General features: G+C 42.3%; 5 protein-coding genes and 1 long non-coding RNA gene across 6 annotated transcripts in view; 3 read left to right on the top strand and 3 right to left on the bottom strand.

Annotated features, from left to right (window-relative positions):
* Positions 1-5,767, top strand: part of LOC139584114 (cadherin-related family member 3-like) — a 9,809-nt gene extending 4,042 nt beyond the window's left edge. The window contains exons 13-19 of the mRNA XM_071415621.1: positions 174-342; positions 2,281-2,401; positions 2,567-2,702; positions 3,242-3,447; positions 4,749-4,788; positions 5,121-5,169; positions 5,275-5,767. Of these exons, the coding sequence (XP_071271722.1) occupies positions 174-342; positions 2,281-2,401; positions 2,567-2,702; positions 3,242-3,447; positions 4,749-4,788; positions 5,121-5,169; positions 5,275-5,633 (1,080 nt within the window). The 3' untranslated portion in view covers positions 5,634-5,767. The remainder of the gene's footprint in view (positions 1-173; positions 343-2,280; positions 2,402-2,566; positions 2,703-3,241; positions 3,448-4,748; positions 4,789-5,120; positions 5,170-5,274) is intronic.
* A 131-nt stretch (positions 5,768-5,898) lies between these two features.
* LOC139584113 (keratin-associated protein 4-7-like) lies at positions 5,899-6,674 on the bottom strand. Its single transcript, XM_071415620.1, has 2 exons — positions 6,395-6,674; positions 5,899-6,290 (listed from the first exon to the last, which is right to left on the bottom strand). The coding sequence occupies exons 1-2, from the start codon at positions 6,672-6,674 to the stop codon at positions 5,899-5,901; spliced, it is 672 nt and encodes a 223-aa protein (XP_071271721.1).
* Positions 6,675-12,637: 5,963 nt separating this feature from the next.
* LOC139584243 (nicotinamide phosphoribosyltransferase-like) lies at positions 12,638-27,601 on the bottom strand. Its single transcript, XM_071415858.1, has 11 exons — positions 27,450-27,601; positions 23,103-23,259; positions 22,151-22,254; positions 21,818-21,946; positions 16,936-17,094; positions 15,589-15,725; positions 15,030-15,255; positions 14,622-14,741; positions 14,165-14,305; positions 13,333-13,467; positions 12,638-13,008 (listed from the first exon to the last, which is right to left on the bottom strand). Exons 1-11 carry the CDS (start codon positions 27,495-27,497, stop codon positions 12,895-12,897), a joined length of 1,470 nt encoding a protein of 489 aa, XP_071271959.1. The 5' UTR covers positions 27,498-27,601; the 3' UTR covers positions 12,638-12,894.
* A 10,330-nt stretch (positions 27,602-37,931) lies between these two features.
* On the bottom strand, positions 37,932-38,611 carry LOC139584246 (uncharacterized). The gene is made up of 2 exons (XR_011676740.1): positions 38,503-38,611; positions 37,932-38,227 (listed from the first exon to the last, which is right to left on the bottom strand). It is a non-coding gene; the product is annotated as an uncharacterized lncRNA (long non-coding RNA).
* Positions 38,264-54,333, top strand: LOC139584245 (cAMP-dependent protein kinase type II-beta regulatory subunit-like). The gene is made up of 11 exons (XM_071415861.1): positions 38,264-38,720; positions 44,339-44,374; positions 47,776-47,828; positions 48,075-48,158; positions 48,762-48,868; positions 49,782-49,935; positions 51,935-52,036; positions 52,275-52,349; positions 52,512-52,580; positions 52,718-52,847; positions 53,756-54,333. The coding sequence occupies exons 1-11, from the start codon at positions 38,453-38,455 to the stop codon at positions 53,890-53,892; spliced, it is 1,215 nt and encodes a 404-aa protein (XP_071271962.1). The 5' UTR covers positions 38,264-38,452; the 3' UTR covers positions 53,893-54,333.
* Positions 54,334-59,342: 5,009 nt separating this feature from the next.
* LOC139584244 (HMG box-containing protein 1-like) lies at positions 59,343-70,175 on the top strand. Its single transcript, XM_071415860.1, has 11 exons — positions 59,343-59,419; positions 60,817-60,976; positions 61,432-61,618; positions 61,900-62,023; positions 62,454-62,565; positions 64,481-64,596; positions 64,742-64,898; positions 65,902-66,046; positions 67,270-67,557; positions 68,052-68,193; positions 68,494-70,175. The coding sequence occupies exons 2-11, from the start codon at positions 60,889-60,891 to the stop codon at positions 68,509-68,511; spliced, it is 1,377 nt and encodes a 458-aa protein (XP_071271961.1). The 5' UTR covers positions 59,343-59,419; positions 60,817-60,888; the 3' UTR covers positions 68,512-70,175.
* Positions 70,176-71,466: the final 1,291 nt, after the last annotated feature.

Raw genomic sequence — 71,466 nt, 5'->3', positions numbered from 1 at the left:
TCATAACAAGACGTTATTCCTAATGATGTAAACACAGTCCAGTGCCTGTTTTTTCCCAACCACTTTTTTTTTTTTCGCCTTCCAGGTTGCCCTAGCAAAAGGGGTATTTATCTTCAATGGGTCTTATCTGGTAATTAAAAATAAATATTGGTGATTTGTGCGTTTTTGTTTAGGTCACTATCAACATCACAGAGGCCAATGACGAGCCTCCACTGTGTGGCCCCAACCAGACACATCTAATAGTCCCCAAGGACCTGAGGACGGGCTCCAACATCCAGGGCTTCATCGTGACCTGCTCAGACAGGGACTCCCCTCCAGCATCCTTCATCTACTCTATCTCAGGTACTGCCGGCCTCTAGGCCAGTATTCAGAAAGCATTTCAGTACGAATGCTGATCTAGGATCAGGTTCCTCAGGTCTAAATGATCTAATATGATTACAAAAGTCAAAAGTGAATTTGAGATGACTTGGTCCGTTGTGGCTCAGTTGGTAGAGCATGGTGTTTGCAACGCCAGGATTGTGGGTTCGAATCCCACAGGGAGACCAGTATGAAAATGTATGCACTCACTAAAAATCTAATCAGTGTAAATCTTTAAAGACGTTTCCCTTAATGCCTTTGAATGTCCCATCTTTGGGGACTATTTCGATATCCGAATGTCTAAGCATAGTAGTGGTCATTCAGCAGATCACACATCCAAAGTCCATTTGCCCGACATAAGGTTTCATTCTCCTGAGTAAAGTCGCACTATATAAGAGTGTTTTCTAAATGACATACAGTGCATTCGGGAAAGTATTCAGACCCCTTGACTTTTTCCACATTTTGTTACTTTACAGCCTTATTCTAAAATAGATTAAATCCTTTTTTCCCCCTCATCAATATATACACAATACCCCATAATGACAAAGCAAAAACTGTTTTTTATACATTTTTGCAAATGTATAAAAATAAAAAAACGGAAATATCACATTTACATAAGTATTCAGGCCCTTTACTCAGTACTTTGTTGAGGCACCTTTGGCAGCGATTACAGCCTTGAGCCTTCTTGGGTATGATGCTACAAGCTTGGCACACCTGTATTTGGGGAGTTTCTCCCATTCTTCTCTGCAGATCCTTTCAAGCTCTGTCAGGTTGGATGGGGAGCGTCGCTGCACAGATATTTTCAGGTCTCTCCAGAGATGTTTGATCAGGTTCAAGTCCGGGCTCTGACTGGGCCACTCAAGGACATTCAGAGACTTGTCCCGAAGCCACTCCTGCGTTGTCTTGGCTGTGTGCTTAGGGTCGTTGTCCTGTTGGAAGGTGAACCTTCACCCCAGTCTGAGGTCCTGAGTGCTCTGTAACAGGTTTTCATAAAGGATCTCTCTGTACTTTGCTTTGTTCAACTTTCCCTCGATCCTGACTAGTCTCCCAGTCCCTGCCGCTGAAGAACATCCCCACAGCATGATGCTGCCACCACCATGCTTCACCGTAGGGATGGTGCCAGGTTTCCTCCAGACGTGATGCTTGGCATTCAGGCTAAAGAGTTCAGCTTGGTTTCATCAGACCAGAGAATCTTGTTTCTTACAGTCTGAGTCCTTTAGGTGCCTTTTGGCAAACTTTAAGTGGGCTGTCTTTTACTGAGGAGTGGCTTTCATCTGGCCACTCTATCATAAAGGCCTGATTGTTGGAGTGCTGCAGAGATGGTTGTCCTTCTGGAAGGTTCTCCCATCTCCACAGAGGAACTCTAGAGCTTTGTCAGAGTGACCATCGGGTTGTTAGTCACCTCCCTGACCAAGGCCCTTCTCCCCGATTGCTCAGTTTGGCAGGGCGGCCAGCTCTACGAAGAGCCTTAGTGGTTCCAAACTTCTTCCATTTAAGAATTATGTTTTGGCACCCTTTCCCAGATCTGTGCCTCGACACAATCCTGTCTCGGGTCTCTACGGACAATTCCTACCAAAGCTTGGTATTTAATGTTTAACATTTTTTATACATTTGCTAAAAATTCTAAAAACCTGCTTTCGCTTTGTCATTATAGGGTATTGTGTGGGGAAAAAACTATTTAATACATTTTAGAATAAGGCTGTAACGTAAACAAAATGTGGAAAAAGTCAAAGGGTCTGAATATTTTCCGAATGCACAGTACATGTAATTAGCAGTCCTACTCTGCTTTATGAACACCGGCCCTGAGCTAACTGAGAAACCTGTACTCTAGATATGATCCTAGAAGACTGGTCTGACATACTTCACTTTTATAAATATATAAGATATCATAAGGTTGAAATTTCCCCAAATGTTTCCCTATAGGGGCCAGCAACCTGAACAACCATTTTGTGTTCTCACCTTCCTCTGGCACCAACGTCACCAGACTCTTCCTGAAGGAACCCTTTGACTATGAGAGTGGCCTGGACCGGGTCTGGCACTACAGGTCAGATATGCTAACTACTATTAGTGCTCTTATCAGTCTGAACAACTATCAGTCTGACAAAAATATACTGTACAATGCACTCTGAACTGAGAAATTATCTGACCGTGACGGTTACATGTAGTCTTAACTTCTAACTTTATATGGTTGAATGGTTGGTTGATACAGCCTGACTGTGCTGGTTTCTGATGGGAACCTGCGGTCTGCAGGGTCTGAGCCAAGAGGTCTGACCCAGACTGGCACAGTCGTCATCAATATCCTAGTAGTGGACCCTGACCTCACCACCGTCACCACTACAACTATAGTAAGCCTTATCTCTATACTTTAATGAACCTAGCGTAAAGTCAGACCACCACTCCCCCAGGGGCAGTGTTTCTTAAAGCAGTGGTTATGGCTGCTGCCTTTGGTCACGGAGACCTGAATTATTTAGTTGTTTCACATTGTAGAAAAATAAATGTACAAATTACCCGACTAACCTGAACCTCCGCACATAATATACGGTATCCCCTGTATATAGCCTCATTATTGTTTATTTTATTGTGTAATATTTTTTTTTTTAAAGTTTTACTTTAGTTTATGTAGTAAATATTTTCTTCTCTATATTCTTAACTGCATTGTTGTTAAGGGGCTCGTAAGTGAGCATTTCACTGTAAGGCATTTCACCTGTTGTATTCGGCGCATGTGACAAATAACATTTTGATTTGATTTGAATAAGGACATTAGTAGTGTTACCATAACAACTATTTGCCTCTTTTTCTACATCTACTCTGAACAACACATGTCGATGTGAATTTCCTCACAACCACAGACTAGCGCAACCACAGTTAACCTTCTCCCTTGCAGCCTCGTGTAACATACATCACCATCACCGAGAACACCTACAGCATTGACAACTGGTATATATGGTTTGTCATTGCTCTGGGGACCATGCTACTGCTGGGTTTACTGTCATACCTGCTGTATCACCTCTGTGGGAAGCTCTACAAGGCTCTTAAACACAGTGACTGCTCCTGCTGCAAACCCAGGCCCCGGGAAGACAAGGAAGTACTGTGAGTATTAGCTGAAATACTAATAATACTATCTCCCAGTAGGCAAAGCTGGTTGAAATGATGTTGTTACAACCAGCTTACGACGTCTTTTCAACCAGTTTTGCCTGCTGAGCCGAGCTGTGAGAGAATCATTACATGGCTGTGGGGGAATCGTTATATGGCTGTGAGGGAATCGTTACATGGCTGTGAGGGAATCGTTACATGGCTGTGGGGGAATCGTTACATGGCTGTGGGGGAATCGTTACATGGCTGTGGTGGAATCATTACATGGCTGTGGGGGAATCGTTACATGGCTGTGGGGGAATCATTACATGGCTGTGAGGGAATCGTTACATGGCTGTGAGGGAATCATTACATGGCTGTGAGGGAATCGTTACATGGCTGTGAGAGAATCATTATATGGCTGTGAGAGAATCATTACATGGCTGTGAGGGAATCGTTACATGGCTGTGAGGGAATCATTACATGGCTGTGGGGGAATCATTACATGGCTGTGAGGGAATCATTACATGGCTGTGAGAGAATCATTACATGGCTGTGAGGGAATCATTACATGGCTGTGGGGGAATCATTACATGGCTGTGGGGGAATCATTACATGGCTGTGGGGGAATCGTTACATGGCTGTGAGGGAATCATTACATGGCTGTGGGGGAATCATTACATGGCTGTGGGGGAATCGTTACATGGCTGTGGGGGAATCGTTACATGGCTGTTACATGGCTGAGGGAATCGTTACATGGCTGTGAGGGAATCGTTACATGGCTGTGAGAGAATCATTACATGGCTGTGAGAGAATCATTACATGGCTGTGAGAGAATCATTACATGGCTGTGAGGGAATCGTTACATGGCTGTGGGGGAATCATTACATGGCTGTGAGAGAATCATTACATGGCTGTGGGGGAATCATTACATGGCTGTGAGGGAATCATTACATGGCTGTGGGGGAATCGTTACATGGCTGTGAGGGAATCGTTACATGGCTTTGGGGGAATCGTTACATGGCTGTGGGGGAATCGTTACATGGCTGTTACATGGCTGTGGGGGAATCGTTACATGGCTGTGAGGGAATCGTTACATGGCTGTGGGGGAATCGTTATATGGCTGTGGGGGAATCATTACATGGCTGTGGGGGAATCGTTACATGGCTGTGAGTGAATCGTTACATGGCTGTGGGGGAATCGTTACATGGCTGTGGGGGAATCGTTACATGGTTGTGGGGGAATCAAGACATTGTTGATAACAGAAATGTATATTTCATGTATTACTAATGATATATTTTCTTTTTTCTGTCACATAGGATCCCAGAACCAACACCTCCAAAGAGGGAAATATTAATGGTAAGAGTTTACCTACAGGCTGGCTACAGTCTACCTAGTCTGGCTACAGTCTACCTACAGTCTGGCTACAGTCTACCTACAGTCTACCTAGTCTGGCTACAGTCTACCTACAGTCTATGTAGTCTGGCTACAGTCTACCTACAGTCTACCTAGTCTGGCTACAGTCTACCTACAGTCTATGTAGTCTGGCTACAGTCTACCTACAGTCTACCTAGTCTGGCTACAGTCTACCACCAGTCTGGCTACAGTCTGTTAAAGTGCCACTGTGTTCTAGGACCTCGATTCAATTGTTGGTGACTGTCCTCTCTGTATACACGCTATCTCTATTCCAGGAAGTGATCAAGATCAACACTGTATTTGATGGAGAGGAAGTTGATCCTGGTAAGTTTCTCTCATTTCCTGTTATCTGTTCTGAGATTATATAAAACCTAATTCTGACCTTTAGCATTTTTTAATTATTATTATTATTATTATAATTTTTTTCAGTCACAGGGAGGGTGTACGAGTACAACAGTAAGTCTGGAGCCAGACGCTGGAAGGACGGTACCACTGTGTCTGAGTTTGTCCCTATGATACAGCCAGAGAGCAGCAGCATGGTCATTCCTCATGGTCATTCTGCCCAATCACAGGCTAGGAGTGGGAGGGCTAGCACTGGCCAATCAAAAATGAGGAGTGAGGGAGTAGGCAGGGCCACAGAGGATAGAAGATCTCCCTGGTCCAGTCAGAGCAGACAAACGTCTGGGCAGTCTGCAAGGTCTGCTCGGTTCGCTCTTTCAGAAGGAGGCGTAAAGTTAGATATGGTACCCATGACAACTAGGGGAAGGCTCAACATGTCTGAAGTCTGATTCCTCACTGACATATAATACATTACTTGTGTGTTTAGAAATCTTTCAAATCATTATTATAGTCAAGCATAGGATTTTTGTTTGGGGAAAAATGTTTAGCCTTTACAACAGTTGTGTAATTGTTTGTGCAAATAATGTACGTGCAGAGATACTCAAATACGTTGTACATTAGTACAAGCTGGGTCGGGTCATAATATGACTTGGTTACAGCTTTGTAAATCAAGATAACAGACAAATAAATATACCCTGTCAACGCTTATCTAGATTAAAACTGCTCTGGCGTTGCTATGTTACACAGACCATTGAGGCACAGACCGTCGAGGCACAGACCATTGAGGCACAGACCATTGAGGCACAGACCGTTGAGGCACAGACCGTTGAGGCACAGACCGTTGAGGCACAGACCGTTGAGGCACAGACTGTTGAGGCCCAGACCATTGAGGCACAGACCGTCGAGGCACAGACCATTGAGGCACAGACCGTTGAGGCACAGACCGTTGAGGCACAGACCGTTGAGGCACAGACTGTTGAGGCACAGACTGTTGAGGCACAGACTGTTGAGGCACAGACTGTTGAGGCACAGACTGTTGAGGCACAGACTGTTGAGGCACAGACCGTTGAGGCACAGACCGTTGAGGCACAGACCGTTGAGGCAGACTGTTGAGGCACAGACTGTTGAGGCACAGACCGTTGAGGCACAGACCGTCGAGGCACAGACCGTTGAGGCAGACTGTTGAGGCACAGACTGTTGAGGCACAGACCGTTGAGGCACAGACCGTCGAGGCACAGACCGTCGAGGCAGAGACCGTCGAGGCAGAGACCGTCGAGGCACAGACCGTCGAGGCACAGACCGTTGAGGCAGAGACTGTTGAGGCACAGACTGTTGAGGCACAGACTGTTGAGGCACAGACTGTTGAGGCACAGACTGTTGAGGCACAGACTGTTGAGGCACAGACCGTTGAGGCACAGACCGTTGAGGCAGACCGTTGAGGCAGACCGTTGAGGCACAGACCGCTGAGGCAGACCGTTGCCATCATTCATCAAAGTCAAGTGTAACCAACTGTCCTACTGATGATTCACTAATCCTGCCACCCTTCTACCATAACTGTGTCTTTTGGTACGTTTTGAAATGCTCAGAAAAAAAGTATAAATCACGCAGAAAATAATCAAATAACATTTTCAGAATTGCAAAGAAAGTTGCTATAGATTTATAATCTACTTTTTCAATGTTAAAAGACCGGTCCTCCACAGGACACCAACTAGCAGTTGGGCACTACAGTAAGACCCTTCATCATTGGTCAGGCCCTGTTCACAGAGGGAAGTTCTCAGCAGTTGGGCACTACAGTAAGACCCTTCATCATTGGTCAGGCCCTGTTCACACAGGGAAGTTCTCAGCAGTTGGGCACTACAGTAAGACCCTTCATCATTGGTCAGGCCCTGTTCACGCAGGGAAGTTCTCAGCAGTTGGGCACTACAGTAAGACCCTTCCTCATTGGTCAGGCCCTGTTCACTGAGGGAAGTTCTCAGCAGTTGGGCACTAGAGTAAGACCCTTCCTCATTGGTCAGGCCCTGTTCACGGAGGGAAGTTCTCAGCAGTTGGGCACTACAGTAAGACCCTTCATCATTGGTCAGGCCCTGTTCACACAGGGAAGTTCTCAGCAGTCATACGAATGACACAGCTGTTCTTCAGATACTCCTGGGAAGAGAAGCATCCGTGATCATTTAAGTCACAGGGAGTAGACAAGCAAACGACACCTTCCACATTGCAGCCGGCTTTGAAGTGGAGTCAAGACTGACTGATCTACAAATCAATCACCTTGTATCATAAATATCTAATCAATATTATTTTTTAGATCAGGTCAGTCACAATTTACCCATGATACATCACGATTTTGAAGCAGTTTAACCACCACCCTGTGACTGAGTACTGGGTTGCTGTGTGTGGTACAGGGGAGATAGCCTGGCGCCATATTTGTTTGAGCTGTCAGTAAATGACCATATGAGTTGGCAAAACAGCACAAACAAATCTGGAACCAGGCTAGAGGACAGAGCCTGTGACAAAGCAAGAAATGTCCATGTGGTTTAATTTATAGGGTGTTGAAATTGAACATTTATAAAATGTTATGTGTTTGAGAGAAGGGATGTGACTAAAGTCAACACACAGCTTCACACAGGAATGTAAACAGCATGTCTCCTTACTACTGTAACCAGCTTGATGTGGCTCTATTATAGCCTAAAAAGGAATTGAATTGGGGTACAGTCTCACTTATCTTAAATATTCACAAGAATACATCAAAGACGTCCAAGATTTCATCAAGGCAATTAATTGTCTGGGATTGTCCTGAGAGAGAAAAAAACACTATAATATCTGATACATTCAGTATTGTACATGAAAGAATATTCTAAATGACCAAAGATTCTAAATGAACAAAGATTCTAAATGACCAAAGATTCCAAATGACTAAAGATTCCAAATGACCAAAGATTCTAAATGACCAAAGATTCTAAATGAACAAAGATTCTAAATGACCAAAGAATCCAAATGACTAAAGATTCCAAATGACCAAAGATTATAAATGACCAAAGATTATAAATGACCAAAGATTCTAAATGACTAAAGATTCCAAATGACCAAAGATTATAAATGACCAAAGCTTCTAAATGACCAAAGCAAATTACATGTCAGTGGATGGACAGAAAGCAACATTGTGATTAAAAAGCTAAAGGTTGAAGGAAACAGTAATAGAATAATAACTGTTTACAGACACAAAACAAAAAGTTAATGTGACAAGGACAACTGTCAAAGGGAGTACAAGAGCAACTCAGAGGAAGTAAAAAAAAAGTGTGTCCCTGCAAGGGCACCATACCACCTTTGGATGGCGAAGGGGGGCTCATATAAGGTCTGGCACCTGTCTGGCACAATCCCTAGGCTCTGGTGCTGGGCAGTTTGTCTCTGTCGTGCCATGGGGTCTCTTTATAGGGGACCCAGGTGTTGCCCACCCACAGAACCACGTTCAGGGAACCCCAGATCTGAGAGAGACAGAGAGACGACTGTTAGGCTTTTTCTCAATTTCTTAGAAATCTGTCCTCTCCTTGGCTCCACCTCTTCATCTGCACTGACCCGGAAAATATTGACATGTGAAAACAATATGGTGGAAGCTCATCATTAGGCTGGTTTTCACTCGATCAGTTTATTTTAGATCAGTGTGGAAAAGGAGAGAGAAAAAACATGACTGAGAACATGACTGAGAAAAGAGATTATCTCACCACAGACATGTTGAGACCATGCCCTGTCCTCGGCACTGTGCCAGGGTACACTCTGTAGACCCCTGGCCCACGAAGACGCGCTCTTCAACCACAGGATGGCAAAGAGCACGGTCACCACAGTGTTCTGCCAGAACGGAAGGAAAGAGACACACAAGGAGAAGCTGGGGGACAACAACATGTAAGAGTCAGAGTCCCTCTAGTGGCCTGGAGCCAGCCCTGGTCTGCTGTTTCCAACTATTTATGTGTCTTAATGAATAAATACTCAGAAGCTTAACCATCAGCTGACCATGCAGTAGGCTGATTCCAATAGGTATTACCAGTGTGACAACTATATGCACACAATGACTAGTACTATCTAGTGTGGTTGACTTAACTACCTTAGTAAAATGCACTGACTATAAGTCTCTCTGGATAAGAGTGTCTGCTAAATGACCACAATGTAAATGTATTAACGTGATGGTATTATTCACTGTTTCGTCCCAGAGTGGTGTGTTCATGTAACTCACATAGACCAGCAGTCCCTATACAGTACAGTCCCCATACCATATAGTACAGTCCCCATACGGTACAATCCCCATACCATATAGTACAGTCCCCATACGGTACAGTCCCCATACCATATAGTACAGTCCCCATATAGTACAGTCCCCATACCATACAGTACAATCCCCATACCATATAGTCCCGTGTGGCTCAGTTGGTAGAGCATGGCGCTTGCAACGCCAGGGTTGTGGGTTCATTCCCCACGGGGGGACCAGGATGAATATGTATGAACTTTCCAATTTGTAAGTCGCTCTGGATAAGAGCGTCTGCTAAATGACTTAAATGTAAATATAGTACAGTCCCCATACGGTACAGTCCCCATATAGTACAGTCCCCATACGGTACAGTCCCCATACCATATAGTACAGTCCCCATACCATATAGTACAGTCCCCATACCATATAGTACAGTCCCCATACGTACAGTCCCCATACGGTACAATCCCCATACCATATAGTACAGTCCCCATACGGTACAGTCCCCATACCATATAGTACAGTCCCCATACCATATAGTACAGTCCCCATACAGTACAGTCCCCATACCATATAGTACAGTCCCCATACGGTACAGTCCCCATACCATATAGTACAGTCCCCATACAGTACAGTCCCCATACCATATAGTACAGTCCCCATACGGTACATGAAGGCCATGATGGTGACGCTCACAATGAACTCAGCTGAGAAGGCAAAGGCCCCCAATCAGGTGAGTCTCTGGTATAGTACGGTTACACCAGTGGCACCTTAACCTGGGGGGGGCACAGGACAGGTGACGATAGAATACAAGTCCTCAAAGGGCTATTCAAATGCACAATAATTACTAGGAAACTAAAACAAATGTATACAAATACATTAGAGGACATTAACAGTATTGTTCAAACAAGCCTACAGCAGGTTGGGACTAAGCATTTACCAAAGCAATTTGGTCTAAACCCATTAACCTGATGAGCCTGGTCCCAGATCTGTTTATGTCGTCTTTCCAACTCCTCTTTATTGTGCAAGTTGGCAAGACAGCACAAACTATGGTGAGGCTACTAGCTACACTCTGTAACAGATATGAATATAACATACAGATAGCTTTATCCCTTCAGGTATATAATCTTCAATCAAAGTTTCTCTTGTTTTCTCCCCACAAGAAATGGACACAATATTTATTCCAGTAACCTTGGCCACTACAGCTCCCAAAAGCGAAAGCGCCGCTGTTAAACTTAAATTCAGATGATAAAACGTGAAAAACTCGGTTTGCTATTCAGTCAATATGATCGATAATAACAAATAAAAGATTCCAAGAATTTGATGAAGACAATCGGTTCTTTAACAAGCGCCAAATCTACTCGAGGTTGGGGCATCATTACCATTCCTGCTGCTGCTACTGCTGCTAGACGGAAACAAAGACGCTACCTGCCACTGCGAGTCAGTGTTGCCAACTCCTCAGTAAGGAAAGTAGCTATTGGCTGTCCTGAAGTCGCTAGAAGTCTCTAAGTGACGTCATCGCCGAATTTGCATAATTGGCCATGTGCATGTAATTGTGATGGTGCTGTAGGAGAGAGGAATGTCGTGGGAGAGACAAAAAGTGAGTAAAAAAACACCCTAAATATGTTTAGAACTACAAATGAACTTTCTTCTGTCATTCTTGTTTTTTTTAATGTCACGTTTCCAACCCTCCTTCCTCCTTTATCTGGGCTTGGGACCGGCAAAAGTGACCCACTGTTTTTATTTTTTATTTTTTTTATTTTTATTTTTTCTTCTAGATTTGGTTTGGTTATTAACCTTATGGTACACTTAGGAGCCTACATCAAGTCACAGTAAAACAAGAACATTTTTAACCGTAACATTTTAAACATGTTTTTGTATACAATCTACATTAACAATCTAAATGGACCAAAAAGAGAAAATAGTATAAACTGTCAATGGCAATGTGAGATTATGGTAACTAGTCTGGCCCTAATTCAGATTTTATTTTTATTTTTATGTAAGCCAGGGCGGGATCAGCCAGCGGTGGCTTCCCGCATGCGCGATTCATTTGCAGTCTGGACGCGGAGGGGTGAACATCTCCTACTCTGACTGCAGCTGGGAGGGACTGCTGCTCCAGGACTGGGCTGCTCGAGGACTGTGAGTGCTTTGGGACCGGGGCCCACGGCAGCACCCGCTGCTCGTTGAGAAGCGTAAGAACGATGCGTACTTTCACGTCAGAGTCTCCAATAACACCAGAAAAAGTCACTAGTCGCTTTAAAAAAAAATGTGTTGCTAGAGGGGTCTGAATACTCGCTAAATATTTTGTATTTATTTATTTTACCGTTATTTTACCAGGTAAGTTGACTGAGAACACGTTCTCATTTGCAGCAACGACCTGGGGAATAGTTACAGGGGAGAGGAGGGGGATGAATGAGCCAATTGTAAACTGGGGATTATTAGGTGACCGTGATGGTTGAGGGCCAGATTGGGAATTTAGCCAGGACACCGGGGTTAACACCCCTACTCTTACGATAAGTGCCATGGGATCTTTAATGACCTCAGAGAGTCAGGACACCCGTTTAACGTCCCATCCGAAAGACGGCACCCTACACAGAGCAGTGTCCCCAATCACTGCCCTGGGGCATTGGGATCTTTGTTTAGACCAGAGGAAAGAGTGCCTCCTACTGGCCCTCCAACACCACTTCCAGCAGCACCTGGTCTCCCATCCAGGGACTGACCAGGACCAACCCTGCTTAGCTTCAGAAGCAAGCCAGCAGTGGTATGCAGACTAAGTCGCTAAGTTGGCAACACTGCTGCTAGTATGTTCAAGTAACGTAACTTTATACTTGAAAAGAGTGAGAGGCATTCCTCACAGACCGTTAGTTACTTTGAAGACTATGTGGCCTGTTACTTTTGATGACACACACTATCCCCTTATAAACTGGCTCATTTAAATCTAGATGGAAAAGTCATTTTGTTGTTTATCCATAACATTTGAAAATAATCTGCCTGATGTTTTTCTGGATCATTTGTCCATCTTCAATGAACTGGAGGGAAACGGTAATTTAGTTCTTACAAATTATTTTTGAGAATGTGAGAATATCCTGGACATATGGCTCGTGAACACAGAAGGGAAGCTTGCCTTCCCCGACTTCAAACCAGAGACAGGGACGATATAAAATGGGCTTTGAGAAAAATAAAAAACATACATGATAAAATCAAAAGATTCAAGTTAAATTCATCTCAATAAAAGGTGATTTTTATATAATTTCTCAATCATACATGATCCTACAGTACATGTAGAAAATACATAGTTTCTTAGTTTATATATTTTTATCATTGTGCTAATTAAGTCTCTCTCTCTATCTCGCTCTCTCTCTCTCTCAGGACAATGTTAAGTGTTGTTTATTCTCATCCTTGGTGGTCAGTGCTGTACAGGGAGGTAGAAGGGAATCCAGTCCTTTCTGCGTAGTATGTTGGAACATGTACAGGCCTCAGTCTACAGACTCTTCCAGATCACAGTCCCTGATCTTAGCGTTGTCTCTGACCTCATCAAATGTATACGTCTTCAGTATCACTCCATTTCTGAAAACGGTGTGAAGCAGATCCTGGGGAAAGAAGAGCGGGAGAAAACGTTACCTTTTTTAAAAAATTATTTAACCAGTTAAGAACAAATTCTTATTTACAATGACGGCCTACTAGGGAACAGTGGGTTCAGGGGGGAGAACGACAGATTTTTTAAATTGTCAGCTCAGGGATTTGATCCCACAACCTTTCGTTTACTGGCCCAACGCTCTAACCACCTGCTGCCCCAATATGACTTTTAAACAACTCCATATTAGTCCCAATATTTATTTCTGTTCAAGCCTCAGAGAGTAATAAAAAGACTTATATCTATGGTTTAAGGACGACCACTTGTTTAAATGACTTACTGGACCGTATTCCTCCAGGTCCCCCTTCCCTTCTTCCAGTGTCACGAAGTCTCCTGTTGGTGTTCTGTGGAGCGACAGACGACCTTTCTTTGATCTTTTATTAGGGTCAGCAACAGGGTCCTTGAACACATTCAGCTGTAATCAAAAGAACATAATACAACAGTGGTCACCAGATCACTTCCTGAGTTCAGATCACTTCCTGAGTTCAGATCACTTCCTGAGTTCAGATCACTTCCTGAGTTCAGATCACTTCCTGAGTTCAGATCACTTCCTGAGTTCAGATCACTTTCTGAGTTCAGATCACTTTCTGAGTTCAGATCACTTCCTGAGTCCAGATCACTTTCTGAGTCCAGAGTCAAAATGCAAGCCGAGATCTACCATTCAAATTTTTCTTCTTCTCTCTAGTCATGGTTTTAAAAGTTTACAAATCTCCCAGTATTAAGTTTGCTGTAGCTTTCTTTTACGCCTGCTACGTTACTGCAGACACGGTCATCTGAGCCATCCGATCTGTTGTGATTACATCATGTAGGTCTGATATCTGATTGGAGGTTAACTTTACAGTAATACTATTGGTCAACAACAGATTTTGAATCCAAACAACTCAGATGTTACAAAGGGTCTAAGATGCATTATCTCTGTCTCTTAAGTGTTCCTGCCCTGCACTGGTGATATATACCTACAGTACTCTCTCTTTCTCTGTCTCTGTCTCTGTCTCTGTCTCTTGCTTTTTCGGAAGGAAGCAAGGAGAGAGAGGACACAAGGAATTGAGAAAGAGACATGAATTTTACAACAATGTCATCTCGTGAAAATGACTGGACGTTCACTGACTCACCCCCAGTCCGTTGGTCACCACAAAGCTACACTTGAAGCAGCAGCTGAGCAGGTCCCGGGTCAGTTTTTGGAGTAGGGCACCGCCCGACCCAAAGCCCACGTTCTCTACACTCCACCTGTGTTTCTTCATCCCCGCCACGATCTGGGAAAAACAACGGCAGAATACCCGAGGGGTGAGTTCAAGGTCATTTTACTGAACCAAGCCCTACTTATACTATTCATTTAAAAGCAGTGGACTCCATTCCAATCTTACCCGGTGGTTCAAAGCTTCTAACAAGTAAGTCACACAACGGATTCAACTAATCCTAGTCTCCAGTCAAGACAGTGATTAGTTGAATCAAGTGTGTGGCTGACTGGTTACAATAAAACCTTGGGACAACAGATACGATTGGACACCACTGGGTAAGAGGTTAAGAAGGTAGGAGGCTCAGGTAGGCGGGTGAGTACAGTGAACCTACCTCCTGCAGAGTGTTGATGTCCACACCATCCCCCTGGATGACTCGGATGTAAGGGGGTAGCACCTTGTATCCTTTGCTGTTCTCTGTGGTGCAGAACTTCCTCCCTAAAATCTCCAACACCTTGGAATCAGCAAGATGGTGGGAGACATGTTCATAGTCCTACTCTCTCTTTAAAGATTTGAATGTATTTATAATGAGCTGTAGTCAGAAGACTAACATCATACTGGTACTACACAGTGCCAGTGATACTGCCAGTGAGACTCACCCCCTTTCTCCATTAAAACCCGGAAAAAACTAGGCCAAAAAGAGAACTAAACAGAACCAGGACCGATGGTTCATCAATGTGTTTCCACCACCAATGGACTGTTGTAAACTACAAACACTAGGTGATGATTTATCCTTCTTTACCTTGAGGACAGTATCTAATGGGTCTCCTGAGTCTGGCCTGATGACCAAGGGTGCGTCAGCGCTGCGGGACTCGATGAGGCTCCTGAGGTCCTCTCCCCATATCTTCTCACAGGCGTTGTAGATATCATAGCTGTCGCTGACGATGGACACGGGCACGTTGGGGAACTGCCTCACAATGTGCTCAAAGGCATCTCTCTCGTGGTCCTTACCCCAGGCGGTGATGGTGCTGGTAATAATATATTTATCCGTTGGTAAGCAATACAGTATATTTGGTAGAGCAAGAAATCACTTAAACCAAAGCGTGACTTAAAATGGGTTTGAGAAACACAGAGGAACAGTAGTACAATACAAAACCCAGAAGAGGGAGCTAGATATCATGCTTTGAAAATGATAGTGAGAGTAGATGAGTTCTCTGGAATGAATTAAAAAGTTAAACTGACTTGTCGACAGCCATGTACATACAAAAATCAGTCAATTTCTACAGTGTTATTGCTTGCTTTAGCTCTAATCTGTGCTAACTGTGCTCTACCCGCTGTGTCTACCTGTGTCTCTGTGTTACCTGTGCTCTGCAGCTGGCACAGAGAAGCCGGGCACAGGGTCTTTGGTGCCGTAGTACTTCTTAATGACACAGATACCAGCCACCGTGTCTGTGCCTTTAAAGTTCACCAGGTGGGCAGATGCTCCGATGCCAGCAGTCTGAAACCAGACAAAAACATCACGTGACAGGAACAACTAAATAGTACGGCTGTGTACTAATGGTGTATGTATAGAAGATGAGAAACTGAACGGGTTTTTTGATTACAAAGGGTGTGTTCGTAAATTCACTATGGAGTGCCAGAGTGTGCTTAGAGTGTGCTCTGGGCGTTCGTAAACTCAGGTTGTTGTCAGATTGTCCGTTCGTACATTCAGAGTGTTTTGCTCTCGGAGCGTTCAGAACACAGGACGCTCTGGTCGAGTAGGGCTGATCCGAGCGTTCTGACCTCACAACGGCAGTCAAGCACCCAAGCTAACTGGCTAACTGGCTAACGTTGGCTAGCTTTCTAGCTACTTCCAGACACAAATGAGAGAACACCTCACTCTGACCATTTTACTCGCCCTAGCAGAGCTGGTTAGGCTGTTTTCATGTTTTCTAGGGCGACGGTGACTGTAACTGTGCTGCTGGCAACAATTTAATAAAGTTTTTGACATATAACACCGGTCATATTCAATGGGTGTTGCACGTTAAAAAATGAATCCGTTATTTTGGGGTGGCAGGTAGCCTAGTGGTTAGAGCGTTGGGCCAGTAACCGAAAGGTTGCTGGAAAGAATCCCCGAGCTGACAATCTGTTGTAAAAATCTGTCGTTCTGCCCCTGAATTAACCCACTGTTCCCCAGTAGGCCGTCATTGTAAATAAGAATTTGTTCTTAACTGACGTGCCTAGTTAAATAAAGGTTATATTTAAAATGAAATTCTGCGCTCTGAAATGGGAGTAGATAGCGAGAGGGTATTTATGAACGCACCCAAAGTGTTGAGAAGAGGAAGGTTTCCCAAACTTGGTCCGGGGCCCCCCTTGGGTGAACCCCCCCCCCCCCCCCCCCCCCTAACACTACACAGCTGAATCAAATAATCAAAGCCCAGGACTAAGTTTGGGAAACCTTGGCGTAGAGTAGTGTTTCTCAAACTTTTACTCTGGGACCCTGAGACATTTTACAATTTTGTTTTAGCCCTGAATTAGCCCACCTGACTTACCTAGTCAAGAGCTTGATGAATAGATCAAATACATGGAACGGCTGAGGAAAGGTTTGGGAAAGGGCCTTTGTTTGACCCCAGGTTGACCTGCTGTATTATGTGATCCATGTATGTCGTATGCACAGTATGATGAATCAAAACACTTTTATCATAATTGTCATCAATTACAGTAAGTACCTCTTGCGATGAGACTCCCCTGTAGCCAAAGTCATGCAGCTTATACTCCAGTTTGTCCAGGTTCCCTGATGTCTCCAGTAGATACCTGGCTAGGATCTTCTTCTGCTCTCTGGAGTTAGTAGCTACTGTGATGGGGTACCAGATCTGCACCAGGATCGTCTGTTAGGAAGAAGAAGAGAGGAGGTGAGTGGTGTAAACATTTTGGTAGAGAAGGAGAAGAAGAGAGGAGGTTAGCGGTGTAAACGGTCTGGTAGAGAAGGAGAAGAAGAGAGGAGGTTAGCGGTGTAAACGGTCTGGTAGAGAAGGAGAAGAAGAGAGGAGGTTAGCGGTGTAAACGGTCTGGTAGAGAAGGAGAAGAAGAGAGGAGGTTAGCGGTGTAAACGGTCTGGTAGAGAAGGAGAAGAAGAGAGGAGGTTAGCGGTGTAAACGGTCTGGTAGAGAAGGAGAAGAAGAGAGGAGGTTAGCGGTGTAAACGGTCTGGTAGAGAAGGAGAAGAAGAGAGGAGGTTAGCGGTGTAAACGGTCTGGTAGAGAAGGAGAAGAGAGAAGGTTAGCGGCTTCTGTGATGGGCTACCAGATCTGTACCAGTATGGTCTGAGAGAGGAGGAGAGGAAAGCGTTAGTAAATTTTAATTTTAGCTGGTCCCATCAGATAAAATGGCACATGTTAGCCCTTTGCTAACCTCACTGGGTGGCAGTGATTACATCCTGGCACAACTTCTGCAGCCAATTAAAATCGTAGACGTAGTTGGACGTGTTCCAACACTCGTTCATGGAAGCGTCCTTAACATACCTCAGTCCAACAGCATGTTCTGATCATCAAAGCAACTAGGCTATCACGTCTATTTGACTGACTGGTCAAATTGCTCCCTGTGTGAAGTGCATAGTCCATGTAATTGTCGCAGATTGTGGCAAGGGTTCGAATCTCAGATTAAATGAAATGTAGAAATGTGTGTGTTGGAAAGGGACGTAGCCCAACAGCTTGAAAATGAAAAAGGAATTAAATTTAATCCTTGCACACAAACACACTGCTATTGCCTGCATTATTATAATAATCCACTTTGTCACATGCATTTTGAATCATCAAGGACCGGCATTAAACAGTTTTTTCCTCAACAAAAAAGCTTGATGCGAGGTGGACTTGAAATCACGGTTAAAAAACACTATATATAACAAATATGAATTCGGAGGGTAGAAATGATTAAATATTAAAGCATTAGACCTCTCACTAAAGGCATCAGTCATACAAAAGTTATACTTAAATCCGAAATGGATCTCTAGTAAATTAGTAAGAATGTCTCACCCCATGTTCAAGAATGACCTTTTTCCCTTTATTCAGATTACAACTGCTCACTTTCGGTTATTTGAAAATGAAATCTCCAAAATATCGTTATTTTTTAAACAAGCCTTAGAAAGTTGGTTGCATTTTCAGTTTAATCCACCTGAAAAGATAGAACAAATAATACAACAAATATTGTGGTTAAACTCAACTATACTAATTGATAAAAATAAAAAAAATCTTTTTTTTAAAGGCATCATTTTTTGTAAATTATATCATAAATAGGACTGGTGGAGTTATGTCACACATGCAGCTAACACAGACATATGGAAATGTCTGCTCTACCCAAAATTACAACCAACTAATTGCAGCATTACCATAAAAACAGAAAAGGCAAGTAGAAGGGGGAAAAAGTGAGGAACTTGTCAGTCGGCCCTGCATTAAAGACCATAAAGAAAATTGTGATAAATAAAAAACATACCCGTTTAATTTAAGCACCAAAAAATTGACAGCTGTGCCATATAAATTGCAAAATAGTTGGGAAGAGATTTTCGATGTACCGATTCCATGGCACATGATTTATGAATTGACACGCAAAACAACGCCGGATTCAAAACTTCACATTTTTCTATTTAAATTATTATAGAAAATTCTTGCAACCAATAGAATGTTATATATATTGGGGGATACAATCTTCCCAGCTCTGTAGATTTTGCTGCGAGGAAGCAGAGTCAGTAGATCATTTATTTTGGTACTGTCCATATGTAGCTCATTTTTGGTCACAGGTCCAGGAATGGCTGAAGAATTGCAACATTTATCTAGAACTAACACTGCAGATAGCAATACTGGGTGATTTGAAAAGTCATAGTTAAAATAATTATTATATTATTGATTGATTATCTTTAATTTACAAACTGTAGAAGCTATGAGAATAGAACGTTTCAGTACTTTTGTGAAGCAGCACAGTTGAAAAATATATGGCTGCTAGAAATCCAAAATGGATGGTGTTAAGAGATAGATGGGAGTGGTTGAATGGAACTGAAGTGTGGGACTAATAACAACTAGATAACAAATGTAAAACATACGGGGTCTGTAAAATGTATATCGGTTTAGAAATGTTGTGAAATATCACAGTTACAAATAGAACATCAGAGACATCAGAAATAGACGTCAGAAATAGACGTCAGAAATAGACATCAGAAATAGACATCAGAAATAGACGTCAGAAATAGACATCAGAAATAGAGGAAGGAATAAAAACAAACAAAATATAACTATTGTAAAACAGATTGTCTGTAAAATGTGTATAAGATGTATAAACTGAAGGTAGAAGCCTAAGTGCTATTGTTTATTAGTTTACTCCAATTGGGGGAGGGGTGGTAGGGTTTGCGGTGAATAATAAAGTAAAAAAATAAAATTAAGTGTGTATATGTACACTACCGTTCAAAAGTTTGGGGTCACTTAGAAATGTCCTTGTTTTTGAAAGAAAAGCACATTTTTGGCCATTAAAATAACATCAAATTGATCAGAAATACAGTGTAGACATTGTTAATGTTGTCAATGACTATTGTAGCTGGAAACGGCTGATTTTCAATGGAATATCTACATAGGCACACAGAGGCCCATTATCAGCAACCATCACTTCTGTGTTCCAATGGCACGTTGTATTAGCTAATCCAAGTGTATCATTTTAAAAGGCTAATTGATCATTAGAAAACCCTTTTGCAATTATGTTAGCACAGCTGAAAACTGTTGTGCTGATTTAAAGAAGCAATTTAGACTAGTTGTGTATCTGGTGCATCAGCATTTGTGGGTTCGATTACAGGCTCAAAATGGCCAGAAACAAGACCTTTCTTCTGAAATTCGTCAGTCTAGTCTTGTTCTGAGAAATGAAGGCTATTCCATGTGAGAAGTTCCCAAGAAATTGAAGATCTCGTACAACGCTGTGTACTACTCCCTTCACAAACAGACGCCTCACAAGTCCTCAACTAGCAGCTTTATTAAATAGTACCCGCAAAACACCAGTCTCAACGTCAACAGTGAAGAGGCGACTCTGGGATGCTGGCCTTCTAGGCAGAGTTCCTCTGTCCAGTGTCTGTGTTCTTTTGCCCATCTTAATCTTTTCTTTTTATTGGCCAGTCTGAGATATGGCTTTTTCTTTGCAACTCTGCCTAGAAGGCCAGCATCCCGGAGTGTATGTATGTATGTATGTATATGGATACATATATTTACCCCAAAAACATATGGGGGATTGAAAATGGGGGTCGGTAGGCCTTGTGAATGTTGACCTGTTTAAAGGTTACATCGGCTGCGGAGAGCGTGATCACACAGTCTTCCGGAACAGCTGGTGCTCTCATGCATGTTTCAGTGTTATTTGCCTTGAAGCGAGCATAGAAGTAGTTTCGCTTGTCTGGTAGGCTCGTGTCACTGGGCAGCTCTCGTCTGTGCTTCCCTTTGTAGTCTATAATAGTTTGCAAGCCCTGCCACATCCGACAAGCGTCAGAGCCGGTGTAGTAGGATTCAATCTTAGTCCTGTATTAACGCTTTGCATGTTTGATGGTTCGTCGGAGGGCATAGCGGGATTTCTTATAAACTTCCGGATTAGAGTCCCGCTCCTTGAAAGCGGCAGCTCTAGCCTTTAGCTCAGTGTGGATGATGCCTGTTATTCATGGCTTCTGGTTGGGGTATGTACGTGCGGTCACTGTGGGGACGACGACATCGATGCACTTATTGATGAAGCCTATGACTGATGTGGTGTACTCCTCAATGCCATCAGAGGAATCCCGGAACATATTCCAGTCTGTGCTAGCAAAACTGTCCTGTAGCTTAGCATCTGCTTCCTCTGACCACTTTTTTTTATTGATCTAGTCACTGGTGCTTCCTGCTTCAAGTAGCCTAGTAAAGGATGCATCAGTGCAATATTGCCAAACAACATTTTGTTACAGACCAATGGTAAACCTTGAATTTGTAGGTTCAAAATATTTTAAGAAAATGCCATTGGTTGGTGGATTGAAAATCTAATATCTTTGATAGGCTGAAGCAGAAGTTGTGCCAGGATGTAATCACTGTCACTTGGTGAGGTTACATGCAATTGTAAATAGTCTCTTTTAAATTGGTGGATACTTTAAATGCGTGCTTACGTTTGAAGTATGGCCCCAGGCTCTTTTAGAAACCTTGCATCTTAATGTTGTTGTTTATTAAGGAGCCTGTGCCCTGACACCTTCTACCATGAGCAAGATATAAATAGACCACAATGCATCTGTCCAAATGACGTTGTATCCCAAGGACATGTACCAGATATAGAAACTGTGCTGAAGCATGACTCAAAGATGCTATGGTAATGTCAATAGTGAAAAAGGTCGGTTTAGGCACCGACTAGAGGCCTGATCCCAGATCTGTTTGTGCCCTCTTGCCAACTCCTATGGTCACATGAGGAGTTGGCAAGACAGCAAAGATAGATCTGGGACCAGGCTAAGAAGCCATATAAAATTCAATTCAATTCAAAGGGCTTTAACGGCATGGGAAACATATGCTTACATTGCCAAAGCAAGTGAAATAGATAATAAACAAAAGTGAAATAAGCAATCAAAATTTTTCTAACTAACCTCTACCCAGTTCGTGAGCCAGTAGCATTCTGGGTCAGTACTCTCCACGGTGAAGAGGACATTACCCCTGGGGATCACACTACCCTCAGGAACAGCCTTGATTTCAATGGGCAGGTGGCCGTCATACTTCTGAAACACATAAAATCAGGGATCCGTACTGTAGCATGATTAGACCACAGAACAATAGATGGTTTTGGGTTATGATAGAGTACGAACATTTATAAGCAGAGTCCTTACAAAAAAAATAAAAAAATCTAAACTATTAACAAAAGTATTACATGTAGCTCCTTTAACATGCAATACACACAAAACCCCCTCTGCTGCCCCTTATACCTCCAGTATGTACTCCCAGCCCTTTTCGTTGAACACATCATCCTGAAAGTGTTCACGGTAAACTTCCTTTGCTTCTGTGATCTTCTGTGGAGTCACCACTTTCCCTGGGAAGGTGAGAGATGACCGATACGGGAGGTCGACACAAGAAGGATGTGGGAAAGATGGAAAACGTGTAATTGTGAGAGGAAGCTGGGACCAAATTTTGAAAAAGTTAAGAATAAGAGAGTATAAATTGTAAAAGTGGTGTACTAGGTGTGTACTTGGTTTGTACTAGGTGTGTACTTGGTTTGTACTAGTGTTTTACTAGGTGTGTACTAGTGTTGTACTAGTGTTGTACTAGGTTTGTACTAGGTGTGTACTAGTGTTTTACTAGGTGTGTACTAGGTGTGTACTTGGTTTGTACTAGGTGTGTACTAGGTTTGTACTAGGTGTGTACAAGTGTTTTACTAGGTGTGTACTAGGTGTGTACTAGGTGTGTACTTGGTGTGTACTTGGTGTGTACTTGGTTTGTACTAGGTTTGTACTAGGTGTGTACTAGGTGTGTACTTGGTGTGTACTTGGTTTGTACTAGGTGTGTACTTGGTTTGTACTAGGTGTGTACTAGGTGTGTACTAGGTTTGTACTAGGTGTGTACTTGGTTTGTACTAGGTGTGTACTAGGTGTGTACTTGTTTTGTACTAGGTGTGTACTAGTGTTTTACTAGGTGTGTACTAGGTGTGTACTAGTGTTTTACTAGGTGTGTACTTGGTGTGTACTAGTGTGTACTAGTGTTGTACTAGGTGTGTACTTGGTGTGTACTAGGTGTGTACTAGGTGTGTACTAGTGTTGTACTAGGTGTTGTACTAGGTGTTGTACTAGGTGTGTACTAGGTGTGTACTAGGTGCTGCTCTTTTTCATGGTCCTTCGAGCCAAATGGTTAATTTAGTAATAATAAGAATGATATTTGTCTTACCTTTCAGATACTTATGAAGGATATACTGAAGTCCATAAAATACAGTTTTATCATATTTCACTTTCTGAATCTTAGTGGATTCGGTTTTCTTTGCCCGACACTCGAAGTAGGAGTAAACCTTGCTGGTGTTGGGAGGGTACTGCTTGTAATGTGTGACCTGAAATTAGATTATAGAAATACAGTTAATGACAATTATAAACTGGGTGATTCGAGCCCTGAATGCTGATTGGCTGACAGACGTGGTATATCAGACCGTATACCACGTATATGACAAAACACTGCTCTAATTACATTGCTAAACAGTTTATAATAGCAATAAGGCACCTCTGGGGTTTGTGGTATATGGCCAATATACCATGGCCAAGGGCTGTATCCAGGCACTCCACATTGCGTCGTGCTTTAGAACTAGCCCTTAGCCATGGTATTTTGGCCACATACCACACCCCCTCGGGCCTTATTGCTTAATTATACCACAGCGTTGTTGAATACTCATTTCTGATTGGCTAGAAAAGCATTCTAGAATGGACATTAAAACCAGATAACAGGACAGTTGGAAAAATATATCGGGACACCTTGCAATCATGACCCAATATGCACCTACACATGCAGACCGTACTTGCTACAAAGTTACAGAAAGCTAAACCAACAACCACACAAACTGAAATATGATACATTGTAAACACAGGTCCAATGATGAAGAACGGGGCTCTCGAGTGGCGCAGCGGTCTAAGACACTGCATCTCAGTGCTAGAGGCGTCATTGCAGTCCCTGGTTCGAATCCAAGCTGCATCACATCCGGCCGTGATTGAGAGTCCCATAGGGTAGCACACAATTGGCTGGGGAAGGCCGTCATTGTAAATAAGAGTTTTGTTCTTAACTGACTAGTTAAACTAAATAAAACGAATCGAACAACTGGGTTGCATCTCTAGCGATGAAAAGTATGATTTAGCTTATAAAAAATGCAAAAATGTTTTCTTTGGTTAACTGTGGTATAAGCGGGATAAACACAGACCGTTCTGTACATTACCTTGGAAAAATGTACTCTGCAAAGGGACGAGCCAGACGTCGTCCATTATTTCCAAGGTAATGTACAGAACCTCAGCGTTTATCCCTTACTAATTTGACAATACTGAACCTTCATGGTCTCACAGCCATTTAACATCAAGTGTCCCTACAATCTGCTTTACATTCTGTAGAAATCTACAGTCAGAAGAAAACATGCAGATATCTGTACAGGTGTATAATAAACAGGAAACAGGAAGCAAATATTTGCTACTGAGATTGTTTGGGGACTTGTCATCAAAAATCTGCAGTTTCCAACAGGTGTGTACAATTTTCTCCTTTGCCCAGGAGAAAAATAACTTTACTGTTGGTTAAATAAACTGGCAGGGATGATGATATGATATTTTTGTTTTATGAAATAACCATCCCACTCTTCCTCTGCATGCTCTGTGCTAGTGACCTTTGGTATCACTGGCAGCAACTGTTCTACCCTTCTCTTCACCCTGATGAATTTAAACTCTAAATGTCACCCAGTTATACCCGGTCTCTGACGTACTCTGCTCCTGCTCTGTGGGACCTGACTGAGTACTGTCAAAAACAAAAGCATAAACAAATGCAAGACAGGAACTAAAAACTATTGACAACATGACCATTCTTGTTGGTGAAGTCTTTGTGATAGTACAGATGTAGGATCTTAATTTGATCACCCAGTTGTTGCAGGGAATTTGGAAATGCAAACTTGTAGTGTATATTCAATGTTTAAAAAGGCTTCTAAAGGCTTGTAATTACCACTTGAAAAATTCAGACTTGATTTGCCATAACTAAAAATGTATCAACCCCTACTAAATTGTCCATTAACTATAATCCACACAATAATTCACATTTCCTGTTGCTACAGGATTATTTTCCTGCTGTGAGAAAATAATTAATATCATACACCTGTATGCCAAACAAACTGTCTGCATGCTATTTATAATATATGCAGCATAATGCCAAGGTAGTCAAAGAGGTGTTCTCTCCAAAGCTACTTGTTTCTGACCAGCAGCTCCAAAAGCAACAGCATTTATTGTAAATGAGGTGAACTGTGGAGACCATTGTGTTCACTTCTTAAAGGAGAAGTATCCTTTTTTACAATCATAAAAAAAAAAAAAGAAGATATATATAGAAAGGCCCAGACACCTTTTTTGTGATTTGAAATGTTTTTAAGAAACTTACCCCAAACAGCAAATCACTTCCTCATCCTCGTTGTGTAGTGTGGGGACCCCACGAATAACACGCTCCAAAACACCATGAATACGTCCTTGTTACAACGGCAACGGCTTTAGATGTTGTACACATGAAATTGTGTAATTCCGAACTTTATCCGCAATGTTATATTCCCTTTTGCCCAACACGTTTCCCCTATCCAGCTGTTCCATTCACAGTGTAGCCTGCTGCTACAGGTAACTGCCAAAATAACAGAAACTATATAAAGTGTCTTAATAGCACATTGGGCCACCACAAGCCGCCAGAACAGCATACTTTTAGTATACTTTGTATTCTTCATTTACTCAAGTGTTTCCTTTATTTTGGCAGAAATATAACAGAAGAATGGACGGAGAGGTATCGCTCGTGTCTAAACAAAATGGAATATAATGTTGGGGATAAAATTGGGAACGACAAAAATGTCTGCATCACTACTATACTGAGAGCTTTGCCGTTTCTAAAATGACGTTGGTTGTTTGTGGAGTCTTTGTTCATGTTTTTTTTGCGGAGGCCCCAATACTACACAACGAGAATGAGGAAGTGAATCGCTGTCTGGACACTTATCCTTTAATCCCTTCAAAAAAAGTAGAAGATCTTCTTTCAGTAGTCACAGTAGTTTCAGTTTCAGTAGTTTATATTAATAATTCTGTTGCCAAGCCAACTTCTATCTAACGGGCATCAATAAAAAGTGATTGTTTTTGGAAATAAACTTCTCATTAAGGCCCTCCCAGTTGGTAACGTCTGTGGCAGCTCTAAAACAGAACAACTCAACAGCACTGTCCGCATATCAGGCCTTGAAATCCAAGGGCAGATTAAATCCTTGTCCTCAAATGGTAACAGGTCTAAATGGATATTGAATAATCTATCGGAGCATATGGTTCATCAACTATAACTATTATAGCCAACATCAGGTCATACCAGTGTATCACCATATCTATAAGCTATGTGACTGGGTGTGGTTCCTGCTAGTACTGTGATTTATTACAAGGATACACTGTAGCAAGGTGCATCTGCAGCCGGATCCTTTACTTTTAGTATGACAAAGTACTTAAATAAAAATACTTGAAAGTACTATTTAGCTGTTTTTGGGGGTATCTGTACTTTACTGTTTATATTTTTGACAACTTTTACATTTACTTCACTACATTCCTAAAGGAAATTATGTACTTTTTACTCCATACATTTTCCCTGACACCCAAAAGTATGCGTTACATTTTGAATGCAGGAAAATGGTCTAATTCACACACTTATCAAGAGAACATCCCTGGTCATCCCTACTGCCTCTGATCTGGCAGACTCACTAAACACATGATTCATTTGTAAATGATGTCTACATGCCTGCCCCAAGCCATCCGTAAAAAAAGTAAAATGTAAATGGTGCCATCTGGTTTGCTTAATATAAGGAATTTGACATTATTTTATCATTTTACTTTTGATACTTAAGTATATTTTAGCAATAACATTTACTTTTGATAATTAAGTATATTTAAAACCAAATACTTTTAGAATTTTACTCAAGTAGTATTTCACTGGGTGACTTTCACTTTTACTTGAGTCATTTTCTATTAAGGTATCTTTACCTTTACTTTCCACCACTGATGACATTAATTAAACGTACTACTGCCACTATGTTAAAAGGCATGGCAAGAAAAACACAAAAGAATATATATATTTTTTAAACACACAGATAAAATGTTGATCTGGGCTGGGTTCAATGACTTATTGCAGCTTGTTATGTTCATGTTTCACTGTAAACAGAAAGCTATAGGAATTACTTTCATTTTCATTTCTGATGAAGAGATACCATTATTTTAACTTTCAATATAATGGGCTCTTATAATATTATTCAGACTTCAGGTGACCATTGAAGGCGACCATAGAACTCAGATATAATACCGTAGCTATTGTAACGTTATAGCAATAAATGGTATGTTTATCATAGACGAGTTGGCTTAGCTGGCTGTTCTTGCATTATACCTTCAAATATAATTACAATCAATTAGAACCACCACACACTTAAGACATAATTTCACGAGACATAGTCCTAGGTATACTACTGTCGCTAACTAGTGCGTAAACCCAGTATAAAATGTCACTCACCTTGTATGAATCGGTAGCCAGCAGGAAATTGAAGTCTCCGTGCTCCATGTTCCCCTCGTGATTGTAAAATCTGATTGCTGAAGGGCGGGGACACTCAGCCACGCGCTGTCGAATCTAAAGTACAAACAGAGATGAAGAGGCGAAGCGAGAGGGTTGACTTCGCCTAAAATCTGTCCGCGCGAAAATAAACATTTAAGCATACCAAGTGAGGAGTTATTGTATTGGGGGCAATGAGAGAGAGTCGAATTTGGTCAAAATAAAAGTAGATTTCTAGTTTGATAGGCGAGACTTATTTGATTGAATATTAAGTTCCATAACGCCTAGGTTTCGAATGTACTGAGTTGTGACCCGTTGTTCACATGCGTATCTGCCCTCTCATTGGCAAAACATTCCCCACCTGATCTCGCCTCTTCCCGCCTTCCTTTCGCCTTTGCAGATATGTATTTCCATTGTTAGAGCGGTCTGTCGACCATCTTGTCAATATAATAGATACTCTTTGGTACAACACGGTACAAATACATGGAGGTAGACTATGTACTTAGGAATGTTGGGGACACACGTAACAAGGATTATTGCCTATTATCCATGCTGGCCTCAGAGCCATATGTAAGAAATTGTACTTATTGTGTCCCTTTGTTTTTCTCACACAATGCTATGGACATACAGTGGCGACCCGTCATTCAGGGCAGGTGGTGCAGAGCTAAATATATATTTATTTTTGTGAGTGTTGTCTGTTTTGCATGATATTTTGACATTAATACGTGTCACATATCAGTTTGCAAACAATGTAAAAAAAAATTGCGTTAATAAACGTAGTCTCTTTTTTGCTTTCTTGAGTAAGGCAGCTCCAAAATGCAGGTGTTTCAGCTTAGCTCAGTGCTTTCTGTGGTGATGGGGCAGCCAGCGGAAAATAAATCTTGTTATATGAAGTGCTCATCGGCCATTGGACATAAACATTACACAACGAGTTAGAAATCACAAATTCAACAATAGGTGGCTAACTGCAAGCATTGCAATGCAATCACTAGCCTGCTATTCAGTGGAGTGGATGTGTGGTCCCAAGTCTGGGTTTAAAGGGTCTATTTTCCAAGTTTAAAAGGATAAACATTCAACATTAACCATGCTGTCCATCCAGCATGACTTCTGCCGCACTCAAAACAACTGGATACTCAGAAACTGGGAAATCTGACTTCAGTGAGTTCAAGACAACTGGGAACTTGGGGAAAAAACTAGCGCCGACTGGGAAAATACGTTTTGAACGGTCATCCAACTCGAAATTGCAAGTCGGGAGCTCCGACCTGAAGATCACTGACGCCATCATGATTCGACCTTGTTTTTTCCCCCGAGTTCCCAGTTGTCTTGAAAACGACAACGACAAAATTTACCCACGAAGGACCGCCGTGCAGCACAAGCAAAACACGGCGAGTTCAGAATGTCTTGTATGCTGATGCATACATTATGTAATATGCCAGGGAGATATGATTACTGCAGCTAAGAAAGTAATACTAAGTGTATGTTGTGTAGTAAGCAGTTAGTAGCCCATGTGCCTCACCCTAATAATTAGGTCCCTTTTCTGCTCTTAATTTCGACTACTGTTCTGACTCGGTGGTGCACATGTTGCCTATAACCTGTTTTAAGGAAATGTAATCATCAAATATTGTAAGAGCCTTCATTGTCTGCTTAAATGCCCCCTTTATTTATCCTGCGGTTCTGACTTAGTGTACAGGGAGAATACTGTAAGAACGGTCCAAGTTCTGAATTCTGTCGCTGTACATTTCAAAAAGTGCTGAACAAATAGTTATATTGACTACTGTACGGCCGTCCTAGCTCGCTCATTAATGTGTTAATCGAAATTACGGATTGCCTCTTATCCACTCGTCATCCCATTATGCCATAGTTTGTACATCTCTATTGTCAGTAGAAACCACATTTGTTTAAGCAAGTCAGCCATATCAGCTATGTTTTCTTAAAAGGCAGTAAATGAGCCTGAATTAACTGTTTCGCTGCCAGACAAGGCTCTGCTAATAACCAGGAGTAGTAGTGGTAAGATGTTGGGACTGATATGTTTGGACTCTGCTGTTGGGACAGCTTTATGTAGGTCCTAACAGTTTTTGGGCACTTTTTGTCACCGTTATAGTGCAATTCATGTATTGTTTAGTGTTGTGTTGCTGGCATGCATATTTGTATTATTTTTTTTTTTGCCACATCAAGATTTACATGCTAAAATCGCCACTGTGGACATACAAAGCAGCATCAGTCACAGTAAGTCACAGAGACCAGGGCAGTACAGGGAGCAAACATAGACCAGGGCAGTACAGGGAGCAAACAGAGACCAGGGTAGTACAGGGAGCAAACGGAGACCAGGGCAGTACAGGGAGCAAACAGAGACCAGGGCAGTACAGGGAGCAAACGGAGACCAGGGCAGGGAGACCAGGGCAGTACAGGGAGCAAACGGAGACCAGGGCAGTACAGGGAGCAAACGGAGACCAGGGCAGTACAGGGAGCAAACGGAGACCAGGGCAGTACAGGGAGCAAACGGAGACCAGGGCAGTACAGGGAGCAAACGGAGACCAGGGCAGTACAGGGAGCAAACGGAGACCAGGGCAGTACAGGGAGCAAACGGAGACCAGGGCAGTACAGGGAGCAAACGGAGACCAGGGCAGTACAGGGAGCAAACGGAGACCAGGGCAGTACAGGGAGCAAACGGAGACCAGGGCAGTACAGGGAGCAAACGGAGACCAGGGCAGTACAGGGAGCAAACGGAGACCAGGGCAGTACAGGGAGCAAACGGAGACCAGGGCAGTACAGGGAGCAAACGGAGACCAGGGCAGTACAGGGAGCAAACAGAGACCAGGGCAGTACAGGGAGCAAACTCTAGTGTAAACCTAGCTGAAGTAACAGTGGAAGTTACTATATTTGAGCCTGTTAACGGTGTCGAAGTGAGCTGAGGACAATGTTTATTTTTAACCTTTATTTAACTAGGTAAGTCAGTTAAGAACACATTCTTATTTACAATGACGGCCTTCCAGAAGGCAAAAGGCCTCCTGCTGGTACAGGGGCTGGGATTAAAAATAAAATACAAATATAGGACAAAACACACATCACAACAAGAGAGGACAGTCAGTCACTTCACCGCCACCTACATGTGTGACGACCCTCCCACTCTGTCTGCCGTATTCTCTCTTTATTCTTGTTTCCTTATTAGGATGCCGGTGGGCGGAGTTGGGAGTGTCGTCAGCTACATGGGAAACACCTGGGTCCACTGTCATAGGATAAATGCACCACTTCCCCATTCATGAAGGAGACTCTCTCCATGCAGACACCTTGATAGATTTTGTTGTGGGTTTTTGTGACTTTTTGGTTGTTTGCTTTAGCACCTTTCAACACACCGCATTATCACATTCATGCATGCCAAAACACTCACTTACACTACTGATTACTGATTACACACACCATTGTTAATTGCTTTTAGGTTACTTTATTTAATAAATATATTTTGTTACTCCTTATCTCCACGTTGTCTCCCTTTTGTTACGGGCTTTGAGCCGGTTCGTGACACATGGTAAATATTTTCTTATCCAACAATGCAGTTCAAGAAGAGTTAAGGGCTTGTAAAGTAAGCATTTCACGGTAAAGTCTACACTTGTTGTATTCGGCGCATGTGACATAGTTTGATTTGAGAGAGACCATAACACTACATAAAGACAGACCTAAGACAACATAGCATGGTAGCAACATGACAACATAGCATGGTAGCAACACGACATGACAACATAGCACAGTAGCAACACAACATGACAGCAGCACAAAACATGGTACAAACATTATTGGCCACAAACAACAGCACAAAGGGCAAGAAGGTAGAGACAACAATACAGCATGAGAAGCAGCCACAACTGTCAGTAAGAGTGTCCATGATTGAGTCTTTGAATGAAGAGATTGAGATAAAACGGTCCAGTTTGAGTGTTTGTTGCAGCTCGTTCCAGTCGCTAGATGCAGCGAACCGTAAAGATGAGCGACACAGGGGATGTGTGTGCTTTGGGGGCCTTTAACAGAATGTGACTGGCAGAACATGTATGTGGAGGATGAGGGCTGCAGTAGATATCTCAGATAGGAGGGAGTGAGGCCTAAGAGAGTTTTATAAATAAGCATCAACCAGTGGGTCTTGCGACGGGTATACAGAGATGACCAGTTTACAGAGGAGTATAGAGTGCAGTGATGTGTCCTATAAGGAGCGTCGGTGGCAAATCTGATGGCCGAATGGTAAAGAACATCTAGCCGCTCGAGAGCACCATCACCTGCCGATCTATAAATTACGTCTCCGTAATCTAGCCAAAACCTCAATGCAACGAAGGTCATGGATATTGAAGCAGATATGTGTGCCAATGTGGGCACCTTCAGACCTGGCACAAAGGATAGAGTTGTTCACATTTTCATTCATCAGGAAACAATATCCTTTGTGTACTTTTATTGGTGCTTGAAAGAGTTTAAGAGGTCGATGGGGGGGAGAGATAAATGCAGCAAGATCTTCACAGTACCCCGTGACGTGCTTCAGTACATTTTCAGTGGTGGAATCAAATCAAATGTATTTTATATAGCCCTTCGTACATCAGCTGATATCTCAAAGTGCTGTACAGAAACCCAGCCTAAAACCACAAACAGCAAGCGATGCAGGTGTAGAAGCACGGTGGCTAGGAAAAAGAGACCCTCTGGAGTTTCTGCAGTGTGTCTGGCGCAATAGTGCATTCTCCTGGCTGCTATTATAGGCCTTTGAGAGTGTTTTCACTGAAACATCAGTGATGTAAACTTTTCAACTGATCACTTGGCCATACTGATCATCATGTTTCTGCAGAGAGAGTTACAGAAGGAGACAGAAATGATAATCATGAAGATCAATGGTGAATCTATTTATGCTATTAGTTTTACTGCAAGTTAAACTGTCGAATGCAAATAAATAATGAGAAGCGTATTTTATTAATTAATTAATTAATTGAGAAATCAATTACTTAACATCTAGGAATTTCAGACAAGATACACACACACATTTACATTTCTGTCGAGTAGGAAATCATTTTAGAAACACTGTCTACAGCCACAGTTTCATTACCCTGCATTTTTAACACACAAAGATATGTTACATAAATAAACAAACACAATACATTACTAATTTTAAAATGTTCAGTGTCATTAGAAAATGAAGTTAAAAGCGTACAGAACAAGTTGTACAGAGTATCAGCTAAATCAAGACCATCAGACATGAATTCCTGCCAATCATCAGCTGTACTCCCCCTCACCAACGTCTACAGATATACCATTGAGAGCATCCTGTCGGGCTGTATCAACGCCTGGTATGGCAATTGCACCGTCCACAACCGCAGGGCTCTCCAGAGGGTGGTGTGGTCAGCCCAACGCATCACCAGGGGCAAACTGCCTGCTCGCCAGGACAGCTACAGCACCGGGTGTCACAGGAAGGCCAAGAAGATCATTGAGGACCTCAGCCACCCGAGCCACACCCCGCTACCATCTAGAAGGCGGAGACAGCACAGGTGCATCAAAGCTGGGACATAGAAGATGTTTTCCGGTCTCTATCTCCTGGCCATCAGACTGTTAAATAGTCACCACTAGCCGGCCTCCGCCCAGTACCCTGCCCTGAACCTTAGTCACTGTTACTAGCGGCGACCACAGAGTACTCTAGACTGCTGCCCTATGTACATAGTCATTGAATACTGGTCACTTTATTAATGTTTCCATATGGGTTTAACCCACTTTATATGTATATACTGTATTCTAGGTCATGGCTCATCCACTATAACTACTGCTGTACACCTTTTCTATTCATATACTGTCCATACACACCATTATATACATATAGGTGTGTTTTTCCAGGGGCTACAACACACATGTGTACTGTTGGGGGTACTGGAGGATCAGGGTTGGGAACCACTGGTGTGGCACATAGACAGAGCAATGGCACAAAAAGCAACCAAACAAAATACCTAAATACCTTAAGGTATGAGTCAGTATAGCAGGTCCTTGCATTGTCATCCAAGGCCTCACAACGCCAAGTCACTATATTCTTGAGACGTTCTCTTCAAAGCGATGTCGTCAGTTTGTCTATTCCATGTCCCTTTTTAGAACCATTGATCCGGGATGTTCGAGGCGGGGCCCCGTACCATTCGCGCCACGCCCCCGCAGTCACACTTTTAATTCATCTTCGTCACCCGGCGGTAACAACTCTCTTCTAATACCATCATACTGTTTCGATGTTTCTCCATGTTGTTGAAGAATACGTGGCTAACTCTTCATCGGATTCTCGGGTACACCCAAAATCACTGTGTCTTCAACATTCAACTGGATCCTCTTGGCGACGCCCACATATTGCTAGATTTCACTGTTCTGTCAAGCTCCATGGCAGTTGTTTGACTGGGTTTACCTGGTTCTACTCAACAAGTCTGAACGAACTGCCTGGTTTTTGGACAAGTTAATTAGTTGACCTGCCATAAAAACACATGGGGGTGTCTTGACCCATAGATTAGAAGAAACAAACAGATCAAACATCCACAGATCAAACATCCACAGATCAAACATCCACATATCAAAGAACCACAGATCAAACATCCACAGATCAAACATCCACATATCAAACATCCACAGATCAAACATCCACAGATCAAACATCCACAGATCAAACATCCACAGATCAAACATCCACAGATCAAACATCCACAGATCAAACATCCACAGATCAAACATCCACAGATCAAACATCCACAGATCAAACATCCACAGATCAAACATCCACAGATCAAACATCCACATATCAAAGAACCACAGATCAAACATCCACAGATCCACAGATCAAACATTCACAGATCAAACATCCACAGATCAAAGAACCACATATCAAACATCCACAGATCAAACATCCACATATCAAACATCCACAGATCAAACATCCACATATCAAAGAACCACAGATCAAACATCCACAGATCCACAGATCAAACATTCACAGATCAAACATTCACAGATCAAACATCCACAGATCAAAGAACCACAGATCAAACATCCACAGATCAAACATCCACATATCCACAGATCAAACATTCACAGATCAAACATCCACAGATCCACAGATCAAACATTCACAGATCAAACATTCACAGATCAAACATCCACAGATCAAAGAACCACATATCAAACATCCACAGATCAAACATCCACAGATCAAAGAACCAAAAGGTGGTAATATGAATGAGTGACCACCGACAGGAACCAAACACCACCTGAATGAACCCCCAATAACACTCACAGCAATTTCTCAGACTCACAACACACACACACCACCATTTTCTACACACACTCTCTCTCACACACACACGCCAAAACGTATGTCATAACAAGTGGTGAAAAGCAAGTAGTGGAATTAAAATAACTTATTTCCATGTTTTTTGGCTTGAATGAGTGATGTAGCGGGAGTGGTAGCAGATGATGAGCAGCAGTGCCTGTGTTGTGCACCATGATGCTGTTCTATTCCCTCTGTTCTGCTCCATGATGCTGTTATGTTCCCTCTGCTCTGCTCCATGATGCTGTTCTGTTTCCTCTGTTCTGCTCCATGATACTGTTCTATTCCCTCTGCTCTGCTCCATGATACTGTTCTATTTCCTCTGTTCTGCTCCATGATACTGTTCTGTTTCCTCTGCTCTGCTCCATGATACTGTTCTGTTTCCTCTGTTCTGCTCCATGATACTGTTCTGTTTCCTCTGTTCTGCTCCATGATACTGATCTGTTTCCTCTGTTCTGCTCCATGATACTGTTCTGTTTCCTCTGTTCTGCTCCATGATGCTGTTCTGTTTCCTCTGTTCTGCTCCATGATACTGTTCTATTTCCTCTGTTCTGCTCCATGATACTGTTATGTTCCCTCTGTTCTGCTCCATGATGCTGTTCTGTTCCCTCTGTTCTGCTCTGCTCCATGAGACTGTTCTATTCCCACTGCTCTGCTCCATGATGCTGTTCTATTCCCACTGCTCTGCTCCATGATGCTGTTCTGTTCCCTCTGCTCTGCTCTGCTCCATGATGCTGTTCTATTCCCTCTGCTCTGCTCTGCTCCATGATACTGTTCTGTTTCCTCTGTTCTGCTCCACGATACTGTTCTGTTCCCCTTACTCTGCTCCATGATGCTGTTCTGTTTCCTCTGTTCTGCTCCACGATACTGTTCTGTTTCCTCTGCTCTGCTCCATGATGCTGTTCTGTTCCCTCTGTTCTGCTCCATGATGCTGTTCTGTTCCCTCTGCTCTGTTCTGCTCCATGATGCTGTTATGTTCCCACTGCTCTGTTCCATGATGCTGTTCTGTTCCCTCTGTTCTGCTCCATGATGCTGTTCTGTTCCCTCTGCTCTGCTCCATGATGCTGTTCTATTCCCTCTGCTCTGCTCCATGATGCTGTTCTGTTCCCTCTGCTCTGCTCCATGATGCTGTTCTATTCCCTCTGCTCTGCTCCATGATGCTGTTCTGTTCCCTCTGCTCTGCTCCATGATGCTGTTCTATTCCCTCTGCTCTGCTCCATGATACTGTTCTGTTTCCTCTGCTCTGCTCCATGATACTGTTATGTTCCCACTGCTCTGTTCCATGATGCTGTTCTATTCCCTCTGCTCTGCTCCATGATACTGTTCTGTTTCCTCTGTTCTGCTCCATGATACTGTTCTGTTCCCTCTGTTCTGCTCCATGATGCTGGTCAGTTTCCTCTGTTCTGCTCCATGATACTGTTCTGTTTCCTCTGTTCTGCTCCATGATGCTGTTCTGTTCGCTCTGCTCTGCTCCATGCCTCACCTGAGCTGGAACACACATCCACAAGATATATTGGCCAGCCACAGAAGGGGGAGGGGTCTACAATAGGGTCCAGAGCCTGGCAGGCAGCACAGAGCAGAGGCACAGAGGTGGTGTTGATGGGGTGGTTGTTATGATGGTGATGGTAGTGGTAATGATGGTGGTAATGATGGTGGTGTTGGTGATGATGGTGGTGTTGATGATGGTGGTTGTGGTGGTGATGATGGTGGTGGTGTTGATGGGATGGTGGTGTTGATGATGGTGGTGTTGATGATGGTGGTTTTGGTGGTGATGATGGTGTTGATGGTGATGTTTGGGATGGTGTTGATGGTGGTGATGGTTGGGGTGGTGTTGATGATGGTGTTGATGGTGGTGATGATGATGGGGATGGTGGTGATGGTGGTGATGATGATGGTGGTGGTGGTGATGATGATGGTGGTGGTGATGATGGGGATGGTGGTGATGGGGATGGTGGTGTTGATGATGGTGGTGATGTTTGGGATGTTGATGATGGTGGTGGTGTTGATGATGATGATGATGGTTGGGGTGGTGTTGATGATGGTGATGATGGTGGTTGTGGTGGTGATGATGGTGGTGTTGATGATGGTGGTGGTGGTGTTGGTGTTGTGTAGACTGCTGTATAGTGAGGGTATCAGGGAGTCAGCCTACAGGAAAACACACAGGTGGGTTCTTTGTTAGTGTTTTCTTATAACTGTAATGACTCTCAATCTGTTAATAAACAGGAAACAGAATACTCTCTCAAAACCCTCCAGTCTGAAATGCTCTAATACTCCTGTGTCCACATTGAATTACATTTTAAATCAAATTGTTGTTATACTGTGTCAAAACACATATATGTCTCCCTCCCTATGTTTTACGCATCTACAGTAGTTTGGTATCAAATGTTCCCACACTGATATTCCTCTAATACCACATTCTTCCATCCAAATCTGCCGGGGAAAAGACTGGATGGCTGCTGCCAACCACAAGGCCAGGAGGGCACAGTCAGTCACATCTGCAACCGTTTGGGAACACTGCCTTGCTGGGATTACAACAATACATCAGGGTTTGAATTACACACAAACTATTGTTTGTTACTTGAATTCTACGGATGAAAATTGACTGTGTGAGGATGATGGACACACACAGAATGTATATTAAGAGGGAAAACTCCATGCATATGTGTGACTGGTCCCAGATCTGTTTGTACCATTTTACCAGCCACTATCCACTATAGTCATTGGTGTGAAAAGGACCATAGGAGTTGGCAAAAAAGCACAAACAGATCTGGGACCAGGCTAGTCCTTTACAGCAAAGTGGCCACAGGTCCCTTGACGATCTCCAGTAAAATGGGTCTGAGAGGGAAAGAAAAAAGCTGGTCCTCTGCTCAGCACAGAAACCTAGTCCCTTGACAATAACCCTGTCTGACTGATTTATTATGTTTCCTCCCTAAAGACAGAAAGGAAGTGGGTCAGAACAGGAAGTGCAAGTCTAATTGTACTCCCTTTTTAGCTTTTAGCTGGAATTATCTTTACATAGTTTAACACATAGTTGTTAAAATAAACATAATATAGGCCATTTACTGTATATTGTGGCCATTTGTCCAGCTTGAATTTGAACCAATGACTGTAAACAGAACAGACTACAAGCAACAGAATAGCCTGAAGCAACTGCCAGCTGCTTTATGCATATTCATTATAAGACTAGCAGTTTATTTATGAATACAGTGCCATAATGGTATTCCTTTTATATATATATATATAAACAAATCTTACACATTTTTGCTATGTCCATCTCTGAGTAGGCTATTATGTTTGGTTACATTAAATGAGTCAACGCTCACAACATGCCACTGTAGTTTTTGCCATCCTATGCATTGCTGCAGCTCGCTTCTCATACGCAATCCCTGGGTGGGTGGTTGCCATGGTTTCTCGGGTCACATGCGTGGGTTTCCTGTAACCAGCAAGAGCAGCAGAAGATGCCATTTTCATTCAACATACTGAAAGGATTCTCTACATTGCACGTGGATTATAAAACATTCACCGGGCAATTAAGCGTTTTTCCCAGTTTCATTTCTTTCAGTCTCTTGTATTTAGAATTGAACATAATTATTTCGTTATTTGGGAAGCACATTAATTGTACATTTTATTCGTATTTCTCATAGATTTGACATCAGGAATGAGTATAGAAATTCCTGAAGGATTGACGGAGCTGTTGCAGAGCTTTACCGTGGAAGTGTTACGGAATCAGCCGGGAGATTTGCTCGAATTCGCGTTGCAGTATTTCACCCAACTGAAGGACAGTGAGACTACCGGGGCCGCGTTCGGCAATGACCAACATTCGGCCACGCGACCCAGTGGGAAAGCGGTCAATTTCATCGACGAAGCCATGCAGATCGATTCTGAAAATGGAGAGGAAGAGGAGAGTGACGACGAGGAATTCATTGGTAAAGAATAATAACCAAGTGTATATTATATTCTACAGCCAATGGAATGTTGGAATGGAATCCTACAATTGTAATATGTGTTTGCCTCCTAGAGAGAATGTAGCCAGTGGTGTGTGTGTGTGATTAGCATTCGAATTGCTTGCCACATTGTAACAACACTATGGTATTTATTTAGTCTGGGCTGGTATTGCCCATATATGGTCATGCCATGGTGGCTGATTGACGTGCATACTAATGAACATACAGTATAGCTGTGTAGCCTTTGATCTCTAACCGACGGCGTATCCTGATTTCATTTGACATCATTAGGGCGATACAGTGCATTTAGGCCAAGTTACTACAGAGGGAACAAGAGCCTATACAGTCCTCGTGATAAAAATCGCATAAGCATTTTACATTTCATATGCAACAGTATGTTATTGGCTTTGTACAGCTCTGTAGGTCTGAAAGTAAAGCAGTTGGGGGGAAAACGTGTTTGTGACAGGTTAGCAATCCATTACTTAGTGGTTGTGGAGCCTAACTGAAGAGGAAGTCTGGATGCCTGCTATTAGGAGGATAGGCCACCCAGGGCTGCAACTTGCCTGGCTACCCAAACTCCTTCCTCTGGCCAAACGTTACGTCACGCCCACGGACGTTAGTTTTTTCTCGCCAATAAGGGGGTGCGATTAATCTCGCCTGGTCGCCCGTGTAGATGTGTTTTGAACCGGCTGAAAGTTGATTGCATTCGATTTGGAACCAGGTTGCCTCCCGGGCGTGAGCCAGGTGGTGTCCCGCTCTGTCCGTGTCAAAACAAAAGTGACGTAATTATGCACGTGTAGTAATGAGTAGGATTCTTTGTTTTCACATGCAAAAGTGATTGCTTTTGATAAAAACGCATTATCTGCCTTCTCAATGAAAAGTATATAGTTTGAAAATTCTAACATTTTATTTTAAGGAAAATATATGTATTTTTCTGGACAATGCCCCATTCTGCCTTGTTGACAACATGGCCAGAGTGGTGCAGATTACTGTTTGATTTGAGAAGGGCTCTCTTCCCTCCCCACTTTCGCCCGATGACGTGATGGGCCATAGCTCGGTGTAGCCCGGGCCAGATCAATCGAACCACCTCATTGATTGGGGATCTGAGTATCTCCCTGAAGATTCCTAGAATGGAAATCCATTGGAAATCCATTCTAGACCGACTGATTGGTCTCGGAAAACCAATGGGTTGGGCCAGAGCCAGAAAAGAACACAAATGGGTAAAGTGATGTTTTGAAGATTTACCATTGGCTTTGATAATCTGATTGGTTAGAGATGATCCAATCGCTGATGACTTTGTTTTGTACAACACCCCCTAATTTTGACTTCACTACAAACGGACGATAGAGCAGTGGAACAATTCTGTTTGCGTCGTCAGGCAAGGCTGCAACAGGCCTAGGCCTACATTCTCTGTTTATACATTTAACACATGTATATAGAATGGAACAAGCCCCATGCACGATTACTGCTTGCATATAGAATAGAACAAGCCCCATGCACGATTACTGCTTGCATATAGAATAGAACAAGCCCCATGCACGATTACTGCTTGCATATAGAATAGAACAAGCCCCATGCACGATTACTGCTTGCATATAGAATAGAACAAGCCCCATGCACGATTACTGCTTGCATATAGAATAGAACAAGCCCCATGCACGATTACTGCTTGCATATAGAATGGAACAAGCCCCATGCACGATTACTGCTTGCATATAGAATAGAACAAGCCCCATGCACGATTACTGCTTGCATATAGAATAGAACAAGCCCCATGCACGATTACTGCTTGCATATAGAATAGAACAAGCCCCATGCACGATTACTGCTTGCATATAGAATAGAACAAGCCCCATGCACGATTACTGCTTGCATATAGAATAGAACAAGCCCCATGCACGATTACTGCTTGCATATAGAATAGAACAAGCCCCATGCACGATTACTGCTTGCATATAGAATAGAACAAGCCCCATGCACGATTACTGCTTGCATATAGAATAGAACAAGCCCCATGCACGATTACTGCTTGCATATAGAATGGAACAAGCCCCATGCACGATTACTGCTTGCATATAGAATAGAACAAGCCCCATGCACGATTACTGCTTGCATATAGAATAGAACAAGCCCCATGCACGATTACTGCTTGCATATAGAATAGAACAAGCCCCATGCACGATTACTGCTTGCATATAGAATAGAACAAGCCCCATGCACGATTACTGCTTGCATATAGAATAGAACAAGCCCCATGCACGATTACTGCTTGCATATAGAATAGAACAAGCCCCATGCACGATTACTGCTTGCATATAGAATGGAACAAGCCCCATGCACGATTACTGCTTGCATATAGAATAGAACAAGCCCCATGCACGATTACTGCTTGCATATAGAATAGAACAAGCCCCATGCACGATTACTGCTTGCATATAGAATAGAACAAGCCCCATGCACGATTACTGCTTGCATATAGAATAGAACAAGCCCCATGCAGGATTACTGCTTGCATATAGAATAGAACAAGCCCCATGCACGATTACTGCTTGCATATAGAATGGAACAAGCCCCATGCACGATTACTGCTTGCATATAGAATAGAACAAGCCCCATGCACGATTACTGCTTGCATATAGAATAGAACAAGCCCCATGCACGATTACTGCTTGCATATAGAATGGAACAAGCCCCATGCACGATTACTGCTTGCATATAGAATGGAACAAGCCCCATGCACGATTACTGCTTGCATATAGAATAGAACAAGCCCCATGCACGATTACTGCTTGCATATAGAATAGAACAAGCCCCATGCAGGATTACTGCTTGCATATAGAATAGAACAAGCCCCATGCACGATTACTGCTTGCATATAGAATAGAACAAGCCCCATGCACGATTACTGCTTGCATATAGAATAGAACAAGCCCCATGCACGATTACTGCTTGCATATAGAATAGAACAAGCCCCATGCACGATTACTGCTTGCATATAGAATAGAACAAGCCCCATGCACGATTACTGCTTGCATATAGAATGGAACAAGCCCCATGCACGATTACTGCTTGCATATAGAATAGAACAAGCCCCATGCACGATTACTGCTTGCATATAGAATAGAACAAGCCCCATGCACGATTACTGCTTGCATATAGAATAGAACAAGCCCCATGCACGATTACTGCTTGCATATAGAATAGAACAAGCCCCATGCACGATTACTGCTTGCATATAGAATAGAACAAGCCCCATGCACGATTACTGCTTGCATATAGAATGGAACAAGCCCCATGCACGATTACTGCTTGCATATAGAATAGAACAAGCCCCATGCACGATTACTGCTTGCATATAGAATAGAACAAGCCCCATGCACGATTACTGCTTGCATATAGAATGGAACAAGCCCCATGCACGATTACTGCTTGCATATAGAATGGAACAAGCCCCATGCACGATTACTGCTTGCATATAGAATAGAACAAGCCCCATGCACGATTACTGCTTGCATATAGAATAGAACAAGCCCCATGCAGGATTACTGCTTGCATATAGAATAGAACAAGCCCCATGCACGATTACTGCTTGCATATAGAATAGAACAAGCCCCATGCACGATTACTGCTTGCATATAGAATAGAACAAGCCCCATGCACGATTACTGCTTGCATATAGAATAGAACAAGCCCCATGCACGATTACTGCTTGCATATAGAATAGAACAAGCCCCATGCACGATTACTGCTTGCATATAGAATAGAACAAGCCCCATGCACGATTACTGCTTGCATATAGAATAGAATAGACTAGAAGAGAGAAGATAAGACCTTGGCTGATGCAGAAATGCTACATGCAGCCAATGCCACATTACTCCCATGAGCCCTTGGCCCTGACACAGTATCACCACAATGTTCTGTTCTGTTTGTTATAATAGTGGGACAAAAACACATGTCAGGGTTCCCTACATGGTGGCCCGCAGATGGTTTTATTTGCCCCCCCCCCCCAAGTTTTCTGAGCAAAAAAAATAAATATTGTTGTTTTATTGTTGGACATTAAACTGTGAAAACACCAGCGAATCAGCTCCAAGTGATTTTAATTTTGGAAATCTTTGGTCCAAAGTGTTCCCATGCATAATAGAGAGATATATGTGATATCGTATACAAATGTAAGCAACGTTTGAAATTATTATGTTTTAGTCAAATATTATATCTGTTTTGGCTTCTTGCGGTCAATTTGCAGTCTACAAATGATTTGTAATTATGTTCCGGCCCCCTGACCATCCGCTTAAAAACAATTGGCTTGTGGCTGAATCTAGTTGATTATCTCTGACATGCAGAGATAATATATATATCTCTTTGTAGATTTATGTTGGTGCGACATGCATATGGTATTGTGGGAAGTTGTGCCTCCTGGGTTTCCGTAGTCAGTGAATCTAAAGTAAACAGTCTGAGCTCATCACAGACTTGAGTTCCATCTGGCTTCGACCCATCACGTGTCTGCGTCTGATTATTATTTTATAAACAATTAGTAATGTAGCTATGGTACAGACCCTGAGAGCTGGTTGTTTCAGGACAGGTGCAGTCAGGTGCATTCAATCTTCCTGTTACTGGCAAGCCTTGACTGCACTTTTCATGGCCCGTGAGAGGACCTATAATTCCCCCTTACATAACACAACTAACCCAAGCCCTCAGTTCATAATTATATTTAGACGAGAGAGAGAGAGGGGAAGAGAGAGAGAGAGGCTGGCTAACTAGGTATTCATGGATGAGATGAGACCTCTTACCTAATGGATTTTTCATGTGGAGGTATTGTTCTAGTGCGAAGTGTTTTTAAATTGCTTTGGTTCAGTGATGCTTTAAATTCATTCTCAATTTAAATTTTGTTCAGAGAAGCAAAATGCAATTCAAAGGACTCAGCTGTTCCCTGTTATGAGTTTTAGGTCAGCAAAGGGTGTGTGCATACCTGGTTTTATGTAGAGCCAAAGATATAGTAGAGAGAGTTTGGACAGTTTGATGTATTATGATGCATTTACATAACACCACCAATTCTATGGCAGCCATGTTAGCTCTGCATGGGCAATATTGACCAATAGCAGTTATGGTTTACCTGGTTTGATGGAGTTATCAAAGAGAGAGGATATGCATTAAGCATTAGGTCTCGTCTGTGATTGACATTTTGTTATAACAATCCACAGTAGATCAAATGTCCTTTTCACCCATTATTCAGTTGCCAGCTTTGACACATTTCTCAGAACACGTCTTCTGTATGGTATCACTGCAATATTGGAAGTCCTCTTTCTTTCTTTGGCCTTAACGGAATGTAATCCGATATGAATCTGATTTGAATCCTATATGAATCCTATATGAATCCTATATGAATCCGATATGAATCTGATTTGAATCTGATTTGAATCCGATTTGAATCTGATTTGAATCTGATTTGAATCTGATATGAATCTGATATGAATCTGATTTGAATCCTATACGAATTCTAAATGAATCTTATATGAATCCTAAATGAATCTTATATGAATCCTATATGAATCCTAAATGAATCCTATATGATGACCTAACATTTTGCTTTGCTCTTATTTCAGCTCCAGTGATGAGTCGATTCATTAGAAGAGCATCAGGTGAGTGTGTTACATCTGTTGTTATGTCAGGTGTGCAGTGGTGGAAAAAGTACCCAATTGTCATACTTGAGTAAAAGTAAAGATAAAGTAATAGAAAATGACTTAAGTAAAAGTGAAAGTCACCCAGTAAAATACTACTTGAGTAAAAGTATATGGTTTTAAATATACTTAAGTATCAAAAATAAATGTAATTGCTAAAATATACTTAAGCAAATTTTCTGTCCATTAAAATAACATCAAATTGATCAGAAATACAGTGTAGACATTGTTAATGTTGTAAATGACTATTGTAGCTGGAAACTGAAGATGTTTTATGGAATATCTACATAGGCGTACAGAGGCCCATTATCAGCAACCATCACTCCTGTGTTCCAATGGCACGTTGTGTTAGCTAATCCAAGTGTATCATTTTAAAAGGCTAATTGATCTAACCAGTATAGAAAGAGGAGTGGGAGGCCCCGGTGCACAACTGAGCAAGAGGACAAGTACATTAGAGTGTCTAGTTTGAGAAACAGACACCTCACAAGTCCTCAAAAGGGAGCTTTATTAAATAGTACCCTCAAAACACCAGTCTCAACGTCAACAGTGAAGAGATAACTCCGAGATGCTGGCCTTCTAGGCAGAGTTGTAAAGAAAAAGCCAAATCTCAGACTGGCCAATAAAAAGAAAAGATTAAGATGGGAAAAAGAACACAGACACTGGACAGAGGAACTCTGCCGAGAAGGCCAGCATCCCGAAGTCGCCTCTTCACTGTTGAGACTGGTGTTTTGTGGGTACTATTTAATGAAGCTGCCAGTTGAGGACTTGTGAGGCGTCTGTTTCTCAAACTAGACACTCTAATGTACTTGTTCTCTTGCTCAGTTGTGCACCGGGGCCTCCCACTCCTCTTTCTATTCTGGTTAGAGTCAGTTTGCGCTGTTCTGTGAAGTTAGTAGTACACAGTGTTGTACGAGATCTTCAGTTTGTTGGCAATTTCTCGCGTGGAATAGCCTTAATTTCTCAGAACAAGAATAGACTGACGTGTTTCAGAAGAAAGTTCTTTGTTTCTGGCCATTTTGAGCCTGTAATCGAACCCACAAATGCTGATGCTTCAGATACTCAACTAGTCTAAAGAAGGCCAGTTTTATTACAACAATTTTCAGCTGTGCTAACATAATTGCAAAAGGGTTTTCTAATGATCAATTAGCCTTTTAAAATGATAAACCTGGATTAGCTAACACAACATGCCAGTGGAACACAGGAGTGATGGTTGCTGATAATGGGCCTCTGTACGCCTATGTAGATATTCCATAAAAATCTTCTGTTTCCAGCTACAATAGTCATTTACAACATTAACAATGTCTACACTGTATTTCTGGTCAAGGACAAAAATGTGCTTTTCTTTCAAAAACAAGGACATTTCTAAGTGACCCCACACTTTTGAACGGTAGTGTACATTATTTTCTTTGGGAATGTAGTGAAGTAAAAGTTGTCAAACATATAAATAGTAAAGTACAGATACCCAACGAAAACGACTTAAGTAGTACTTTAAAGTATTTTTACTGAAGTACTTTACACCACTGCAGGTGTATTACTACTGGGCTGGAACAAAAGCCAAAAGCTTAGCTTCTCAACCGTGAGATACCCATTCCCAGAGAGCCTGAAGTCAGCAGTCATTCAGTCAGCAGTCATTCAGTCAGCAGTCATTCAGTCAGCAGTCATTCAGTCAACACCCCATTGTCTGTTTATAGAACAACATGGCACCATTTCAATAATTGACATGCTTTTACCAGGAATGTTCTATCTTCTACAGTACAGCACTAACTCTGTCTGGCCTCTTCGTTCAGTCAGCGGTCTACCTATAAAACAAACCTTTAAATCTCGTATCAAGGATACCTTCTGAAGTTACACTGACAGTCAGGCTGCACTTAATTTTTTCTTAAATGTAACTGATATGGAAAAATTTGAGGTATTAAAACACAGAGGTCATTAAGCATAACTGTGTCTCCACTGTGTTTCATTTGGCCTCTCTGCTTACAGTAGAGACAACGGTGGTAATTAATCTCTATCTCCCATCAGAGAAGAACAGGAAGGAAATGAATCAGTGAACGATGTAGGGTGACATGAGTTCAAACCAGGTGCAGGAGGACACTGTTGAGATGAGGATCTATCCTAGTTTCCTGTGTGGGAGCTTGAGGTTATACAGACAGACAGAGGAGTGACTGTACCATTATCTGCATGGTTGGTAACAGGATGGTTGGCTGGAGGCATGTAGGAGCTTATGGGCTAGGCTGGTCAACCATACTGGTTGCTGCGCTCACCGGCCTCGCTGATAGGCTGGTCAACCATACTGGTTGCTGCACTCACCGGCCTCGCTGATAGGCTGGTCAACCATACTGGTTGCTGCGCTCACCGGCCTCGCTGATAGGCTGGTCAACCATACTGGTTGCTGCGCTCACCGGCCTCGCTGATAGGCTGGTCAACCATACTGGTTGCTGCGCTCACCGGCCTCGCTGATAGGCTGGTCAACCATACTGGTTGCTGCGCTCACCGGCCTCGCTGATAGGCTGGTCAACCATACTGGTTGCTGCGCTCACCGGCCTCGCTGATAGGCTGGTCAACCATACTGGTTGCTGCGCTCACCGGCCTCGCTGATAGGCTGGTCAACCATACTGACTCATGCCAGCAGTAAGGGAGTGTAAGAGGTCTTCAGGGGAGGTTGGGGTCAAGATACCTGTTTTGTTCTTGTGTGGTACAGGAGAAGTCCACACACTGCAACAAAAAAAAACGGTCTTCAGGCTCTATATATAAAAAAAAAAGCATATTTATTTTACATAATGAAAAATTATAGTGTGATTCCTTTCGAATGGAAAAGTATAAATAATGTCTAGTCGCCAAATACAATATAGGTTATGTGTAAACAATAGATATGCGCTTTGTCATTGACAAGTAGAAGGACTGAGCTCTGGTCCAGTTGTTCTGATATGTTTTAAAGAGGCTTTAATATGTCTACTGAATCTCTCTGTGATGTCATGGAGCATCGAGCACGTTTACAGGAAGGAGATCATATCTACATGTTTATACAAATGTCACGTTGATGAAACCCCCACACTTTAAACAATGGTGTGGTGTTAAGTATATCACAAAGACTCTTAATCTCAGCAGAATTAGACAGTTGCTTATATGACTGGGATAAGTGGGATCATGGTAGAAATCCTGTTAAACTCCCAGAATCCAACTCTCACCCCATATAGTCTTGGATCTTTTAACATGGACTATCTTAGATTGTTTTATTTACCATTTGTATGGCTTCAGAATGACTATGTCTTTTAACAGAACCTTTCTGCTTAATGTATTGTATTGTATTTTAAGTGAATGTGAATGTCTTGCAGTAACTTTCATTCATCTCTTCTATCACACAGTTTGTGCCGAGGCGTTCAACCCTGATGAAGACGAGGAAGACAAAGAACAGAGGGTAAGATGGCCCAGACAGACAGAGGAGTGACTGTACCACTTCAAAATAGTGTTACTGTACAACTGAAAACTAAGTATTACAGAGGAACTACAGGATACAGGATCTTGATTCCACTTGATATTGTACTTGATTAGTATTGGAGGTAGTGTACGGGGTAGGTATGAGTTATGGTGGTATCATGTTAATGACGTTTCCGCTTGAAATGTCTCTCTGTGAATAACACGAGTGGCGTGTGTGTTTTCCCAGGTCACCCATCCTAAAACAGACGAACAGAGACAGAGACTACAGGAGGCTTGCAGAGACATCCTGCTGTTCAAAAACCTGGACCCGGTAAACTGAAGAAATATTCCCTCATTTTAGGCTGAGTGGGCCTCTCTGCCCCTCCACCCACTGGCTGCTGTGATTCAATGGACTGACATACTCTGTACACACACACAAACACACACACACACACACACACACACACACACACACACACACACACACACACACACACACACACACACACACACACACACACACACACACACACACACACACACACACACACACACACAAAATACACACACAAACAAACACACACATTGGCACATGTATGCACACACACACTAACTGTACACAGAAAACAGAACAGACCGTAGCCCGGGGCCTGTAACTTTGTCATGGCCCAGTGCACTGTGGGAGTTTTTTTAGCTAGTTATTTTGAAATACTGTAACAGCATGTAGAGAGGAATCAAGTTCAAGTATTCATTTATCTTACATACTGTACTGTGATGATGCTGTGGCATATGTAATGGGTAATGTGGCCTTACTATTACAAATACTCAATACAATGTTGGTTTTCTAATTGAATATACTTCTAGTTTAATATAATCCACAGGTCTTTGATTCAGTTTGAATTGTTATTTATTGTTTTGTTTTCTCATATCACAGGAACAATTTTCCCAAGTACTGGATGCCATGTTTGAGAAGTTCCTTGAGGTAGGAGAACATATCATAGATGAAGATGCCGATGGCGACAACTTCTACGTCATTGAAAGGTAATTCTGTAGTAGCAACCTCGTCAAGAGGTTTGGATCTCTTGGCTCAACGGTTAAAGGGGATACTTTGGGATGTTAGCAATGATGCCCTTTGTCTACTTCAGATTAACTTTGTTATGTCTCTGTGTTCAGTAGGAAGGAAGTTAGAGGTAGTTTAGCATGCTAGCAGATAGTCATAGACTTCTAGTTATTGTGCTAACGCTAGTTAGCATTGGCTTGCGAAACTACTAACTTCCTTCATACTGGACTGACATTGGACTGACAGCCGGCCGGGGGTTACTTCCCAAATTTGTTACATTACATCACAGTATATTTGGCAATAGTTTCATTTCAGTTAATCATTTCAGCTAGGGTAAACACTATGATGGGAAAGTGCTAGTTGCACCACACTTCCCCAAGCCATCTTGTGCTCAGTGTGTACATGTATATTTTAAACTGTAGAGCTTTGTGTTTTATGCTGTAAGTGGTTTAAAACATTGTGCGCTGCTATTTTGACAAGGTCTCTCTTGTAAAAGAGATTTGTTCATCTCAATGAGACTAACCTGGTAAAAAAACAAGGTCCAAGAAAGATCACAGTATTTGTCTTGAAAGGACTGTTATATGATCCAATTGGCTCTCTCCATCTCGCTCTCTCTCTCTCTCCCTCTTCCCCCTCCATTTCTCTCTCTCTCTTCCCCTTCATCTCTCTCACTCTCTCCCTCTCCATATCTCTTTCTCTCCATATTTCTCTCTCCCTCTTCCCCCTCCATCTCTCTCTCTCTCCATCCCCCTCCATCTCGCTCTCTCTTCCCTCTCCATATCTCTCTCTCTTACTCTCTCCCTCTTCCCTCTTCCCTCTCCATCTCTCTCTCTCTCTCTCTCTCTCTCTCTCTCTCTCTCTCTCTCTCTCTCTCTCTCTCTCTCTCTCACACAGAGGGACCTTTGACATCTATATGAGGGTTGATGGTGTAGAGAAGACCGTGGGAGCCTATGATAACAGGGGAAGCTTTGGGGAGCTGGCCCTGATGTACAACACCCCCAGGGCTGCTACCATCATCTCCACCTCGCCCGGAGCCCTCTGGTGCCTGGTGAGTGGATGCTCTTCAGTTCCCTAAACTGTTTCTCATAGTACATGCAGTGCCAGACAGTACTGAACCGTGCATATTCTCTTATGGGGTAGCAGCTGTCTGACAGTTTTCGGGAGGAAACTGGCATTGTGATGAATGGCTCAGTTGTCAATGTGTCAGGGATCACGTTCATTTATATGGACTCACTCTATTGTAAGTTGCTTATAGGTACATTATCCTCCGATGGGTACATTGCCAGAATTCTGCCTCTGTGTATTTAGCTGTGGAGAAACAGCTGAGAAAGCTCAGTGAGATAAAAGAACCGTTTCTGTACAAAGTGCTTCCTAGAATCTGTACTCTCTGAGTTGGAAGCATTGGACTGTACATTAGCAGCACATGTGTCCTTTCCCAGGTGTTTAACCCCAGATGCTCACAGACCATAATATAATGACATGATATAATAATACTTCTGCTGTTTTTTGTGGGAAATCTTGACATGTGTTTAATGATAAAGCTCCCTCTGCTGGACAATATTATGTTGGACACAGGGACAGAATGTTTAGAGAAACTCTAGGAGTGGTAATGGAGTACTGTACTAGTAAACGAAAAACAATCACAAATTGTGGACTGTGTGCGTCTTGAATATACACTGAGACACAAAACATGAATCTTTCCATGACATAGACTAACCAGGTGAATCCAGGTGAACGCTATTGTCCCTTATTGATGTCACTTGTTAAATCCACTTCAATCAGTGTAGATGAAAAGGAGGGGACAGGTTAAAGAATGAGTTTTAAGCCTTGAGACAGTTGAGTCATGTATTGTGTATGTGTGTCATTCAGAGGTTGAGTGGGAAAAAACAAAAGTTTTAAGTGCCTTTGAACGGCGTATGGTAGTAGATGTCAGGCGCACCGCTTTGTGTCAAGAACTGCAACGTTGCTGGGTTTTTCCACGCTCATCAGTTTCCTGTGTGTATCAAGAATGGTCCACCACCCCAAGGACATCCAGCCAACTTGACACAACTGTGGGAAGCATTGGAGTCAACATGAGCCAGCATCACTATGGAACGCTTTCCGTACATTGTAGAGTCTATGCCCCTCATGCAACTCAGTATTAGGAAGGAGTTCCTAATGTTTGGTAAACTCAGTGTATCTACCAATGCCAGACATCGACATGACTTGTTGTTTTCATCCTACCATTAGAAATGATTGATCTACTGTTTTCATCCTACCATTAGAAATGATTGATCTACTCTGTTTTCATCCTACCATTAGAAATGACTGATCTACTGTTTTCATCCTACCATTAGAAATGATTGATCTACTCTGTTTTCATCCTACCATTAGAAATGATTGATCTACCCTGTTTTCATCCTACCATTAGAAATGACTGATCTACTGTTTTCATCCTACCATTAGAAATGATTGATCTACTCTGTTTTCATCCTACCATTAGAAATGACTGATCTACTGTTTTCATCCTACCATTAGAAATGACTGATCTACTGTTTTCATCCTACCATTAGAAATGATTGATGTACTCTGTTTTCATACTACCATTAGAAATTATTGATCTACTGTTTTCATCCTACCATTAGAAATGACTGATCTACTGTTTTCATCCTACCATTAGAAATGACTGATCTACTGTTTTCATCCTACCATTAGAAATTATTGATCTACTGTTTTCATCCTACCATTAGAAATTATTGATCTACTCTGTTTTCATCCTACCATTAGAAATGACTGATCTACCCTGTTTTCATCCTACCATTAGAAATGCATCAATCTACTGTTTTCATCCTACCATTAGAAATGACTGATCTACTGTTTTCATCCTACCATTAGAAATTATTGATCTACTCTGTTTTCATCCTACCATTAGAAATGACTGATCTACTGTTTTCATCCTACCATTAGAAATGATTGATGTACTCTGTTTTCATACTACCATTAGAAATGACTGATCTACTGTTTTCATACTACCATTAGAAATTATTGATGTACTCTGTCGTCTGCAGGATCGTCTGACATTCAGGAGGATCATAGTGAAGAACAACGCGATGAAGAGGAGACTGTACGAGGAGTTGATTGAATCACTTCCACTGTTAACATCATTAGAGGTACAGTATAGATATCTCTTCCTGTTTGTTATGTATAGCCTGGTCCCAGACCTGTTTGTGCTGTTTAGCCAACTCCTATGGTTGTTTAGCATGACAATGACCATATGAGTTGGCAAGACGGCAGGTCTCAGACTTTGCTACTTTCTTTCTCTTTACCAATAGAATCTAAAGTGTATTTTAAAGTAAAACCAACTGATCCATTTGAAACCAATCTCAAACCCACTTTTTTCCCCCACAGCTCTCAGAGAGAATGAAGGTGGTGGATGTGTTGTCTTCTAGAGCCTTCTGCGATGGAGAACAGATCATCTCTCAGGTATTTATACATCTCAGTCTTACGTTCTAAATGATCCCACCGTTTGTATGCATCATGTATGTTATGTTCCCGATCCCTAACTAGAACAGACTTCTTTCAGTCATTCTTTGTTATGTATTTGTTATTCTCCATTTGAACACAATCCTGTATCTTCTGTTACAGGGTGATCTAGCAGATTGTTTTTATATAGTTGAATCTGGGCAAGTTAGAATCGCCATGAAGAGAACCAGGGTAAGTTTGCATTGTTCTGTGATGATTTTTAAAATAAAAGTAGTTTGTGTATGCACCATCAAAATACATGTTTACTTTGGACAGATTTGTGGGATTTAATGTCGTTTATGTTGCTTTCTTATGTCTTCTCTCTCTAGACGAAAAAGGACCAAGAGGATGTGGATATAGCTACATGCTCCAGGGGGCAGTACTTTGGAGAACTGGCCCTCGTCACCAACAAACCCAGAGCTGCTTCAGCCTACGCTGTGGGAAGTGTCAAGTGTTTAGGTACTGCCTTTACTACACCGTATGTTCTGTTTGACTTCCTGTTTCAGTCCATGACAGAACTGTATGTCTTAGTGAAAGCACCAGCTTTTGAGAGAAGCACTTCTGTATTTATGTGAAAGCCAACAAAAGCCTTCTCTGCCATTCACTTGTTGTGACATGGTAACACTTTACATTACAGCGTGGAATAGAGGGGTATTATAGCATGATCATATAGTGGAGTTTTGTTCATGTGGATCCTTTTTAGGATGTGATGTGAGGACAGCTCTACTTACAATCACACTGCTTCCCATCCTGTGTATTGACACCTCTCTTGTGTCTACCAGTTATGGCTTCCCATCCTGTGTATTGACACCTCTCTTGTTTCTACCAGTTATGGCTTCCCATCCTGTGTATTGACACCTCTCTTGTGTTTACCAGTTATGGCTTCCCATCCTGTGTATTGACACCTCTCCTCTTGTGTTTACCAGTTATGGCTTCCCATCCTGTGTATTGACACCTCTCCTCTTGTGTTTACCAGTTATGGCTTCCCATCCTGTGTATTGACACCTCTCCTCTTGTGTTTACCAGTTATGGCTTCCCATCCTGTGTCTTGACACCTCTCTTGTGTCTACCAGTTATGGCTTCCCATCCTGTGTCTTGACACCTCTCTTGTGTTTACCAGTTATGGCTTCCCATCCTGTGTATTGACACCTCTCCTCTTGTGTTTACCAGTTATGGCTTCCCATCCTGTGTATTGACACCTCTCCTCTTGTGTTTACCAGTTATGGCTTCCCATCCTGTGTATTGACACCTCTCCTCTTGTGTTTACCAGTTATGGCTTCCCATCCTGTGTATTGACACCTCTCCTCTTGTGTTTACCAGTTATGGCTTCCCATCCTGTGTCTTGACACCTCTCTTGTGTTTACCAGTTATGGACGTGCAGGCGTTTGAGAGGTTGCTGGGCCCCTGCATGGACATCATGAAGAGAAACATTGCAAATTACGAAGAGCAGCTGGTTACTCTGTTTGAATGTAGCACCACTGACATTGAGGAGATTAACCCATGAAAAGCAGAAGGGTAAAAAGACAGTGAGATGCACGATGACGATGTGATAAATTGGTTGGTGGGAAGTGGAAAAAGTATTGTCACTTCATGTGTAACTTTTCCATATCTACCTTTTGTAAAGTATTGTTTTCTTTCAGAAACAGGAAGCACAGTACGTTAGATAGGTAGTAAGAAACATACAGGATCAATTCCAGATAACATACAATGGTTTTTGAAGGATCGTTTACATGGGAGTAATATTTTTATTGAAGCAAAAATATCTGTGTTATTCCAAAACGTAAATGTTCATAAGTTCTGTCCTCACAACTTTCCTTTTAGGATTTATTTTTATTTTTACAAATGTACATTTTATTATATTTATCAAAGACATTTTAAGTCACTTGTTTGTATATTATTGATCACTATTATGTTATGTAAAATATAAATTGGCCTTTTCAGATTCTCTGATAATGTCATGTTTCTTCAAAAATCTTGTGCCAAAGGTCATTACATCCTTACTAGATTATGAGTGTGTAAACAAATCGCGATCATCCATACCTTGCACATTAAAGTGTTCATAATTTGATATTTTCATGTTGACATAATTTTCAGTAAAGATGTTGGTTCATACTGTACATTGTAGGCTAGGGGATACCCAGGGGAACTATGTCCTTTCTGGCTTCAACAACAATGTTAAACAGTTGTACCAACAAATAGTGCCATAAAATTCAAGGGACGAATTGAACAATGTGATTTTCTATCGTTGCACTCTGGTATGGCCGACGTGGTGTTTACAGAGTTAAGAATCTTATTACTGACATACAGGACCAGTCAAAAGGTTGAACACACCGACTCATTCCAGGGTTTTTCTTTCTTTTTGACTATTTTCTACATAAACATTTTCTACATAGAAAATAGTAAAAAATAAAGAACCTGGAATGAGTAGATATCTTCAAACATTTTACTTTTATTTTACAACAGACTTTATTATAGTTTGTGACTTTTTATTTTCTATATCAGATGTATTTTTTTTGTCTTCTAAAACATGTGATTTAAAGTCCCTGAACATGTCTTTTGTGTACTGTAATACATTCTCTGCTGTGTGGATTTGACCAATTTTTTATTTTTTTTTATCACCGTAAAATGACACCCAAATCTAACTGCCTGTAGCTCAGGACCTGAAGCAAGGATATGCATATTCTTGATACCATTTGGAAATGTGGTAAAAGATAATACAAAGAAAAAACCCTGCTTTTTTTGGTATTTTTTTTTGTACCATTATCTTTGAAATGCAAGAGAAAGGCCATAATGTATTATTCCAACCCAGGTGCAATTTAGATTTTGGCCACTAGATGGCAGCAGTGTATGTGCAACGTTTTAGACTGATCCAATGAACCATTGTATTTCTGTTCAAAATGTTGTATCAAGACTGCCCAAATGTGCCTAATTGGTTTATAACTTTTCAAGTTCATAACTGTGCACTCTCATCAAACAATAGCATAGTATTCTTTCACTGTAATAGCTACTGTACATTGGACAGTGCAGTTAGATTAACAAGCATTTAAGCTTTCTGCATATATCAGATATGTCTATGTCCTGGGAAATGTTCTTGTTACACTTACAACCTCATGCTAATCGCATTAGCCTACATTAGCTCAACCGTCCCGCGGGGGACCCACCAATCCTGTAGAGGTTTTAAGAAGTTATTAAAAAAGATGGCTGATAGTTTTGAATACAGTTGGCTGACCAAGTATTACACCTTCAAGCTCTTGATTCCTCAGTACTATAGCATTAGACATTAACCACTATAATAATGGTATTTGACCACTTTATTGTCTTTCTTCACGTTCTTGATTCCTCAGTACTGCAGCATTAGACACTAACCACTGTAATAATTGTATTTGACCACATTATTGTCTTCTTGAGCTAGTTTACACTACATAGTTTGCACAAAAGTATGTGGACAACCCTTCAGATTAGTGGATTCGGCTATTTCAGCCACACCCGTTGCTGACAGGTGTATAACATCAAGGACACAGCCATGCAATCTCCATAAACGAACATTGGCAGTAGAATGACCCGTACTGAAGACCTCAGTGACTTTCAACGTGGCACCGTCATAGGATGCCCCCTATCCAACAAGTCATTTTGTCATATTTCTGCCCTGCTAGAGCTGCCCTGGTCAACTATAAGTGCTGTTATTGTGAAGTGGAAACGTCTAGGAGCAACAAGGGCTCAGCCGCGAAGTGGTAGGCCACACAAGCTCACAGAACGGGACCGCCGAGTGCTGAAGCTCGTAGCATGTAAAAATCGTCTGTCCTCGGTTGCAACACTCACTACCATGTTCCAAATTGCCTCTGGAAGCAACGGAACCACAATAACTATTCGTCACAATGCGCAATGCTGGAGTGGTGTAAAGCTCACAGCCATTGGATTCTGGAGCAGTGGAAACTCGTTCTCTGGAGTGATGAATCATGCTTCACCGTCTGGCAGTCTGACAGACTAATCTGGGTTTGGCGGATGCCAGGAGAGCGCTACCTGCCCCAATGCATAGTGCCACCGTTAAAGTTAGGAGGAGGAGGAATAATGGTCTGGGGCTGTTTTTCATGGTTTGACCTAGGCACCTTAGTTCCAGTGAAGGGAAATCTTAACGTTACAGCATACAATAACATTCTAGACGATTTAGTACTTCCAACTTTGTGGCAACAGTTTGGGGAAGGCCCTTTCCTGTTTCAGCATGACAATACCCCCGTGCACAAAGCGAGGTCCGCACAGAAATGGTTTGTCAAGATCGGTGTGGAAGAACTTGACTGCTCTGCACAGAGCACTGACCTCAACTCCATCGAACACCTTTGGGATTAATTGGAACGCCAACTGCGAGCCAGGCCTAATCGCCCAATATCAGTGCCCGACCTCATTAATGCTCTTGTGACTGAATGGAAGCTAGTCCCCACAGCATAGTCCCCATAGCAATGTTCCAACATCTAGTGGAAAGCCTTCCCAGAAGAGTGGAGGCTGTTATAGCAACAAAGGGGGGACCAAGTCCATATTAATGCCCATGATTTTGGAATGAGATGTTCGACAAGCAGGTGTCCACATACTTTTTGCCATGTAGTCTATTTCCATGTGTTTCTCATCTTAAATGTACATTTTTAAGTATTAAATTCAACTGTTCTCATGTGCCAGTGAAACATAATAATATGAAGTTTTAGCAATGACGTCAAAGGATATTGATAATGTGTGTCCCAAATGTCATCCTATTTCCTACTATGGGCCCTGATCAAAGGTAGTGCACTATATAGGGAATCGGGTGCCATTCAGGACACAGGCATTATTATATGTATTGGTGTCTACCTCTACATGATAAATTACAAACAACCTGTACCTTTAAAAAGTAGTTCACAATGGACCCCTGCTCTCTCAATAGCAACCCTTCTATCTCTCTCTCAATAGCAACTTCACTCCCCCTCTCTCTCAATAGCAACCCTTCTATCTCTCTCTCAATACCAACCTCTCTTTTTCTCTCTCAATAGCAACTTCTCTCTCTCCCTCTCTCTCTCAATAGCAACCTCTCTCTCTCTCTCTCTCTCAATACCAACCTCTCCCCTCTCTCTTTCTCTCTCTCAATACCAACCTCTCCCCCCCTCTCTCTCTCAATACCAACCTCCCCCCTCTCTCTTTCTCTCTCTCTCAATACCAACCTCCCCCCTCTCTCTTTCTCTCTCTCTCAATACCAACCTCTCCTCCCCCCTCTCTCTCTTTCTCTCTCTCTCAATACCAACCTCTCCCCCCCCTCTCTCCCTCAATAGCAACCTCTCTTTCTCGCTCTATCTCTATACCAACCTCTCCTGCCTCTCTCTCTCTCTCTCTCTCAATACCAACCTCTCCCCCTCTCTCTCTCTCTCAATACCAACCTCTCCCCCCCCTCTCTCTCTCTCTCTCAATACCAACCTCTCCCCCTCTCTCTCTCTCTCTCTCAATACCAATCTCCCCCCCACTCTCTCTCTCTCAATAGCAACCTCTCTCTCTCTCTCTCAATACCAACCTCTCCCCCCTCTCTCTCTTTCTCTCTCTCTCAATACCAACCTCTCCCCCCTCTCTCTCTCAATACCAACCTCTCCCCCCTCTCTCTCTCTCAATAGTAACCTCTCTCTCTCTCTCCCTCAATAGCAACCTCTCTCTCTCTTTCTCAATACCAACCTCTCCCCCTCTCTCTCTCTCTCTCTCAATACCAACCTCTCCCCCCCTCTCTCTCTCTCAATACCAACCTCCCCCCCCCCCTCTCTCAATACCAACCTCTTCCCCTCTCTCTCTCTCTCTCTCTCAATTCAATTCAATTCAATTCAAGGGGCTTTATTGGCATGGGAAACATGTGTTAACATTGCCAAAGCAAGTGAGGTAGATAATACACAAAAGTGAAATAAACAATACAAATTAACAGTAAACATTACACATACAGAAGTTTCAAAACAAGAAAGACATTACAAATGTCATATTATATATATACAGTGTTGTAACAATGTACAAATGGTTAAAGCACACAAGTTAAAATAAATAAGCATAAATATGGGTTGTATTTACATATCTCTCTCTCTCTCTCAATACCAACCTCTCCCCCCTCTCTTTCTCAATAGCACCTCCAGTGGTTGAATTTTCCATTGTTTACTTTCCATTGTGTTTTTGGTTCCCTTAGTCTGTGAACAAAATGGCTTATACAGGAGGTATTATACAATTAGTTTTTTTTGGCAGTTGTGGTTTTGTGAATAAGGTTCACAACAGACTGGAACTGTGGATATATCTGAGGAGGAAATCCGGTATTATTGGCTGTTGTTGGTTATATCTCACTTTTCATTACAATAAAGAACAGTTTTGTATTAAGAAGCTGCTATGCTTATTTTCCTTAGACACTAACTTCACTCAAGGTGAAAATATTGATAATGAAAATCTCTATTATTATGCATCTATATGTTGCATCAGAGTGTTGCACCTGCGATGGTGAGCCTAGGTAGGTACAGTGTGTACTGCGGTTGATTGTGATGAATTGTTACATAATGTAAAAATGTTCTAGATTGTAATTACACAATTGTACCACAACCTCAGTCACAGTTGTACAGTATGTCACATTATGTAACTGTAATTAGCTGTACCTGACCATGTAATAATGTCAATATTTATTATTTGGATCTCTCCACTATAACATGGACAAGGCTTTGTCAAATGAACTCAGACAACGTTGACATTACATTGTTATTCGACAAGTATAATATAAGGGATTCATGTGAGTTTCAATAACAAAGGAATATCTCGTCTTCTACTTGTTATGACCAATGAGCTGTTCCTGTGAAATAATGGACGTGCACATTCAGCCAATGGGCGTTTGATCAACAAACCAAACCATGCCCATTTACAGTACCCTCAAGAACTCACCAATCACGATTAGAGATTCGCTTTACCGACGTTATTATCTTCCAATAGATGACCGTGTTTGGAAGTATTCGTTCCCACCCCTTCAGTAATTGCCAGAGAGTTACTTGATGGCGACATGTTTGGTGAGTTAATAGATTTCTTAGAAACAAAAGACTAACTCATCTAGAAAAATAAGCAGTGTAATGTAATTTATTCGGTGCGTGTCGTTTTGTTTAATTTAACGGTTTTCACTCAACCGTTCGATGTCGAATGACAACTTATTCTACACACATTTTTTTCATTGTGACGTTTGTTGTTTTGGTTGTAACATTAGCATGCTAGGCTAGCAGCTTGTTAGCTATTCGTCAAGATAGTGACAAAAACAAACAAACAAAAAGAGCCCACTTCCAAAGTAGAGAGACTAATGTGGATGAGAAAAAAAAGGTTTTGGTAAAAAAAAAAAACTTCCAACTTACATCTTGTATCGTTTTCGCTTCATTCATTTGACAATTTCGAACACTGGGGCGCGAGCGTTGTCGTGTCTGAACTTGTTGACATTCTTTTGTTTACAAGTGAGTTTGTTCCTTTCTAGCTAACGTTAGCTGTCAGGCAGGCAAAGCCCCTCTTGACAATGCTCAAAACAGCAAGAGAGACACCGTTTAGAATGAAAGTCATTGGACAACGATCTGTTTTCACATTTCAAAGTGTCATCTAGCTCGTTTTCCAGGAATCAAAATGTCAATAAATATATTGCGCAATATTTGTGATCGGGCCATTCATTCGCATGCTAGATCTAGTCTCAACGTTACAAATAGGATACAATTTAGGTCTAAACAATAACGTTACAAATTGGCTACGTACCATTTGGCCATTTCTAGCTAAGGTGACGATGTAGCAGAAAGCGTCTTTGTTATTGTCTTCCACACCTTCTATGTGATACAAATGTAACGCTAGCAGTTAGTACATAATTCAAATGACGTTGTAATCGTTAACGTTTCAATTCCATCACAAATCTATTTAAACTATTAATTGCGACTGTTTTTTTTTTCTTCGAATGATATGTTGTGTAATGTTTGTACGAACGTAACAGTGTTATTGACAATTGTTACGCAGTTATGAATGAATGAGCTCTGTTGCGCATGCGCGAAGTTACCAAAGTTTATAAACGAGCCAGGACTGCATGCCATTGCTGCATGCATATGGGTCACATGACAGTTCTCTATGTAGTCCACACAGACAATGGACTTTATTATTGAAATCATCCCTAATGAAATTATCTTACCTGCAAATTAGATTAAAAAAAAATGTATGACCATAATGTTGCAGTAGAAATATATAAACATTTAACCAATGCATTTTCTTTGATTCATCTCCTATAAATATTCAATGCAAATATACACTATGTAAGTCTAGCGTTTTAAATAGGCTCCTAATTAAAAAGACAAGTAATATAAGCATACGTTTTCTCCATTTTGTATATTTTACATGCATGCCTGTTTTGGTCAGATTGTGATATTGTAATTTATCATTGTGTCTCCAGTGTTTACAGGCCAGCTAGACATGGTGTAATATGTTGTGGTGAGTTTAGACTGAACGAGTAGAGGAACCACAGATGGATGCTAATAGAATGGAGGACTCATTTGATCATCTGAAGGCTCTGCCCTCCTCACGTGACTGTCCCCCCACTCCCATGGAGTATGGTAAATATCTGTTCTTATATAGTAGCCATGTAATATGCCTTGAAAAAAAAAATATATATACATATTTTTTCTCTCAAATGTAACCTTTATTTAACTAGGCAAGTCAGTTAAGAACAAATTCTTATTTACAATGATGGCCTACACCGGCCAAACCTGGACAACGCTGGGCCAATTGTGCTCCGCCCTATGGGACTCCCAATCACGGCCGTTGGTGATACAGCCTGGAATCAAACCAAGGTGTCTGTAGTGACACCTCAGGCACTGAGATGTAGACCGCTGTGCCACACCGGCCAGCGGTCTATATATATATATATATATATAGCCTACCAGCTTATTACATAATAAAGTGTTAGTTACCATTGAAAAATGTACACTGTCACAGAGATATGAAATACATGTATTGTTGTTCTCCGTACTGTAGAACTGATCAACAGTTGTCTCTCCCTACCCACCAGATGACCTGCCAGAGCTGCAGGAGTTGGACGAGAGCCCGTCCTCTCCAGTCCTGTTCCATGTGGGGGCTGGTGTGTCCCGTCAGGAGTGTATAGCTGGTTCCCCTCATACCAACTGGCTGACTGAGCTGGCTATCATCGCTACCAGCCCTCAGAGCCCCCTGCTGCAGGAAGCTGCTCCCATCGAGAGGTCTGTTGTGTATCGGTGTTGACGTCGCACACACATGGACGTGCTCATGACACACACACACACACACACACACACACACACACACACACACACACACACACACACACACACACACACACACACACACACACACACACACACACACACACACACACACACACACACACACACACACACACACACACACACACACACACACACACACACACACACACATTAAAATACAAAACCAAATTATGAAGAAATGATTGATATGTATTTCTCTGTATTCCTCTCCTCAGGTCATCTCCTCTGCACATCTTTTCCACCAATCGTAGTTTACATTCCTACGCCCGTCCCCCCCTGGCCAGCAGTGCACCCAGCCCCTCTAGAGGTCACCTCAGGGAACGCAGCAGACGTGTCAGGGTATGACCTTTTAACCTTTCACTTCCTGTAGGTCATTGGGTTTACTGTGGACCCTATCACCCTCCCCTCCTGTAGACCTAGTGATCGGCTACTATGAGGTTATGGATGGGCATCAGGGTTGTGGTGAATTCCATTTCAGTTCAGCACAGCGGTCAATCTGGTTTCACAAGGCTAGTTAGTTCAGGAAGCAAACTGACCTCCCAGTTCCATTTTTTTCCTCAATGTACTTGATCTTCATTGAGGATTTTTCAGTTGACTTCATGAACTGACTGAATCTAAATGAAATGTAGCCTAACTCTGCATGGGGTTGTTAAACTCAAAAAGTACAATTCAACTGCTTTATAACATTGCAACAACACGGCTGTTGATAACATGTACAATTCAACTGTTTTGTAATATGTTTCTCTCTGTTTGAACGTTACCCATTCAGGCCAGCAGTGAGTCAGAGTCTGGTATTTTCTCTATGGCCTCCTTCTCTGATGATGAGGACATGGGCTGGTCACACTCCTGGCCTTCTACAGCCTGGCACTGCTTCCTGAAAGGTATGGACACACAGGCACACACTCATGTACACACAGAAATGATGAGCTTTTTCCTATAATTATGGCCTTGAGTACTTTTACCTTTTACTTGTGGAAAAAAACCTAGATAACATTGATAACAAGTGCCTGTGTAGTCAGGACTGGATCAGGCAACAGAAAACGGACACAGAACCTGTTAAGCCTGTGTTTACTCTGTTGTCTAAATTAACCTGTTTCTTTAGTGTTAGTTGCTAACCTTATCAGGTCAGTATAGTAGCAGTCCGTTTGTACTTCTTCTCTGTGAGGATGGCTCAATGAAGAGCATCAAAAGTCTCTGTCTGAGTCTGTATCTCTCACTTCCTGTAGGTGCAGCTGTCTCTCTCTGTCTTTTTGTCTCCCCCCCTCGCTCCCCGCTCTCGCTCTCAATTCAATTCAAGGGGCTTTATTGGCATAGGAAACATGTTTACATTGCCACAGCAAGTTGGCAATGTAAACTCTGTCGGACATGGGAAGCTATTCTCACATAAATAATTATGCCACTAACGATCGCTCGTTCTGAGAAAGGTAATGCATTGTATTTACGTGAAGCTGGCTTCAATAGTTGAGCTTGTGGTGTGAGGCTCTGGTTTGCCCAGTTGAGGTCGCCATTGTCCTTTGTAGATTCTTCCGGGTCGTTGTGGAGTGAGATGTGGTTTTCTGCGTCGGCCAATGTTCTTACTAGATTTGCTACCTTTCCAGCCGCAGTCTGTTAGGCTGTAATCTACGACTCACTTCTTCAAGAGTGATCAGTAGTTCAGAGTTCATACCATTTCACGTGTGGCGCAAGTTCTCATGTTTTCTGGCCTGCAGAGTTGAAATTAGAATTAGCCCTTTTTAAACGTGAGGACAAGCCCTCACGGTATTTTGAACTGAGCTAACTTTTCGTCACGGGGGCTTTTATTCTAGAGTGGAAAAGGATTTGTAAAATATTTCTGATAGATTTTTTGAAAACTATGCCACAATGAAATGAGGTTGATACTTTTAATTTCTAATGTCTATTCACTTGGGTGGGGCCACTGACTGGGCACACGTTACCATAAAACAAAACACTTTTAATTTTAGAAGACTAAATCACATTATCTTTTCAAAAGTATTCTTAAACTTCGTCAAACATTTTATCCAACATTCAGATGCAAGCCTCATAACTGAGGAACCTGTATAAACAGAGTAAGTGTAATGTGACTGTATTGTCTTTCATGAGGTCACAAACATGAAACAAAACAGACCGGGTCGTAGCTGGCTTCTCCACTGACCGTTTCCACGTTCTCTAAATTTGGAACAATGTTTAATCCTCCAATTTGGAGAGGTAGGAGTATTTGGTGGGAGTGTTCCTTTGTTCTACTGTGACCCTCTCTTTTCCGTACTGCATGGTCAGGGAGACAAGAGTCTTTGCAAGAAATTTATGACCTGGTTGTGAAGTCATAAAACTACCCACCCCCCCCCCCCCCCCCACCCCCCCGCTGTTCGGAGGTTCACATGTTTACATGTTTGCTAGCCGATTCACTGAAAGGGCTAGCGTAGTGAGAAAGTGAAGTAGATAATAAACAAAAGTTAAATAAACAATAAAAATTAACAGTAAACATCACACTCACAACGTTCCTAAAGAATAAAGTCTCTGTCTCTTTCTCGCTCGGTCGCTCTGTCTCTCTATGTCTCTCTCGGTCTTGCTCTCTTTCTCTGTCTCTCTGTGTCTCTCTTTCTCTGTCTCTCTGTCTCGCTCTTTCTCTGTCTCTCTGTCTCGCTCTCTCTCTGTCTCTCTTTCTCTGTCTCTCTTTCTCTCTCTCTCTGTCTCTCTGTCTCTCTCTCTTTCTCTCTCTCTGTCTCTCTGTCTCGCTCTCTCTCTCTCACTCTGCCAGTTGTAACTGAATGTTTTACTGAGTCTTATCTTCCTATCCAGGCACCCGCCTTCGGTTCCACAGAGGCCTTAACAAGGAGTGGCAGGAGGCTGAAGACCTCGGGGACTCTGATGACGAGTCAGATGATGAGAGAATGACGCCGTTCACCTCCCTCAAGGTAGATAAACATCCAGCTAGTCCCTCACTGTTTTTCCCTCTCTGTTTGATGCATTATGAACACACCCTGCTAATCGTCAGATCTGATATGATTGACTGAGCTTCCTCTGTGACAACTCTCTCTCTGGTTGTTGATTGGTTTACAGAGCTATGGTTCTGAAGGTCTGAAGTTAGTGGCCCACGAGGACAATGTGTCCTACGGCCAGGCCGTCCTCAAACTCACCTTTGACCCCGGCTCGCCAGAAGAAGGCCTGTTAACGGCAGAGTGCAGATTTGATCACCCCTTCTTTGTGAAAAACAAAGGTAAACAAAAACAAAATGTCTTTCCAGTGTCAACAAAATAACTGAATGTTTTTTAAGGGAACGTGGTGTACTGGAACTGCATGCAGGCACTATTGGTCTGAAGTCCAAAAGTTCTGTCATAAGAGATTGATTAAGGAAATGTTCAGTTCTTGCCTGATTTTTCATGGAAGCGGATAGGCCTATTGGTAGAATAATCTTTGAAATGACATGACATGCCTTATAGAACAGCCCAGATTCACGTCTTGGACAGGTTCACATCTTGGACAGGTTCACATCTTGGACAGGTTCACGTCTTGGACAGGTTCACATCTTGGACAGGTTCACATCTTGGACAGGTTCACATCTTGGACAGGTTCACATCTTGGTCAGGTTCACATCTTGGACAGGTTCACATCTTGGACAGGTTCACATCTTGGACAGGTTCACATCTTGGACAGGTTCACATCTTGGACAGGTTCACATCTTGGACAGGTTCACATCTTGGTCAGGTTCACATCTTGGACAGGTTCACATCTTGGACAGGTTCACGTCTTGGACAGGTTCACATCTTGGACAGGTTCACATCTTGGACAGGTTCACGTCTTGGACAGGTTCACATCTTGGACAGGTTCACATCTTGGACAGGTTCACATCTTGGACAGGTTCACATCTTGGACAGGTTCACATCTTGGTCAGGTTCACATCTTGGACAGGTTCACGTCTTGGACAGGTTCACATCTTGGACAGGTTCACATCTTGGACAGGTTCACATCTTGGTCTATGTATTTCTATGTATGTTAACATCTTCATACTTCTTCTTGTCCCATGCTGCACCACTGTCAGGCTGGGACAGGAAGAGATATGAAGATGTTAACTAGTAGGGGATCCTAGGAAGAAGTATTCCCTGCTAGTTAACATCATATCTCTTCCTGTCCCAGGTTGGTCCTCGTTCTACCCCAGCCTGACGGTGGTGCAGCATGGTATTTCCTGCTAGTTAACATCTTCATATCTCTTCCTGTCCCAGGTTGGTCCTCATTCTACCCTAGCCTGACGGTGGTGCAGCATGGTATCCCCTGCTATGAGATTCAGGTTGGGGACCTGTGTCTTCCCCCGGGACACAGGGACACCATCAACTGTGATGACTCTGATGTCTTGGACACCTTCAGGAGGTACATAATAATATATCACTGTTGAACATCTGCTATATGTTCCCAAGTGCTTTTAGTATATTCAGAAAATGTCAAGCTACAGTCTGACTCTGTAGATAAGATGAATGGTGTAATGATTTTAAATGTATTCATCTCCTCTCTCTCTCTCTCTCTCTCTCTGTCAATTCAATTTAAGGGCTTTATTGGCATGATAAACATACATTAACATTGCCAAAGCAAGTGAAGTAGATAATAAACAATAAAAGTTAAATAAACAATAAAAATGAACAGTCAAAATTACACTCACAAAAGTTCCATAATATGTCTATATACAGTGTTGTAATGATGTGCAAATAGTTAAAGTACAAAAGGGAAAATAAATAAACATAAATATGGGTTGTATTTACAATGGTGTTTGTGGCAACAGATCACAAATCTTGCTGCTGTGATGGCACCCTGTGGTATTTCAACCAGTATATATGGGAGTTTATCAAGATCTGTGTAATCTGGGGGAAATATGTGTCTCTAATATGGTCACACATTTGGCAGGAGGTTAGGAAGTGCAGCTCAGTTTCCACCTCATTTTGTGGGCAGTGTGCACATAGCCTGTCTTCTCTTGAGAGCCAGGTCTGCCTACGGCGGCCTTTCTCAATAGCAAGGCTATGCTCACTGAGTCTGTACATAGTCAAAGCTTTCCTTATGTTCGGGTCAGTCACAGTGGCCAAGTATTCTGCCACTGTGTACTCTCTGTTTGGGGCCAAATAGCATTCTAGTTTGCTTTTTTTGTTGTTAATTCTTTCCAATGTGTCAAGTAATTATCTCTTTGTTTTCTCATGATTTGGTCGGTTCTAATTGTGTTGCTGTCCTGGGGCTCTGTGGGGTCTCTCTCTCTCTCTCTCTCTCTCTCTCTCTCTCTCTCTCTCTCTCTCTCTCTCTCTCTCTCTCTCTCTCTCTGTGTGTCTCTCTCCTCTCTCCTCTTTCTCTCTCTCTCTCTCTCTCTCTGTGTGTCTCTCTCCTCTCTCCTCTTTCTCTCTCTCTCTGTCTCTGTCTCTGTCTCTCTCTCTCTCTCTCTCTCTGTGTGTCTCTCTCCTCTCTCCTCTTTCTCTCTCTCTCTGTCTCTGTCTCTGTCTCTCTCTCTCTCTCTCTGTGTCTCTCCTCTCTCCTCTTCCTCTCTCTCTCCTCTCTCCTCTTCCTCTCTCTCTCTCTGTGTCTCTCTCCTCTCTCCTCTTTCTCTCTCTCCCCAGTTATGATTTCACTCCTCTGGACTCGTCAGCTGTGTATGTTCTGAGCAGCATGGCCAGACAGCGTAGGACCTCCCAGTCCAGTAGTGGCGCTGTCTCCCCCGACCCAGAGAAACTCTCCGTCTCCCCCCAATCCTCCTCTGCCAGCAAATCAAACAGGAGCAATACCTCAGGGACGGCCCCCGGCGGGGCCACACCCACCAAATGCAAACGGCCAATGAACGCCTTCATGCTCTTCGCTAAGAAGTACAGGATGGAGTACACACAGATGTACCCTGGGAAGGATAACAGGTGAGTAGGAGGACCAAACGTGTGTGCTTGTGTGCAGAAAATGACTTTCTGCCCAGAGCAAATTCTAGATAGGTTTAGAATGTCTCCTGCCATTAAATGACTCTATTATTGTGGCCCCCTCCATAAAACCTTCCCATATGACGTCAGGCACTATTATGGGACTGGAACTAGGATCAGGGAAGCATCAGGGTGTGTGTGTGTCAGTAATACTGTCTGTACTGTTCTGATACGCTGTTTAGAAAATGGAAGGAGTTCTATGTTAGGAATGTCTCTTGAGTAGACCACGAGAGTCACAGGCAGGATTACATCACCGGTAACTAAAGGCTTGTCTGCCTCACGATTGTTCTTACATGTTAGACCTTAAGAGTGTGTTGTCTCTTAGAGAATACACAAACTGTCAGTTTTCAGTATTGATAGTTCCACACACATGAATTATGAATGAATGATGGTATAAATGACATTGCTGAGAAGTATGTCCTTGTATTCCTATACAGAGCCATCAGCGTGATCCTGGGTGAGAAGTGGAAGAAGATGAAGAACGAGGAGAGGAGGATGTACACCGTGGAGGCCAAGGCTCTTGCCGACGAGCAGAAGAGACTCAACCCTGACTGTTGGAAACGCAAGAGAACCAACTCAGTGAGGAAGGACTCTTATGCATGACACTGTTATAGCGATATATATATACAGTACATTTTGATCCATCCTTATTTGTTAATGCCCAAATCCTCTCTGGATACAATACTTGATGAGATTAGTATTTTGAAATACTACACACTTCTTGTTTTTCTGTAGCTCAATGTGATGCCATGTACAAACTCATCTAGGAGTAGTTGGTGAGACACCTGTGGCAAAAAAATCCAACTGCTGACAAACAGTGACAACCGTTGTAAGGTCTTCACCGTTTAACCTTTAACCTCTCTCTCCTTCTCTCCTCAGGGGTCCCAGCAGCCCTAGATGACCTATGACCTCCAGACATGTGTTTGGCGTGGAGAGGTCAGAGGTGAACTGACCGACCAATCTGGCAAAGCCACTATCTCTCTAGCCTGGTGCCAGATCAGTTTTTTTGTTGTTGCTGTATATCCAGCTCCTATGGTCATTGGACCATAAGAAGGCACAAAACAGATCTGGAACCAGGCTATTTACTATCTTTCTTTTTGCTTACCTGTCAAATCAATGAGACACTTAACTGTGATGTGGAATACACTTGCTTTTATAACCATTATAGACAGGACTACACACATTTTAAGACAAAACGACAACTATGAACTATATATTAAAAAGCATCTAATCTAGTGTAACTAACAGTGCTTATATTTTGTTATATTTTAAATAACATACAGATATGCCTTATTATTCCTTTATAACTAAGGCTCAGTTATATATTTGTTCAGGTAATTTCATATTTCGATGCTTGAAACCTTGAGATCGGGGTCGGCAAAATTCTGGTAACCTTTTAAAAAAAAAATTAAAAAAGGATTCCCTGTATTCCCAGAATTCCTGGTTGGAAGATTTCCAGAATATGCATGAAATCCAACATACTCCAACCAGAATTCCTGGAAAACCTGGGAATTTTGCGAGTTACTGGAATTACTGAACCCGACTTGAGACCCAGTGGTGCTAAGCTCGGTGAAGGAACAAGTAGCAGTGATACAAAGTGTATATTATTTTTTGTAAAAAGAAAGAAAAGGGAATTTAAAAATGCATTTTCTTCTCTTCTCAGCTTGTTGTTCATATTGATTACAGCTCCGTATATTGCACAGATTGAAAAAAGCCTTTCATACATTGTATCATATTAGCTGTGAGCTTGAAGGGCAATATAAAGTTTGTTATACATATTGCCCATCTGTGGCCTGATTTTCCCTGAAACACGGAGAGGGACATTTTAATTTTCTGTTTTGAAACGTTTTTTTGCGTTCTGTGTCCTAATGAACATGACCACCCTGTTGTCTGATTCATGCTGTAGGGCTGACCCGAACCGTTCTGGCTTGGATATTTTATTTTCACATTGTCCTTTTCTAGCATGGTTCAGTAGAGGATGTGTAACCAGGCCGTCTCAGTACGGATCGGCTCGGCCCTGTAGTAGGAATCAGCCATTTGTTTGCCAAGCCACCTGGCCGTGTGCCGATGATGACTTATATTTGGGCACGTGGAGGTTTTTGCACACTCATCCGAACAGCACTTCAGGGCCAAGCGTTCACTGTAAGTGTTTTCATTTCTTTTTGCACTTTATATACATATGTAGTCTTATACAGTACAACCATTTAAATGTATGCTAGTGGAAGCTATGTGTATATCGATTTAATGACACAGTAGGTATATCTTGATGACATCTATCGGTTTTCACTTTGACACAACCATGGCCAAACTATACAGGTCTAGCCTGAGTGCCAGTCGGTTTGTGCTCTGTGACATGACAGTGAGTGAGTTGGCAATAGAGTACAAACAGACTGGGACCCAGGCTAGTACAAGTCATGTGATGTTCTGCTTGCAGGTTGCCATGGCGTTGAGTTTATACAGGTTTGTTGTTGATAATGTACAGGTCCACGCCCCACCAAACTGTTGCACAAAATATCATTGTATTGTTATATCATTAATAAAAGTTTAAACTTGCAATCTTATTGATGTTTTTTACCTTTTGGTTTGTGCACGTGTCTTTAGGGTTTAGGAGGTATCCTTTAGGAGGTATCCTTTAGGAGGTAGGCTTTAGGAGGTATCCTTTAGGAGGTAGGCTTTAGGAGGTAGGCTTTAGGAGGTATCCTTTAGGAGGTATCCTTTAGGAGGTAGGCTTTAGGAGGTAGGCTTTAGGAGGTATCCTTTAGGAGGTAGGCTTTAGGAGGTATCCTTTAGGAGGTAGGCTTTAGGAGGTAGGCTTTAGAAGGTATCCTTTAGGAGGTAGGTTTAGGAGGTAGGCTTTAGGAGGTATCCTAGGAGGTAGGCATTAGGAGTTATCCTAGGAGGTAGGCTTTAGGAGGTAGACTTTAGGAGGTATCCTAGGAGGTAGGCTTTAGGAGGTATCCTAGGAGGTATCCTTTAGGAGGTAGGCTTTAGGAGGTATCCTTTAGGAGGTATCCTGTGGGAGGTAGAGTTTAGGAGGTAGGCTTTAGGAGGTATCCTTTAGGTATCCCCTAGTGCGATGTGTTACCTTAGAAACGGGTCGACCACCCTAGAATGAGGCAGCTAAACAGAATGGGGCGGCAGGTGGCCCAGCGGTTAAGAGATTTGGCCATTAACCACAAGGTCGCTGGTTTGAATCCCCGAGTTGACTAGCCCTTGAACAAGGCACTTAACCCTAATTTCTCTGGCTAAGAGCATCTGCTAAATGACAAAAATGTGAACTAAAGGTCTGTTTAGGTCCCTTATACTCAGGTCCACAGTGAATCACAGGCTGGAGATAATTATTCCCTTCTCTGTGTTAAAGATGAAAGAAAGAAATACAAGGAGAAAGTAGTGAAAGAACAGGACAGAGACATGATCAACAATAGACCGATATGTGTAGCACCTTGTTAATTGAAACAGCTCCACACAGAAGAACTACAGAGGAGAAACTAAGCTAACCCCAATTGAATTGAATTGTGTACTCAGTTTTAAACAGATGTGTAAAAAAATATATCTATATTTTTAAGGAGATTGCTCGCTGTCCATTCACCATAACCCTTCCGATGCTTCTATAGGGCACATCTGGTGTTACTGTACACTGGATGCCACAGCTCTAGATACTTGGACCAGATCATACTGAATTAATGTCCTTTACTCAACACATAGGTAGATGACTTGACTAATTCAAATGACTAGTAATGTAACGAACGGCCTGTTAATCCATAAGTACTGTAATGTTCATCCTCACTGCCAGGGGGTGCTCACACATCACTTTTCTTCCATGAATGAACTGGCTCTTTTTATAGTGCCACC

This window comes from Salvelinus alpinus, chromosome 9 (assembly GCF_045679555.1).
Source record: "Salvelinus alpinus chromosome 9, SLU_Salpinus.1, whole genome shotgun sequence".
NCBI classification, from domain to species: domain Eukaryota; kingdom Metazoa; phylum Chordata; class Actinopteri; order Salmoniformes; family Salmonidae; genus Salvelinus; species Salvelinus alpinus.
Note: the sequence above shows the minus strand (reverse complement) of the source record. Positions and strands in the feature narration are given on the sequence as shown.

Bases quoted from the DNA above. Each gene is read 5' to 3' on its own strand.
- LOC139584245 (XM_071415861.1), top strand. From the start codon at position 38,453: ATGAGTATAGAAATTCCTGAAGGATTGACGGAGCTGTTGCAGAGCTTT. The intron at 44,375-47,775 runs GTGAGTGTGTTA...TCTATCACACAG, and splicing joins ATTCATTAGAAGAGCATCAG to TTTGTGCCGAGGCGTTCAAC. The intron at 48,869-49,781 runs GTAATTCTGTAG...TCTCTCACACAG, and splicing joins AACTTCTACGTCATTGAAAG to AGGGACCTTTGACATCTATA.
- LOC139584113 (XM_071415620.1), bottom strand. From the start codon at position 6,674: ATGAATGATGGCAACGGTCTGCCTCAGCGGTCTGTGCCTCAACGGTCT. The intron at 6,291-6,394 runs GTCTGTGCCTCA...GTGCCTCAACAG, and splicing joins CGACGGTCTGTGCCTCAACG to TCTGCCTCAACGGTCTGTGC.
- LOC139584243 (XM_071415858.1), bottom strand. From the start codon at position 27,497: ATGGAGCACGGAGACTTCAATTTCCTGCTGGCTACCGATTCATACAAG. The intron at 14,742-15,029 runs GTAAAGAAGGAT...GCTGATTCCAAG, and splicing joins CATTAGATACTGTCCTCAAG to GTGTTGGAGATTTTAGGGAG. The intron at 14,306-14,621 runs GTAGGTTCACTG...TGTTTTTCCCAG, and splicing joins ACATCAACACTCTGCAGGAG to ATCGTGGCGGGGATGAAGAA.
- LOC139584244 (XM_071415860.1), top strand. From the start codon at position 60,889: ATGGATGCTAATAGAATGGAGGACTCATTTGATCATCTGAAGGCTCTG. The intron at 62,024-62,453 runs GTATGACCTTTT...TTACCCATTCAG, and splicing joins AACGCAGCAGACGTGTCAGG to GCCAGCAGTGAGTCAGAGTC. The intron at 64,597-64,741 runs GTAGATAAACAT...ATTGGTTTACAG, and splicing joins CGCCGTTCACCTCCCTCAAG to AGCTATGGTTCTGAAGGTCT.